General features: G+C 38.9%; 1 protein-coding gene across 1 annotated transcript; it reads left to right on the forward strand.

Moving 5' to 3' along the window:
* The first annotated feature begins 2,335 nt into the window (after positions 1-2,335).
* On the forward strand, positions 2,336-53,300 carry LOC112748654 (ornithine aminotransferase, mitochondrial). The gene is made up of 8 exons (XM_029292954.1): positions 2,336-2,486; positions 50,916-50,953; positions 51,257-51,487; positions 51,935-52,094; positions 52,192-52,247; positions 52,600-52,752; positions 52,848-52,945; positions 53,186-53,300. The coding sequence occupies exons 1-8, from the start codon at positions 2,336-2,338 to the stop codon at positions 53,298-53,300; spliced, it is 1,002 nt and encodes a 333-aa protein (XP_029148787.1).
* Positions 53,301-72,089: the final 18,789 nt, after the last annotated feature.

Here is a 72,089-nt window from a genome sequence, read left to right on the forward strand (position 1 = left end):
TGGAGCAGACAACAACAATAACAATCCACCCCAGAGGAGAGTTTTAGCTTCCTATACTTTTGCAAATCCTAGACATTGTGGAAGTAGCATCTTAACTCCAAATGTCAATGCAAACAATTTTGAACTAAAGCCATAACTCATCACTTTGGTTCAAAACAATTGCTCTTTTGGTGGAGGACCACTTGAAGATCCGAACCAACACCTATCCACCTTCTTGAGGATTTGTAACACTGTTAAAACTAATGGTGTGCCTTCTGACAGCTACAAGCTATTGCTATTCCCATTTTCTCTCAGAGACAAGGCCACTCAATGGTTGGAATCCTTTCCAAGAGACAGCATCAACAATTGGGATGATTTGGTAACCAAGTTTCTTGCCAAATTTTACCCACCTCAAAGGATCATAAGGTTGAAGACTGAGGTACAAACATTTACACAAATGGAGGCTGAACCCATCCATGAGGCATGGGAGAGATACAAGGCTCTAATCAGGAAATGTCCTCCTGAAATGTTCACTGAGTGGGATAAGCTGCAGAATTTCTATGAGGGCTTAACATTGAAATCTCAAGAAGCTTTGGATCATTCAGCTGGAGGTTCCTTGCAACTCATGAAAACTGCAGAGGAAGCTCAAAATCTCATTGATATGGTGGCTAACAACCAATATTTCTTTGCTCATCAAAGAAACCGCCAACCATCACAAAGAAGAGGAGTAATGGAGCTAGAAGGAGTGGACTCAATCTTGGCTCAAAACAAGATGATGCAGCAGTAAATTCAACAACAATTTGAACAAATGGCCAAGAGGATTGATAGTCTCCAAGTTGCAGTAGTTAACACTAGCCAACCATCAACCACATGGGGACAGAATGAAGAAATTCAAGAAGAACAACAACAAGAGCAAGTACAGTATATGCACAACCAAGGACCAAATGAAGTGTATGGTGATACATACAATCCATCCTGGAAGAACCACCCAAACCTCAGATGGGGAGATAATCACACCCAAAACCAACAACCATGGTAGAGAAACTCAAACCAAAACAACCCAAGAAGCAACCAAAACCACAATCAGCAGCAAACTAACCAGAACCCCTACAGAAAAACTCAAAACAACTACCCCAACCCCAACCAGTACCAATCCAATAACCAACCCACCAACCAAAATGCCTACCATCCACCACCTACATCTCATAACCCACCTCAAGTATCACCTGAAGCCCAGAGAATCACTAACTTGGAGGCCGTGATAGACAAAATGTTGAAACACCAGGAAATGACAACCAAGAATCATGAAGCCTCCCTGAAGAGCCTAGAGAGACAGATGGGGCAAATCTCCAAACAGATTTCTGTTGAGAGACCTTCAAGCTCACTGCCGAGCGACACAATCCCAAATCCTAAGGAAGAATGCAAGGCAATACAATTAAGGAGTGGGAGAACATTGATGAGCAACAATGACACTACTAAGAAGCAAGTAGAGAGCAGCAAAAGACCAATAGAAGAGGAACAGCCAACACACACAGAGGAAGCCAATGATGATGATGCAATGGCAAGCAAGGAAGCTTCAAAGCAAACTCAAGCAAAGGAGGAACAATAAAAAATTCCAAAAAAAGGGAATGAAGCAGTTGAAAAGCCAACCAAGAATCAAAAGCAACAAGCAGAGAAAACCTTTGTACCTCCACTGCCATATCCCCAGAGGTTCAACAAAGAAACCAAGGACCAATAATTTCATAAGTTCCTTGAGACTTTCAAAAAGCTGGAAATCAATATTCCCTTGGCTGAAGCACTTGAGCAAATGCCTCTGTATGCCAAGTTTTTGAAGGAGCTTATCAACAAGAAAAGAAGTTGGCATGAGAAGGAAACCATACTGCTCACTGAGGAATGCAGGGCTTTGATTCAAAAAGGGTTTCCCCCTAAGCTTGAAGATCCAGGGAGCTTTTTGCTACCTTGCACCATTGGGGAATTAACCATCACTAAAGCAATGTGCGATCTAGGAGCAAGTATCAACTTAATACCATCCTCCTTGGTAAAAAAGCTGCATATAGAGGAAGTTAAACCAGTACAGATATCTCTAGAGCTAGTAGATAAGTCAACAATATACCCCAGGGGTATGATTGAAAACCTTCTGGTCAAGGTGGACAATTTCATATACCCTACAGATTTTGTGGTTCTAGATTCAGAAGGGGATGATGGTGATTCTATTATTCTGGGAAGGCCATTCTTGGCCACTGCTAGAGCTATCATAGACATAGAAGAAGGAGAATTAACTCTCAGAATGCATGACAGGAGTGTCACTCTGAAGGTGTTACCAGAAGCACAGTTTGGTAATGAGAAGAAAAACTATATGGAACTTGACAAGGAAGAATCACAGTTAAAGGAAGAAAGCAACAAGGCGATTCACAACAACATCCCAAGGCAAAAGGTTGTGCAAACTGATGAAGAAGTCCAAGAGAATATTGGAGTATTAGCCACTGAAAGGATGAAAGATCCCCAAGGTAAGCCTACGGCCAGAAAAGAAAGGTCAACAAAAGAAAGGATGAAACGCAGAAACAAAACAAAAAGGGGTTGGAAGAACAGGAAGATTCCAACAGAGGGGCTTTCGAAAGGTGACAAAGTGCAATTAATATATCAACAACTGGGAGCAAGCCGACAGACTGATGACTATTACAATGTCAGCAACATACTCTCGTTGGAACATGCTGAAATTGAACACCAGAGAAGAAAGAGGAGGATCACGGTCAGGGGAGACAAGTTGAGGCACTACAACCCTCAACCACCATAAAAGAAAGCTCCAACGTCAAGCTAGTGACAATAAAAGAGCGCTCCATGGGAGGCAACCCATGATTTAAGATTTATGTCATTTTAAATTCAATAAGTTATGATCATCTGAGCATGAAATTTATTTTCATAGACGTACTCAATGAATGCATGCAAAAATTTTTTTTCATATGCTAAGACTTCTAAAGTTTGGTGTGCCTTCAAGCACACCAAACCAGTGTTGCAAACATTTTCATACTATATGCCTAGCATATGACCAAACACTAAGTTTGGTGTTTCTCTTCTCATGAAAATTAAAAAATCATGCATCAATGATCATACACTATCTCTTACTGAGACTTTTCAATTAAAAAGAAATCATACTCTATGATGAAGGCATCAATTGTGATTTACTACTAGCATCTCACATTTACCCCTTAAGCAAGATACAAGTTTGGTGTTCACCAAACTTTGATGCACGGATTTAGGGGCACAATTGATCCTTCATGAAAAAAAAAAGAGAGGAACCAATGGAGGGAGAAGAATTACAAGAGGAAGAAGAGCCACAAGAGGAGGAGGAACAGCAGCACACTCCTCTACATAACAATCTGGACATGACTCAAATGCAGGAAGCAATTGGAAGATTATCACAACAGTACATGAGAATTCAAGAAAGGCAAGAGGAATACCATTCACTATACATGAAAAACCAACAAGCACAAGAAGAACGGGAGCTAAGAATGATGAACAAACAAAGTGAATTCGAGTCAAGATTCCTTGTGATGCAAGAAGAACATGCTTTTCAATCTCATGAATCATTTGGAAAGTTAGAACAAATGCAAGCTGAAAATTTGAGGGCTCTCAAAGAGTTCACAACACTCCAAGATGCAAGATATGAAGTCCAAGCTGACTACAACATAAATAGTCAAATCAAGCTGAACTATATTGGAGAGCATCTGCACAACATGGATCCAGCTTTTCCAACCTTTGATGAATTCTTCAAAAGGAGAAGTGAGATAGAAGTAAGCAATGCAATGAAGCTTGAAGATAGAGTAGAGGAAGCAATGAATAGAGCTGGGTTCTGGCGGAATCAACAGACAACAGACATGGACACAGGGAACACCAGCAACCAGGTGTATGAAAGAAGAAAGAAAAAGCATGACAAATAAAAGGTGGACTTGCTCCTTGTTCAACACTAAGAAAGCATGCATTGTGTCTGTTTTGAGTGGTCCTTGCATCTTTAAGTAGTTGTCATAATTAATAGTCTTTGCATTTTGTTTGTTTCTCTTAGAATAAGTAAGCTAGTCTATGTGTGTGCTTGTGTGTTTACTTTCACTGAACAAAAAGCATGCTTTGTCCCCTGCATTTTCAATTCAATAAAAGAAATGTTTGAATGTGAAGTGAGATAGTTCTCTGTTAGATAGAAGTAAAATAAAAGTAAGTGGTGGTATGTGTGTGATTGTATAATAGCTCATCTTTAATGAATAAGAACACTAGGATGTCTCCTCTTAAGTAGAAAGTAGCTACTGTCTATGAATCTCAATTGAATAAAAATCCTTGGTTAGAAAGAAAAACAAAAAGAAAGAAAAAAGGGGAGAAAAAGAAATAGCCAAGAAGTGGCAGAACAAAAGAAAAACAAAAAGAAACAAAGCTGGACACCAATAGCTTGAACCTTAGAATATATGCCTGTGGTGTCTTTGTATTAGGATCTGCTTGGATTATTAAGCTCTTTGGAGTGCATCAACACTTGATGACTTGGGTTAACTAACCCGGGATCATCAGCTGAAAGTCCACTATCAAGAGCAACCTAACTACAAGGCATTTAGTAGCCCAAAGAGGTGCTGGGCATCAATGTTCTAAGAAGGAATGTGAGCCAAGTGTCTATAGTGAATAATGTGTCAAGTATAAAGAAAAGGAAATGAACTTGCTACACATGACACTCAAATAAAGCTCATGAACAAGATAATAGCCAAGGATAAAGGAATAATGAGAGGTCATAGCAGTATGTTACTTGAAGCTTGAAGGAGGTTTTCTAGGCTTAAGAGTCAATAAGAGGTGAGTGTGTACATATCCACATAAAACCCCATGAACTATCAATAACACTCTACTAGCATGAACATCCTCTCCCATTTCATTCTTTCTTCTCAATAAATCATTTCTTGCTTGGGGACAAGCAAGCTTTAAGTTTGGTGTTGTGATGACAAGTCATCTTAGCCTAGTTTCACTAGCCTTTTTCTTTTGTTTTCAATTGAATTATGCACTTTCTTGAGCCAAAAGCAAGCCAATTGAGTAGATTTTCATGTTTCCTTTGATTTAATCAACCATGTATGAATTCATGCTATTTCATGAGGTTTTATGCTATAATTGTCATATATTATGAAAGAATGAATATCTCATGATTTTGAGCATAGCTTTGATGTGTTTGGTTGATTAATGATAGGTGAAGAAAGCTTGGAGAAAGGTTGATGCAAGAAGGAATGGCTAGGAGGAATGACTTGAGTCTTGAATTAATTATGAACCAGGAAGCAAAAGCTGGAGCAAAAGTTAGCCCCTAACTTTTTGGCTAACTTTTGGCATGAAAAACACTCCCTGGATGCACCAAAAGTTTGCGCCAACGTTAGCCCCTAACTTTTTGGCTAACGTTGGCGCTTGAAAAACTCCCTAGGCTAGCAAAAGTTTGCGCCAACGTTAGCCCCTAACTTTCTGGCTAACGTTGGCGCCATGAATAACTAAGGGGAGGCCAACGTTGGAGCAAAAGTTAGACCCCTAACTTTTGCCCCAACGTTGGTATCAGCAAAACAAGGGTGCTGATGTGAAAAGTTGGAGCAAAAGTTAGACCCTAACTTTTACTCCAACTTTTACTCAAGCTTTCATGATTCCAACCCGGTTCAATTCGGTTCTTCTCCAAACTCCAAGAGCAATCAACCAAGGCCTCTCTCAACCCAATTCCACCAAGAGCAAAGGCCCAATTGAAGGCTTGAAGACCATTTGAAGAAAGTGTATAAATAGATTAGAATTTAAGTTTTAAAGGGCCGCCCTTTGAGTTTTCAGAGAGTTTTCTTTTCTGGTTTGATTGAGAGCTCACTTTTACAATTCTTAGCATTGTTGTTTTAATTCAAGAGAATTTGGGAGGAGAATTGATCTCTCTTCTTCCTTGTTCTTGCCCAGCACTCTTTACTTTTCTTGTCTTGGATTTTGGGTGGAGAATTGAAGAAATTCTGTTTCAATCTCACCTTGGAATCTTGTTTAATTTTCTGCTTAATTGAATTTTAGTTTCGGTTAATTGTTCTTCATCTACTTTCTTTGCAATTTACAATTTCCTTTGCAATTGTTCTTGTTGGATCTAGGAAGGCATTGAGATCTAGACTAGGTTTTCTAGTCTCTTGGGTCCTGAGATCCGGATTTCCCATTTCCCATTCCCTGTTTACTGTTTTCATGCTCATTTACAATTCTGTTTCTAGATCTGATTCAATCCAAGTGTTCTTCTATTCATCTGCTTGTTGCAATTTTACATTTCCTTGTTTAATTTCTGCAAATCCAACTCCCCATTCCCTTTACAATTCAAGCCATTTACATTTCTTGCACTTTAAGATTTTGCAATTTACATTTCTTGCGTTCTAAGTTTCTGCCATTTAATTTCTTGTTCTTTAAGATTCAGCACTTTAATTCCTGTTCTCTTTAATTTCATGCCAATTACCCATTCCCTTTACTTTCTATGCAATTTAAATTCTGCAAATCACAAATCTCTCAACCAAATCTTGATTCGCTTGACTAAATCAACCACTAAACTAAAATTGCTCAATCCTTCAATCCCTGTGGGATCGACCTCACTCCCGTGAGTTATTATTACTTGATGCGACCTGGTGCACTTGCCGGTTAAGTTTGGGTGTTTTGGAGAAATTCATTTTTCCGCAAAAATATCCCATCACTTTGCCCGAGATTTGATGGCCCAAACTGGCATTCAAAGTCATCCTAAAACATCTTGGCGTAAAACGCCCAAACTGGCACCAGAATTTGAGTTAAACGCCCAAACTAGCACCAAAGCTGGCGTTTAACTCCAGGAACAGCCTATGCATGAAAAAGCTTCAATGCTCAGCCCAAGCACACACCAAGTGGGCCCCGGAAGTGGATATCTGCACTATCTGCACTTAGTTACTCATTTTCTGTAAACATAGGCTACTAGTCTAGTATAAAAACTACTTTTAGAGATTTATTTTATATCATCTATAAGTCTTTTGACCATCTTAGTTTCACGTTTGGAGGCTGGCCTCACGGCCATGCCTAGACCTTTTTCACTTATGTATTTTCTACGGTGGAGTTTCTACACCCCATAGATTAAGGTGTGGAGCTCTGCTGTTCTTCATGAATTAATGCAATTACTACTATTTTTCCTTCAATTCACGCCTACTTCTTCTCCAAGATATACTCTTGTTCTTAATTCAGTTAAGTCAGAATGAAGGGGTGACCCGTGATAATCACCCAATCTTCGTTACTCGCTTAGCCAAGATCGCGTGTCTAACAACCACAAAGCGATCTATATGATGTTCAACGTAGTCATTGGACGACAGCTGGAGTATACTCTCTTGGATATCTAATACACGGACCGAGTCCGTAAGATTAGTATCTTCGTGGTATAGGCTAGAACCATTAGCAGCATTCCTGAGATCTGAAAAGTCTAAACCTTGTCTGTGGTATTCCGAGTAGGATCTGGAAAGGGATGATTGTGACGAGCTTCAAACTTGTGAATGTTGGGCGCAGTGACAGTGTGCAAAAGGACAATGGTCCTATTCCAATGATAGCAGGAACCGACAGATGATTAGTCGTGCGGTGACAGCGTATATGGATTTGTTTTCATCCGAGAAGATCATACAGCTTGCCATGGAAGGAGGTAACGCATGGTTGGAAGAAGGCAGTAGGAAAGCAGAAGTTCAGAAGCAACAAAGTATCTCCAGACGCTTATCTGAAATTCCCACCAATGAATTACATAAGTATCTCTATTTTATTTTATGTTTTATTCATATTTTAGTTATCAAAACCTCATAACCAATTGAATCCGCCTGGCTGAGATTTACAAGGATGACCATAGCTTGCTTCAAGCCGACAATCTCTGTGGGATCGACCCTTACTCACGTAAGGTGTTACTTGGATGACCCAGTGCACTTGCTGGTCAGTTACACGAAGTTGTGAAGAAGTGTTGAGATCACGATTCCGTGTACCAAGTTTTTGGCACCGTTGCCGGGGATTGTTCGAGTTTGGACAACTGACGGTTCATCTTGTTGCTCAGATTAGGTACTTTTATTTTATGTTTAAGCTTTTTAATTTTTATTTATTTTCAAAAAAAATTTAAAAAAAAATTACAATATTTTATTTCGTTCTTCAAAATTTTTAAGAATGATTTCTAGAGTTTCATTACGATCTGTTGAAGCCTGGCTGGCTATCAAGCCATGTCTAATCTTTTGGACCGAGGCTTCCACTTATCATTGCAGGAGCCTTTTGATTCCCATCAATTTGGCTGTTGTATGTAATGCTCTGCTGAAGCTTGGCTGGCCGTTGGCCATGTCTAATCTTTTGGACCGAAGCTTTCACATAAAGCTTGGCTGGCTATTAAGCCATGTCTAAATTTTTGGACCAAAGCTTTAGACTAACATTGCATGATTCCTAGAATTCTTATTAAAAAATTTGAATTTCTTTATTTTCTTTTCCAAAAAATTTTCGAAAAATACAAAATTTTTTTAATAAAACCATAAAACCAAAAAATTTTATGTTTCCTGTTTGAGTCTAGTGTCAAATTTTAAGTTTAGTGTCAATTGCATATTTTTAATTTTCACTAAAATTTTTGAAAATTCATGCATGTGTTCTTCATAATCTTCAAGTTGTTCTTGATGATTTTCTTTATTTGGTCTTTGCATTTTCTTATTTTGTATCTTTTCTTATTTTTCATATGCATTTTTGAATTATTGGTGTCTAAAGTTTGAAAATTTCTAAGTTTGGTGTCTTGCATATTTTTCTTTTCTTAAAAATTTTCAAAAATATGTTCTTGGTGTTCATCTTGACATTCAAAGTATTCTTGGTGTTCATCTTGACATTCAAAGTGTTCTTGCATGCATTATTAGTTTTGATCTTAAATTTTTATGTTATATGTCATTTGGATGTTTTTCTCTTTCCTCATTAAAATTCAAAAAAAAAAAATATCTTTCCCTCATTTTACTCATAATTTTCAAAATTTTAGATTGATTTGGTCAAAACTTTTAAAATTTAGTTGTTTCTTGTTAGTCAAGTCAAAATTTCAATTTAAAAATTCTATCTTTTTCAAATCTTTTTCAAAAATCAAATCTTTTTCATTTTTTTATATATATTTTCGAAAACTTTAACAATTTGATTTTCAAAATCTTTTTCTTATTTTTATTTCATAATTAATTCTAACAATTAATGTTTTGATTCAAAAATTTTTCAAGTTGTTACTTGCCTATTAAGAAAGGATCAATCTTTAATTTCTAGAATCATATCTTCAAGTTTCTTGTTAGTCAAGTAATCAACTTTAATTTTCAAAATCAAATCTTTTTAATTTCCTTTTCAAATCTTTTTCAAAATAAATTTCAATCATATCTTTTCAAAATCTTTTCTAACTTGTTATCTTTTCAAAATTGATTTTCAAATCTTTTTCAATTAACTACTTGACTTTTTACTATTTCTTATCTTTTTCAAAACCCATCACTACTTTTTCAAAATTCTTTTCAATTAACTAATTATTTTAAATTTTAATTTTAATTTTATTCCTTTTTATAATTTTTGAATTCTAACTAATAATCAAAATAAAAACAAAAATATTTTTCTTTTCTTTTTAATTAAATTCGAACTCTTCTCTCTCTCATCTCTTTCTATTTATTTAAATAATCACTAACACTTCTCTTCTTTTAAAATTCGAACCCTCTATCCCTCTCTGTGTTCGAATTTTTCTCTTCTCATTCTTCTACTCTTCTCTTCTTCTACTCACATAAAGGAATCTCTATACTGTGACATAGAGGATTCCTCTTCTTTTTCTGTTCTCTTATTTTTCATATGAGCATGAATAAGGATAAGAACATTCTTGTTGAAGCTGATCCTGAACCAAAAAGGAGTCTAAAGAGGAAGCTAAGAGAATCTAAAGCACAACACTCTGGAGAGGACCTTACTGAAATTTTCAAAAAAGTAGAGATGGCCGAACCTAACAACAATGGTGGAGATGCAAGGAAGATACTTGGTGACTTTATTGCACCCTCTTCTGACTTATGTAGAAGGAGCATCTCAATTCCTACAATTGGAGCAAACAACTTTGAGCTTAAGCCTCAACTAGTTTCTCTAATGCAGCAGAATTGCAAGTTTCATGGACTTCCATTGGAAGATCCTTATCAGTTTTTAGCTGAATTCTTGCAAATCTGTGTCAATGTTAAGATAAATGGGGTTAATCCTGAGGTCTACAGACTTATGCTTTTCCCATTTGCTGTAAGAGACAGAGCTAGGACATGGTTGGACTCACAACCTAAAGATAGCCTGAACTCTTGGGAAAAGTTGGTCAATGCTTTCTTGGCCAAATCCTTTTCACCTCAAAAGTTGAACAAACTTAGAGTGGAAGTCCAAACCTTCAGACAGAAGGAATGTGAATCCCTCTATGAAGCTTGGGAAAGATACAAACAACTGATCAGAAGGTGTCCTTCTGACATGCTTTCAGAATGGAGCATCTTATGTATATTTTATGATGGTCTATATGAATTGTCCAAGATGTCATTGGATCACTCTGCTTATGGATCTCTTCATCTGAAAAAGACGCCTGTAGAAGCCTAGTAACTCATTAAAATGGTTGCAAATAACCAGTTCATATATACTTCTGAAAGAAATCCTATGAATAATGGGACAACTCAGAAGAAAGGAGTTCTTGAGATTGATACTATGAATGCAATATTGGCTCAGAATAAAATATTGACTCAGCAAGTCAACATTATTTTTCAGAGTTTGACTGGAATGCAAGCTGCATCCGGCAGTACTAAGGAAGCTTCCTCTGAAGAAGAAGCTTATGACCCTGAGAATCCTGCAATGGAAGAGGTGAATTACATGGGAGAATCCTATGGAAACACCTATAATCCTTCATGGAGGAATATCCTAATTTCTCATGGAAGGATCAGTAGAAGCCTAATCAAGGTTTGGCAATAGCAAACCTTTTCGATAATCTTCTGAACAACAGACAGAGAATTCTAAGTAGAGCCACTCTGACTTAGCAACTATAGTCTCTGATCTATCTAAGACCACTCTCAGTTTCATAACTGAAACAAGGTCCTCCATTAGAAACTTGGAGGCACAAGTGGGTCAACTGAGTAAAAGAGTTACTGAAACTCCTCCTAGTACTCTCCCAAGCAATACAGAAGAGAATTCAAAGAGAGAGTGCAAGGCCATCAATATACCCAACGTGGCCGAATGCATAGAGGAAGAAGATGAAGTGATTTCCACTGAGGAAAACCTCAATGGACGTTCATTGGCCACTAAGGAGTTCCCTAATGAGGAACCAAAGGAATCTGAGGCTCATATAGAGACCATGGAGATTTCACTGAACTTACTGTTGCCATTCATGAGCTCTGATGAATATTCTTCTTCTAAAGAAGATGAAGATATTATTGAAGAGCAAGTTGCTCAGTACCTAGGAGCAATCATGAAGCTGAATGCCAAGTTATTTGGTAATGAGACTTGGGAGGATGAACCTCCATTGCTCATTAATGAACTGAATGCTTTGGGGCAACTAAAGTTACCTCAGAAGAAATCGGATCCAGGAAAATTCTTAATACCCTGTATCATAGGCACCATGACCTTTAAGAAGGCTCTGTGTGACCTTGGCTCAAGTATAAACCTCATGCAACTCTTTGTAATGGAGAAACTAGCGATCTTTGAGGTACAAGTTACAAGAATCTCACTAGAGATGGCAGACAATTCAAGGAAACAGGCTTATGGACTTGTAGAGGATGTCTTAGTAAAGGTTGAAGGCTTTTACATCCCTGCTGATTTCATAATCCTAGACACTGGGAAGGAAGAGGATGAATCCATCATCCTTGGAAGACCCTTCCTAGCTACAGCAAGAGCTGTGATTGATGTAGACAGAGGAGAGTTAGTCCTTCAATTGAATGAGGACTACCTTGTGTTTAAGGTTCAAGGATCTTCTTCTGTAACCATGGAAAGGAAGAATGAAAAGCTTCTCTCAATGCAGAGTCAAGCAGAGCCCCCTCACTCAACTTCTAAGTTTGGTGTTGGGAGGCCATCATCAAGCTCTGAATCTCTGTGAAGCTCTCTAAGAGCTTCACTGTCAAGCTATTGACATTAAAGAAGCGCTTGTTGAGAGGCAACCCAATGTTATTTAATTATATTTATTTATTTTCCATTATTATTTTATGTTTTCTTTAGGTTGATGATCATGTGAAGTCACAAAAATAAATGAAAAATCAAAAACAGAATGAAAAACAGCATAAAAAATAGCACACCCTGGAGGACAGGCTTACTGGTGTTTAAACGCCAGTAAGGATAGCAAAATGGGCGTTTAACGCCCAGCCTGGCAGCATTCTGGGTTTTAAACGCCAGAATGGGCAGCACTCTGGGCGTTTAACGCCAGAAAGGGCTGTCTGGCATCTGGCTGGTGTTAAATGCCAGAAATGGGCAGCAGGCTGGCGTTTAACGCCAGGAAAGGTAGCAGAGCTAGCGTTAAACGCCAGGATTGGCATAGAATGGGCGTTTGAATGCCAGAATGGTACAGGGAGCAGAATTCCTTGACACCTCAGGATCTGTGGACCCTATAAGATCCCCACCTATCCCACCTCTTCTTCTCTCCTCTTCACCCCTTTCCATAACACTCTTCCCCAAATACCCTTGACCAATCCCATCAATAACTCTTCCCCAAACACCCTTCACCTATCAAATCCTACCATTTTCTCCATAATCCCTTCACCACTCACATCCATCCATCATAAAACCCCACCTACCCCACCATTCAAATTCAAACCATTCCCCTCCCAAACCCACCCCTTCATAACCGAATTCCCCCTCTCTCCTACCCTATAAATACCCCTCATCACTACCTTCAATTTCACACATCATACACACTACAACCCCCCTTGGCCAAACCCACTCTTCACCTTCATCTCCTCTATTTCTTCTTCTTCTACTCATTTCTTTCTTCTTTTGCTCGAGGACGAGCAAACCTTCTAAGTTTGATGTAGGAAAAGCTAAGCTTTTTGTTTTTCCATAACCATTAATGGCACCTAAGGCCGGAGAAACCTCTAGAAAGAGGAAAGGGAAGGCAATTGCTTCCACCTCTGAGTCATGGGAGATGGAGAGATTCATCTCAAAAGTGCATCAAGACCACTTCTATGAAGTTGTGGCAAAGAAAAAGGTGATCCCCGAGGTCCCCTTCAATCTCAAAAAGAGTGAATATCCGGAGATCCGATATGAAGTTCGAATGAGAGGTTGGGAAATCCTCACCAACCCCATTCAATAAGTCGGGATCTTAATGGTTCAAGAGTTCTATGCCAATGCATGGATCACTAAGAACCATGACCAAAGTGTGAACCCAAACCCAAAGAATTGGTTCACAATGGTTCGGGGGAAATACTTGGATTTTAGTCCGGAAAATGTGAGGTTAGCATTTAACTTGCCAATGATGCAAGGAGATCCTCACCCTTTCACTAGAAGGATTAACTTTGATCAAAGGTTGGACCAAGTCCTTAGGGACATTTGTGTGGAAGGAGCTCAATGGAAGAGAGACTCAAGAGGCAAGCCGGTTCAACTAAGAAGGCTTGAACTCAAACCAGTGGCTAGGGGATGGTTTAAGTTTATCCAACGCTCTATAATTCCTATTAGCAATCGGTCTGAAGTCACAATAGACTGGGCTATCATGATCCATAGTATCATGAATGGAGAGGAAATAGAAGTTCATGAGATCATATCCCTAGAACTCTACAAGGTGGCGGATAAGTCTTCTACTTTGGCAAGGTTAGCCTTCCCTCATCTTATTTGTCACCTATGTAATTCAGTCGGAGTTGCCATAGAGGGAGATATCCTCATTGAAGAGGACAAGCCCATCACTAAGAAAATGATGGAGCAAACAAGAGAGCCCACTCATGGACCTCAACAAGAGCATGAGGAAATTCCTCATCATGAAATCCCTGAGATGCCTCAAGGGATGCACTTTTCTCCACAAAACTATTGGGAGCAAATCAACACCTCCTTAGGAGAATTGAGTTCCAACATGGGACAAATAAGGATGGAGCACAAAGAGCATTCCGCCCTCCTCCATAAAATTAGAGAAGACCAAAGAGCCATGAGGGAGGAGCAACAAAGGCAAGGAAGAGACATAGAGGAGCTCAAGCACTCCATAAGATCTTCAAGAGGAAGAACTAGCTGCCATCACTAAGGTGGACCCGTTCTTTAATTTCTTTGTTCTTATTTTTCTGTTTTTCGAAAATTATGCTTTATGTCTTATCTATATTTGTGTCTTTATTACATGATCATTAGTGTCTAGTGTCTATGTCTTAAAGCTATGAATGTCCTTTGAATCCTTCACCTTTCTTAAATAAAAAATATTTTCTGAAGAAGAAAAAGAAGTACATGAATTTTGAATTACATCTTGAAATTAATCTAATTATTTTGATGTGGTGGCAATACTTTTTGTTTTCTGAATGAATGCTTGAACAGTGCATATTTTTAATTTGTTGTTTATGAATGTTAAAATTGTTGGCTCTTGAAAGAATAATGAAAAAGGAGAAATGTTATTGATAATCTGAAAAATCATAAAATTGATTCTTGAAGCAAGAAAAAGCAGTGAAAAGCTTGCAGAAAAAAAATATGACGAAAAAAATAAATAAAAAAAAGAAAAAGCAAGCAGAAAAAGCCAATAACCCTTTAAACTAAAAGGCAAGGGTAAAAAGGATCCAAGGCTTTGAGCATTAATGGATAAGAGGGCCCAAAGGAATAAAATCCTGGCCTAAGCGGCTAAATCAAGCTGTCCCTAACCATGTGCTTGTTGCGTGAATGTGTCAAGTGAAAAGCTTGAGACTGAGCGGTTAAAGTCGTGGTCCAAATCAAAAAAGAGTGTGCTTAAGAGCTCTGGGCACCTCTAACTGGGGACTTTAGCAAAGATGAGTCACAATCTGAAAAGGTTCACCCAGTTATGTGTCTGTGGTATTTATGTATCCGGTGGTAATACTGGAAAACAAAATGCTTAGGGTCACGACCAAGACTCATAAAGTAGTTGTGTTCAAGAATCAACATACTGAACTAGGAGAATCAATAACACTATTTGAATTCTGAGTTCCTATAGATGCCAATCATTCTGAACGTCAAAGGATAAAGCGAGATGCCAAAACTGTTCTGAAGCAGAAAGCCACTAGCCCCGTTCATCTAATTGGAAATTAGCTTCATTGATATTTGGAATTCATTGTATATTCTTTTCTTTTCATGGAATTTTGTTTTTAGTTGCTTGGGAATAAGCAACAATTTAAGTTTGGTGTTGTGATGAGCGGATAATTTATACCCTTTTTGGCATTGTTTTTACATAGTTTTTAGTATGTTTTAGTTATTTTTTATTCAAAAATCAAATTTCTAGACTTTACTATGAGTTTGTGTGTTTTTCTGTAATTTCAGGTATTTTCTGGCTGAAATTGAGGGACCTGAGCAAAAGTCTGATTCAGAGGCTGAAAAAGGACTGCAGATGCTGTTGGATTCTGACCCTACTGCATTTGAAATGAATTTTCTGGAGCTACAGAAACCCAATTGGCGCGCTCTTAATTGCGTTGGAAAGTATACATCCTGGGCTTTCCAGCAATATATAATAGTCTATACTTTGCCCGAGATTTGATGGCCTAAACTGGTGTTCAAATTCAGCCTAAAACATCTTGGCGTAAAACGCCCAAACTAGCACCAGAATTGGAGTTAAACGCCCAAACTGGCACCAAAGCTGGCGTTTAACTCCAGAAACAGCCTATGCACGAAAAAGCTTCAATGCTCAGCCTAAGCACACACTAAGTGGGCCCCAAAAGTGGATTTCTGCACTATCTGCACTTAGTTACTCATTTTCTGTAAACCTAGGCTACTAGTCTAGTATAAAAAACTACTTTTAGAGATTTATTTTATATCATCTATCAGTCTTTTGACCATCTTAGTTTCACCCTTGGAGGCTGGCCTCATGGCCAAGCCTAGACCTTTTTCACTTATGTATTTTCTACGGTAGAGTTTCTACACCCCATAGATTAAGGTGTGGAGCTCTACAGTTCTTCATGAATTAATGCAATTACTACTGTTTTTCCTTCAATTGACGCCTACTTCTTCTCCAAGATATACTTTTGTTATTAATTCAGTTAAGTAAGAATGAAGGGGTGACCCGTGACAATCACCCAATCTTCGTTACTCGCTTAGCCAAGATCGCGTGCCTGACAACCACAAAGCGATCTACATGATGTTCAACATAGTCATTGGACGACAGCTGGAGTATACTCTCTTGGATATCTAATACACGGACCGAGTCTGTGAGATTAGTATCTTCGTGGTATAGGCTAGAACCATTGGCAACATTCCTGAGATCCGGAAACTCTAAACTTTGTCTGTGGTATTCCGAGTAGGATCTGGGAAGGGATGACTGTGACGAGCTTCAAACTTGCGAATGTTGGGCACAGTGACAGTGTGCAAAAGGACGATGGTCCTATTCCGACGCTAACGGGAACCGACAGATGATTAGCCGTGCGGTGACAGCACATATAGATTTGTTTTCATCCGAGAGGATCATACAGCTTACCATGGAAGGAGGTAACGCATGGTTGGAAGAAGGTGATGTGTGGAAAACGATCCAACACAAAACTCACCGGCAAGTGTACCGGGTCGCATCAAGTAATAATAACTCACGCGAGTGAGGTCGATCCCACAGGGATTGAAGGATTGAGTAATTTTAGTTTAGTGGTTGATTTAGTCAAGCGAACAAGAGTTGATTTAAGTGATTTGGAATTGACAGAATTTAAATTGCATGAATTGTAAAGGGAGAGGGGTAATTGACAAGAATTTAAAGTGCAGAAGAATTGAAAGAGCTGAATCTTAAAGTGCAAGTAATGTAAATTGCAGAAACTTAGATTGCAAGAAATGTAAATGACTGAAGCTTAAAGTTCAAGAAATGTAAATTCCTTGAATTGTAAAAGGAGTTGGGAATTGGGATTGTAGAAATTAAACAAGGAAAAGTAAATTGCAACAAGCAGGAAAGTAAAAGATGAATTGAATTGAAGTAGATCTCAAACAGAAAAGTAAATTAGCTTGAAGAAGCATTCGACAGATGAATTAAAAAGAAATTTCAGATCTGAGGGGTCAAGAGACTAGAAAACTAAGTCTAGATCTCACTACCTTCCTTGATCCAATTCAAAGATCAATTGCAAGTGAATTTAAAATCAAATAGTAGAAGAAGCAAATTTAAATCTCAAATTCTCCAATAGTGCAGTGAAAGAAACAAAGAGAGATCTCAAGGTGAGATTGACACAGAATTTCCTCAATTCTCAACACCCAAGACTCAAGTAAAGCTTTTCAGAAAAGAAAACAAGAAAACCCAGAGGAGAGGAGAACTCAATTCCCCTCCCAATTTTCCAGGATCTGAATACAAGCTCTCCAAATTACAATTCCAAATTCTAACAGAAGTGAAAAATTCAAAAGTAAAAGTTGACGTCCTATTCTAAATCAAACTAACTTCTATTTATACACTTTCTTCTAATGGTCTTGAAGCCTTGAATTTAGGCCTTGGCCTTGATGGAATTGGATTGAAGATAGCCTTAGTTGGTTGCTCTTGGACTTGAGAAGAAATCCATTTGCAATTTGGACTTTGGAGCCTTTAAGTTTGAGTCAACGTTTGAGGGAAACTTTAACTCAAACGTTTTCGTGTTGAAATTATGCAGAACGGTACTTATCTGTCACTCACGTTTGAGTTCACGTTTGAGGTCAAACGTGAGCTCAAACGTGCTCCCTCCAAGAATATTTTGACGCCAACGTTTGACCTCAAGTTTGAGGCAAACGTTGGCGTGAGCGTTGGCCTCCCCTGGGTATTAATTATGCCAACGTTTGACCTCAAGTTTGAGGCAAACGTTGGCGTGAACGTTGGCTCCTCCCTGGGTAATAATTGTGCCAACGTTTGACCTCAAATTTGAGGCAAACGTTGATGTGAACGTTGGCTCTTCCCCTGGGTAGTAATTGTGCCAACGTTTGACTTCAAGTTTGAGGCAAACACTGGCGCAAACTTTGGCATCTCCTGGGTTAGTTTTTGAGCCAACGTTTGACCTCAAGTTTGGGGCAAACGTTGGCACAAACTTGAGCTTCCCCCAGGGTGGTTTTTCTGCCTTCTGCCATCCTCTTTCTTCAACCTTCCTCCAAGCCTTTTGGTCACCTGTCATCAATCAACAAATGCATCAAAGCTATGCTAAAATCATGAGATTTATTATCATCCTTGACATATAAGCAATTATAGCACAAAACCTCATGAAAATGCATCAATTTACTCATGGTTGATTGAATCCAAATGCACATGAATTTTCACCCAAATGGATTACTTGTAACTCAAGAAAGTGTATAAAACCTATTAAAACAAAGGAAAAAGACTAGTAAAACTTTTGGATTAGGAATGGTGTCGCTTGGTAATGAGCTTAATGGTCCCTCAATAGCAAATTTCTTGGAAAGCTGTCCAATCTGCCTCTCCATATTTTTCATGGAAGCTTCCTGGTTCTTTGTTGTCATCTCTTGGTGCTTCATCATTTTCTCCATTAAGAGCTCCAAATTGGTGATCCTCTGAGAGTCTTGTGAGATTGGTTGGTTGTGGGGTGTTGAGGGTTGATGGTAAGTGTTTTGGTTGGTGGTTTGATTATTGGATGGATGATGGTTAGAGTTAGGGTTAGTATTTTGGGGTTTTCTATATGTATTTTGGTTGTTATTCTGCTGGTTGTTGTGGTTTGTATTTTTCCATCTGTTTTGCGTTGAATTCCTTTGCCATGGCTGTTGAGTCTGAGTGTGATTGTCTCCCCATTTGAGGTTGGGGTGGTTCTTCCAGGATGGGTTATAAGTGTCACCATAAACCTCATTGTGTCTAGACCCTTGATTGTGCATGTAGTTCACTTGCTCTTGCTGTTGATCTTCACAACCTTTTTCACCTTGTCCCCATGTGGTTGATGGTTGACTTGTATTTACTGCTACAACTTGGAGGCTATCAATCCTCTTGGCCATTTGCTCAAATTTTTGCTGAATTTGCTGCTGCATTATTTTGTTTTGAGCTAGGATTGAGTCCACTCCTTTCAACTCCATCACTCCTTTCCTTTGTGATGGTTGGCGTTGCCTTTGGTGAGCAAAGAAATATTGGTTGTTAGCCACCATATTAATGAGATTTTGGGCCTCCTCTGCAATTTTCATGAGTTGCAAAGAACCTCCAGCTGAGTGATCCAGTGCTTTTTGAGCCTTCAAAGTAAGTCCTTCATAGAAGTTTTGAAGCTTGTCCCATTCAATGAACATGTCTGGTGGATATTTCCTGAGCAAAGCCTTGTATCTCTCCCATGCCTCATATAGAGTTTCAGCATCCAATTGTGTGAATGTTTGTACTTCAGTCTTCAATCTAATAATCCTCTGAGGTGGGTAAAATTTACCAAGGAACTTGCTCACTAGATCTTCCCAAGTGTTGATGCTCTCTCTTGGAAATGTCTCCAACCACTGAGTAGCTTTGTCTCTGAGAGAGAATGGGAATAGCAAAAGCTTATAGATGTCTGGATGCACACCATTAGATTTGACAGTGTCACATATCCTCAGGAAAGTGGATAAGTGTTAGTTTGGGTCTTCAAGTGGCCCTCCTCCAAAAGAGCAGTTGTTTTGAACCAAGATGATGAGTTATGGCTTCAGTTCAAAGTTGTTTGCATTGACATTTGGGGTAAGGATACTACTCCCACAATGTCTAGGATTTGCAAATGTGTAGGAAGCCAAAACTCTTCTCTGTGGTGGATTGTTGTTGTTGTTGGCTGCTCCTCCTGGTGGATTTGTTGGGTTTGTTGAGTGTTCCTCCATGTCCTTGAATTCTTCTTCTGAATCCTCTTCTCCAACAATACCTTTCCCTCTTTCATCTCTTCTTAATCTCCTGAGGGTTCTTTCGTCTTGTTCACAAAAAGTGGGTATAGCTCCCCTTGTTCTTGACATACAACTAAAACAAAGAAAATCACACAAAACCCAGAAAAACAGTAACACTTCAATCCATTGCTAGAGTGAAGTTTTGGTTAGCTTAGGCAAAAATTCAAACACTTAGTGGGTTAATCGAAAAGTAAAGAAACGGAAAAGAAAAAGTGCTTGATCTAGACCACCACCTCACTTAATCATTGTCAATCTAATCAATCCCCGGCAACGGCGCTAAAACTTGATGTATGGAAAATGATCCAACACAAAACTCACCGGCAAGTGTACCGGATCGCATCAAGTAATAATAACTCACGTGAGTGAGGTCGATCCCACAGAGATTGAAGGATTGAGCAATTTTAGTTTAGTGGTTGATTTAGTCAAGCGAACAAGAGTTGATTTGAGTGATTTGGAATTGACAGAATTTAAATTGCTTGAATTGTAAAGGGAGAGGGGTAATTGACAAGAATTTAAAGTGCAGAAGAATTGAAAGAGCTGAATCTTAAAGTGCAAGTAATGTAAATTACAGAAACTTAGATTGCAAGAAATGTAAATGACTGAAGCTTAAAGTGCAAGAAATGTAAATTTCTTGAATTGTAAAAGGAATTGGAAATTGGGATTGCAGAAATTAAACAGGGAAAAGTAAATTGCAACAAGCAGGAAAGTAAAAGATGAATTGAATTGAAGTAGATCTCAAACAGAAAAGTAAATTAGCTTGAAGAAGCATTCGATAGATGAATTAAAAGGAAATTTCAGATCTCAGGGGTCAAGAAACTAGAAAACTAAGTCTAGATCTCACTACCTTCCTTGATCCAATTCAAAGATCAATTGCAAGTGAATTTAAAATCAAACAGAAGAAGAAGAAAATTTAAATATCAAATTCTCCAATAGTGCAGTGAAAGAAACAAAGAGAGATCTCAAGGTGAGATTGAGATAGAATTTCCTCAATTCTCAACACCCAAGACTCAAGTAAAGTGATGCGGGCGGAAATTGGCGAGTTAAGAATGATTATAAAATATGCGTTGCAAGTATAGTTCTCAACCAACCAGAAATCTGCTTTATCAATTTAAAAAGGGTGTCACAGAAATTAAAATCAAAATACTGGGAGTATGAGTCCCAGGTCGTCTCCCAACGAGTTGCAGAAAAGTATGCTATTTTATTAATCAGATGTTTCCAAAAAGGTTTGAGTTGAATGGCAGAAAATTAAATTAGAGAATTTATATAAATTTAAATAAAAGCCTTGATTGGGAGTTGATTAGTTGGAAGCCCTATTCTTGTTGCAGTACTCTCAAGATTAATTGATAATTGGGGATTATTCTGTTTAGTTGTCCCTCACTAAGTAAGGGAAAGTTAAACAAGTTGGAATGCTATTTCTATCCACAAGTTCCAATCCGCTCTGGGGAGGATTGGTGTTAGTGACTAGAGAGCAATCCAACAATAAACCCAACTACAATCTCTCTCTTGAGCATCCCAACTTCAAGGGTTTCTTTCAATTAACTCCCCATCAAGTTAGGGGACTACTCGCTCATTGTAAATGTAAAATTCATAACATAAGAAAAGGAATTAAAGAAAGACATCATAAATAATGATCAAAAGATTAATCAAAGATAAAAGTGATTCTTGTATTAATAAATGCTAAAACAATCCAACAGTAAAATTAAGTAAATTAAGGAACATGGAAGAGTAAGAGACAAGTAAAGAAAACGAACTAGAGTGTCGAAGTCTTGATGAGGCAATAACTCTTCTCAATATCCCAATGCAAAAATAATGAACATAACCAATCCTAAAAACTATGAATGTGTAGAGAGAAAACCTAAAGGAGAGGAAAACTGGATCTCAAAACTAAAACTATGCGGAATGTTTGTTGTTGTTGGTTTTTGCATGTTCTCCGGCTCTAGTCTACTTTTCTGGGCTGAAAACCGGGTCAAAATAGGGCCCAAAATCGCCCCCAGCGATTTTGTAGATTATGCAGATCACGCATGTCACGCGGTCGCGTCATCCATGCGGCCGCATCATTCGGCTTTCTGCTTTGCCACGCGGTCGCGTCATCCATGCGGCCGCGTCACTCGTGCTATTCCATGCCGCGCGGTCGCGTCATCCATGCGGCTGCATCACTTCTCCCTGGTCATCTCCTCAATTTCTTGTGTTCCTCCCATTTTTGCAAGCTTCCTCTCCAATCTCCAACTCATTCATGCCCTGTAAAGCCTGAAACACTTAACACAGAGATCACGGCATCAAATGGAATAAAGGAGAAATAAAATACATAATTAAAGTCCCTAGGAAGCAAGTTTTCAATCATACAATAACTTTAGGAAGGAATTATAAATGCATGCTTATTTAATGAATAAGTGGATAAAGATCATGATAAAACTACACAATTAAACACAATATAAACCATAAAATAGTGGTTTATCATAAAGCTTTTCAGAAAAGAAAACAAGAAAACCTAGAGGAGAGGAGAACTCAATTCCCCTCCCAATTCTCCAGGATCCGAATACAAGCTCTCCAAATTACAATTCCAAATTCTAACAGAAGTGAAAAATTCAAAAGTAAAAGTTGACGTCCTATTCTAAATCAAACTAACTTCTATTTATACACTTTCTTCTAATGGTCTTGAAGCCTTGAATTTGGGCCTTGGCCTTGATGGAATTGGATTGAAGATAGCCTCAGTTGGTTGCTCTTGGACTTGAGAAGAAATCTGTTTGCAATTTGGACTTTGGAGCCTTTAAGTTTGAGTCAACGTTTGAGGGAAACTTTAACTCAAACATTTTTGTGTTGAAATTATGCAGAACGGTACTTATCTGTCACTCACGTTTGAGTTCACGTTTGAGGTCAAACGTGAGCTCAAACGTGCTCCCTCCAAGAACATTTTGACGCCAACGTTTGACCTCAAGTTTGAGGCAAACATTGGCGTGAGCGTTGGCCTCCCCTGGGTATTAATTATGCCAACGTTTGACCTCAAGTTTGAGGCAAACGTTAGCGTGAACGTTGGCTCCTCCCTGGGTAGTAATTGTGCCAACGTTTGACCTCAAGTTTGAGGCAAACGTTGGCGTGAACGTTGGCTCTTCCCCTGGGTAGTAATTGTGCCAACGTTTGACCTCAAGTTTGAGGCAAACGTTGGCACAAACTTTGGCATCTCCTGGATTAGTTTTTGAGCAAACGTTTGACCTCAAGTTTGGGGCAAACATTGGCACAAACTTATGCTTCCCCTAGGGTGGTTTTGCTGCCTTCTGCTATCCCCTTTCTTCAACCTTCCTCCAAGCCTTTTGGTCACCTGTCATCAATCAACAAATGCATCAAAGCTATGCTAAAATCATGAGATTTATTATCATCCTTGACATATAAGCAATTATAGCACAAAACCTCATGAAAATGCATCAATTTACTCATGGTTGATTGAATCCAAATGCACATGAATTTCCACCCAAATGGCTTACTTGTAACTCAAGAAAGTGTATAAAACCTATTAAAAAAAGGAAAAAGACTAGTAAAACTAGGCTAAGATGCCTTGGCATCAGAAGGCAGTAGGAAAGCAGAAGTTCAGAAGCAACAAAGCATCTCTAGACGCTTATCTGAAATTCCCACCAATGAATTACATAAGTATCTCCATTTTATTTTATGTTTTATTCATATTTAATTATCAAAACCTCATAACCAATTGAATCCGCCTAACTGAGATTTACAAGGATGACCATAGCTTGCTTCAAGCCAACAATCTCCGTGGGATCGATCTTTACTCACGTAAGGTATTACTTGGACGACCCAGTGCACTTGCTGGTCAGTTACGTGGAGTTGTGAAGAAGTGTTGAGATCACGATTCCGTGTACCAATGAGACCCGAATGCTATCTCATGGACATGAGGAAGGTACTCGGGAGGAATTCCCTAGGATGAACCGATGAGGGAACGCGAGATAGGAATCTTGGCATTGGTATATGTGACATTAGTGTGTTGATTTTGGATTGTTGAGTGAAATACTTGGAGGCGAATAGTTGCTTGAACAATTTGTTTAATTAGGCTTGAATTAATTGAAATCTAATGATTTAGAGCAGAAGGGGCTTGTAATTAACATTGGTATAGTTGGATTTGAATGGGAATGAAAGTTTGTGAAAATCGAGCACTTGTGTAAAAATTGGAGGAAGATAAATTGTTATTAGGCAGCGGATATTATAGGTTTTGAACGTTTAGGTAATGTGAGTATGGAGATCAAGGATTTTTAAGAGGATGTGATTGAGTCTCACAATGAGCGTAAGCATTATTTCTGTCAGGTTGAGAAAGCTTAGAAGTGGGACTAGGTTTTGTGATTCGATAGGGGAATATGACATGGATTCATGATTGGATTCTTGGTGGTTAATAATCAGAGTGACGCAGCGGAAGCAGTAACATAGGATAGTTATGTATAGGAGGTGTAAAGTTGACTAGGATGTCTTAAGCTTGAAATACTCGAAGCGTTTAGTGGGTTAATGCAAGTAATGATTCTCAAATAATTGAATTTGATTATGGCTGTGAACTTTGACTTATTCCGGAGTGGATACGGAAATGATTGTTGGTGTGTAATTAGATTTAGGTGATAAGTGAGTAGCAATTGTTGTGTTTGAGAGATAAGTATTACGATTTGATCATGATGACCTTGGATTTAGATTGAAATGTATAATGATTGGATTTAAGGACGACTTTGGTAAACATTAAATTGAAATGCTAATATTGAGATTAGTTTTAGGGAAACCGTAAAGGGCGGTAAACCCAAATTTATAGGGGAGGTTCTGCCCAAATTCTGAAAGAACTTGAAGAGTTTAGAAATCTTATGTTATGATAACAATCGGTAGTTTTATCCTAGAAAGTTTTATGAAGGGTGAGATGAACATAACATTTGGTTAGTTATTAAGACAAACATATAAGAAGCTAAGAGTATAACGGATAAAAATAGCTGGAGTCAGGAATAGGGTGTTAGAATTGATGTTGAAGAATGGTAAAAGAATGGTAAGAGGTTGGTTGAATATGAAAGAGCGCTTATATGAAGATTTGATAGCGAATTTTCGAGGACAAAAATTTTTGTTAGGTGGGTAGGATGTAAAATCTAGTCAAACCGTAATTAATTAAATAATAAATTAAATGTGAGAGAACATGGTTAGAAAATTTAACAATCGTAATTCGATAATTTAAAAATGATATTTGGACTCAGTAAATTTTTTTGAGTCGGAAAACATACTTTTCTGCATAAAAATGCGCACTGAAAATTTGACTGGTAGTACCGGCTGAGATCTGTCTGGTACTGCAGCTGAGGAAATTAATTTGAAGTGAATAAGGTTATGAAATAATAATTTATAAATTGGAAAAATAGAAATATTTAAAATACGATCTAAAACTCTAAACTTAAAGGTTTTGGTCCAAAATTGGGTCAATGGGCTAAACCAAGTGAACCGAGCCCAAGTGGGCCCAAGACCCAAATGCTGAGTTCACTTGCTCCAGGTAGAGAATGAGATAATTTGAACTCTCTGGGTAGACGCAATGAAGTGATTTCACTTGCTCCAGATAGAGAATGAGATAATTGATATTTAAATGTTGAGTTCAAGGTTTACTGGCTATGGTTTGGCTTGGGATTGAGTGATGAGAGGTTTGGAAAGAAGAGAAACATAAGGAGTTGACTAGACTTAGTATTACCAAGAACATTTGCCTAATTCATGGATTAGTGAGAACCTAAGATGAATTAATGAATGAAAGGAAGTTTAGGATGCTTAGTGAGTTTTTATTATAGTGCATTGTATTTATTTGGCATTTTTACCATACTGGGAACCCATGGGTCGGGGGTTCTCATTTCGTATATATCTCTTGTTTTTCAGATGCAGGTTTGGGTGCTCAGCAGTGAGCTGTGGTTTATCTGAAAGATGGTGAAGCTATTTTACTTTTGTTTAGAATCTCTCCGCACTTATTTTGAAAAACTTGTGGTAATGTATTTATTTTTCTTTTGAAAACCTACCTATAGAGGCTTTGATGTATATTCTGCGAGAGATAGGAAAGTTATTGTTGTCAACTGATTTTATTACTGTACCCTAGTCGGCCTAAGTTTTGCAGGTGGTGACTAGTGGCTATTATATTTATGTCTATTGATAAACCCCATATTTAGGGTTTATCTTGTGCTTGATTTAGGGGATTTTATGACCTTTTACCCACATTTATTCAATGAAATAGCATGGTTTTATGATTGTCTCCTAATTTGTACTTAAGTGTAAAAACATGCTTTCTAGGCCCTTAATTAGCTAAAATTAATTCACCTTTGATTCCACTAGATGCCCTGATGTGTGTGTTAGTGATTTCAGGTTTAGAAGGCTAGGAATTGATCAAAAGAATGAAGAGAAAAGCATGCAAAGTGGAGAAATCATGGAAAAGCAAGGATTTGGGATAAGATCAAAGACGCGCACGCGCAGAAGACGTGCACGCATGGATTGTGACGTCGCATGGCGACACGTACGCGCACATGACGCGTATGCGCACATGGAAAATTGTCAAGCGACGCGTACGCGTGAAGTGCGCGTACGCGTTGATACTCGCACGTGACTCACTTAAAGGCAATACGCTGGGGGGGAATTCTGGGCTTCCCAAGTCCAAATCCAACTCATTTCTGATGCTATTTAAACCAAGGAATGAAGAGGAATCAACATACTTTAGACATTACTTCATATTTTAGTTTTAGTCTAGTTTTTTGAAGGAAAGTTAGTTTTAGCGAGAAAATCTCTCACTTCTCTCTAGAATTAGGATTAGGTTAGATCTAGATTAGAATTTCTTAGATCTAGGTTAATTTCATGCTTTGATTTACTTTTTCTTTTGTAATTCTTCTTCTTCTACATCTCCTCTCTCTAGTTTGGCATTTAATTCATGTAAGTCTCTACTTTCATGTTGATGCATTTTTGTTTCTTCTATTTCTCTTTTAATGCAATTTATGATTCATGTTCCTTTATTGTTGAATTGTGATGCATGGGTTTATACCGGTTCGGAATTCCACAAAATACTTCCGTTGTTAGTATAGTCCAAACCGATAATCAACTCTTGAATCAAATTTAGATGGAATTGGTTGTCACAAGTTCAACCCTAATAAAAGTAACTGAAGTATTCAAACCGCGTGTCGTCTCACAAGGAATGGGCAAACATGTACTTCAATATTGGTTAGAATTCCGGGATTGTAAGTCATGAGCAAGAAATTAAACTAAGAGACTTAACAAGCAAGAAATCTTAAAGTGCAAGGAACTAATTCAAGTAACTAAAGCAATGTATGAGCAATTCCAAACTAATAAGAGAACATCCGATATAATTCTACTCTAAGCTAGACAAGTAACTATAACTAAGACAAAGCAATTGAAATATTTTTGTGATCCAAATATGATTGATAAAAGCAACTTTTGGCTAGGCATAGGAATTGGGATCACTAGCCTTGTCTAATAACCATATCTTGGCAATTATGAGGAACCAAGCTCATTAAGTTTACTTCTATACTTGAAGTATATTAAATGGCTAGGTCAACATCAATCCAAAAGGTCCAACCTAGCTACCAATTAACTTAGTAGTAGGCTAGTGTCAATGGTTATCAAATTGACCACTAAGGGTTCTCAAATCATCAATTCTATTAGACCCAATGACTCAAGTTTATCCAATTCCCATAGCCTAGGCCAAGAGTAAAGAAAACTACTCCATAATCAAAGAAAACATTTCATCAAACACATGGTGAGCATTACTAAAAGACTTATTCAAAATGCAATTAAATTAAAATTAACAGGTACCCACTAACAATTATTAATGGAAAATCACCCAAACAACACAATTAATCATGAAAATTATTAATGTAACACTAACAATTCAAGATCCACAAGATTCATGTAATGGGTAGAAAATGACAATTGACAAAAAACTTAAATCCAACACAAGATCTAAACAAATTTATACTAAGAAATTCAAATTAAGTAATCAAAACTAGAAATCAACAAGATCCAATTCAGAATTCTACAAGGGAAGATCAAATCAAAACTAGATCTAGAGAGGAACAAAGGTTTCTCTCTCTAGAAGAACCAAAAACCAAAAACTAGCTAAAATTGTGTCTAAGTGTGAATGAATGATCCCCCCCTTTCCCCCTAGGATTCTTGGGTCTTTTCCATGCAGAACCAGCTTGAATTTGGGCCTCTTCAGCCTCAGAAATCGCCAGGCACGATTTCCTTTAATGAGGTCATGTGCAGCTTGTCACGCGTACGCGCCATGCACGCGTGCGCGCCGATTGATTTCCGCGATCCACGCGTGCGCGTCGATGGAGAATTCGCTAATCCACGCGGATGCGCCAATCTTCGCGCACCATTCCCAACTGTCCATACCCACACGTGCACGTGAGGTGCGCATGTGCGCCGATGCTAAACTCCCCCAAATTCAATTCTTCATGTTCCTTCCACTTGTGCATGCTTCCTTTCTCTCTTCTAAGCCATTCTTACCCTGTAAACTCTGAAATCACTCAACAAAGACATCACGGCATTGAATGGTAATAAAAGAGGATCAAAATATGGCAATTTTAAGGCAAAAGAAGCATATTTTCCATCATGAAGTAATATTTGGAAGAGAACACAAAACCATGCAATTCTTGTGAATAAGTGCATAAAATATTGACAAAACCCCTCAAATTCTACACAATATAAACCACAAAATTGGGGTTTATCAAACCTCCCCACACTTAAACCAAGCATGTCCTCATGCTAAAAATAAAAAGACCAAAGACCATGGTAAGAAAGGGTTCACGAAGAGCAAAATACCTAAATGAATGCATGCAACTAATATAAAAGCATCTACCTACTTGGTCAAGGGTAAATCTATCTTCCAAGAACACATATGAGCATATAGGGTGAAAATGACATGAAGTCCATAAATCCTACCAATTTGAACCTCAATATGAAGTGCATATAACTTGCTAGATTAACGCTTGTGAAAGCCGAGAACAAGGAGTTGAGCATCGAGCCCTCACCAGAAGTGTATCTGCTCTATTCGCTCAAGTGTATAGGGTTCGTCACTCAGTCCTCTCCTAATCATGCTTTCCAAGATTTGTCTTTCATCTAACAAGCAATAATTACTCAATGCACGCGTACAAGTATCATGAGGTCTTATTCATAGGTTGTAATGGGGCTAGGGTGAAGGTAGGGATGTATATGGTCAAGTGAGTTTAAAATTTGAGTCCTTGATTAACCTAAGATCTCACCAAACACATAAAATAACCTATACGATTCTAATACAATACCTAGCTACCCATGGGTTTCACTTTTTCATATACTCATGCATTCTTTTTAATTCACATCCCATATACATTGTTATTATTACTTTATCTTGGGGCATTTTTGTCCCCTTTTTATCGCTTTCTTTTTCCATATTTTTGTTTCTTCTATTTTCTATTTCTTTTTCTTACATTATTTTTCCTTCATTCCCATATATACACATATTTTTTCTTTTCTTTGTTTGTCCCCTTTTTGGGGTTTCATGTACAAAAGTGTCAATGCATATGGTTTAATCATTCAATACATGAGTATGTTCCCAATTCCCAAAATTTTCAATTTCACAACAAAGACACACCTTTACATCTACCCAAACCCAAGTACACCCTCCCATTCGAATGACACACACCCTCCCTCACCTAAGCTAATCAAGGATCCAAATCTAGGGACATTCATTGTTTTTCACTTAGGGGTGTTGATATGCTCCATTTAAGAAAAAAAGGGGTTTATCATGGGCTTAAAATTGGTTAGCAATGGTAGATAAAAGGGTTAAGGCCATTTGGGCAAAGTGACTATTGAAATGATGGCCTCAATCATGTAAATGCATTCATACACAAAGTAATGGATATAGAGAATCAGACAAAACAAGGATTGCAATCATAGAGAGAGAATATTGCACACAAGAATGGGAAATAGTGGTTAGAAGATATAACCACAAAATAAAGCTCAAAACCCACATGCTTGTGCCCTTAGCTCAAACACTATGTTCTTAATTACATTCTTCAAGCAAGTTTATCGCAAATTTTTTTTTTCTAAATTGGTAGGGTACCCTGAAAATACAATTTCTTGAAAAAGAAGTCATCACCCTAACCAAGTAGTCCTTATTAAGAAAAACTAACTAAACATGCATGATGTCCTAATTAACAAAACAGTGGAAAATTAAAGTCAATGGATGTTGAGAAGAGGAGATTATTACCCACGGAGATCAGTCGAATGACCTCCCCACACTTTAAGAATTAGCACGGTCCTCCGTGCTACTAGCAAGGCGCAAGTGGTTGTCGGGTTTATAACTCCCACAATCCCGTTCGTGAGTGCTTTCTTCACTTAAGTACGAGGTGGATGTGGAGATCTCCGGTTCTTTCACAGAAGGAGTCAAGCAACTCAGAAGCTTCTTGATGTAAGCATATCGGCGTTGATTTTGCCGTTCATATCTATCTATCTTCTTGTGGAGGTCTTCAAGCCTTTGATAGAAGGATCTTTGTGATGTGCAAGGAGTGGTAGGAATAACCGAGGGGGTAGCTATCTCAAGGGTGTTGTGTTCTGCCGGAGGCTTGAGATATTTTCCGGTTGGGACCATGTCGCCCTCTACCAGAATTATCGCTTTTCGATCTTTAGTCTCTCGGGGAACACTAGCAGTAGCAACTAACTCCATCACCAAGGCTGGGAAAGGTAGGTTAACCTTGGCATGAACACGACCCATGGCTTGGTGGATGAGGCGAGCAACGTTAACCGGCCGCTCTGTAAGTATACACCAAACTGGTAAGGTAAGGTCTGCGGTGATCAAGGTCTCATGAGTGTTGGGAAACACATAATGAGACAAGATCTGAGTCCATGCTCGAGCCTCTACGGTCAGAAAGCACACAAGAATGCCCTTGGGTCGGGGCCTGAGGTACCCTCGGGCCCAAAATGCATCCGGTTCGGCAATAACCCGGCAGACAGCATCCCAATCAAAAACATAATCAAAGTCATCTCATTTTTGGAAGGTCTCTTGGTAACCATCTATCTCATCAGGTACGGGTGGGATGCGGAGTACTTCTTGAATAGCTTTCTCGGAAACTGGAACTTGCTTCCGGCGCATGAAAACAGTATGAAGAGAATGTGAGAAGTAATTAGTGTAGAACTCTACCACCCACGAGAGAATAGCTTCTTGTGGTTTCCTCATGAGAAAGCCCCATCTTCGTCGCTCAATGTGAGGTATGATAAACTGAACTACATGACCCGGAGGGTTGATAAGCGGATAATTTATACCCTTTTTGGCATTGTTTTTACATAGTTTTTAGTATGTTTTAGTTAATTTTTATTATATTTTTATTAGTTTTTATTCAAAAATTATATTTCTGGACTTTACTATAAGTTTGTGTGTTTTTCTGTAATTTCAGGTATTTTCTGGCTGAAATTGAGGGACCTGAGCAAAAATCTGATTCAGAGGCTGAAAAGGACTGCAGATACTGTTGGATTCTGACCCTCCTGCACTCGAAATAGATTTTTTGAAGCTACAGAAGTCCAATTGGCACGCTCTCAATTGCGTTAAAAATTAGACATCCTGGGCTTTCTAATAATATATAATAGTCCATACTTTGCCCGAGATTTGATGGCCTAAACTAGCTTCCAAAGTCATCCTAACACTTTCTGGCCTAAAACGCCAGAACTAGCACCTTTTTCGGCGTTAAACGCCCATTCTGGCACCCAGGGTGGCGTTAAACGCCAACTTTGGGCATATGAACGTGAAAGCTTGAAAGCTCAGCCCAGGCACGTACCAAGTGGGTCCCAGAAGTGGAATTCTGCACTATCTGCACTTAGTTACTCATTTTCTGTAAACCTAAGTTACTATTGTAGTATAAAAACTACTTTTAAAGATTCATTTTGGAAGTGACGACATTTTTTACATTTCATATTGTATCTTTGACGGCATGAGTCTCTAAACCCCATAGGTGGAGGTGAGGAGCTCTGCTGTGTTTCAATGGATTAATGCAATTACTATTGTTTTCTATTCAATCACGCTTGATTCTATTCTAAGATACTCACTCGTACTTCAATATAGAGAATATGATGATCCGTGACACTTATCATTATCCTCAACCCTATAAATGCGTGCCTGACAACCACTCCATTCTATCTGAGCTCAACGTAGTCATTGGGTGACAGCTTGAGTGTGCATCTCTTGGGTTTCTAATCCACGGACCGAGTCCGGAGGTTAGAACCTTCGTGGTATAGGCTAGAATCATTGGCAGCATTCCTGGAATCCAGAAAGTCTAAACCTTGTCTATGGTATTCCGAGTAGGATCTGGAAGGGGATGACTGTGACGAGCTTCAAACTCGCGAATGTGGGGCACAAGTGACAGTGTGCAAAAGGACAATGGTCCTATTTCGACGCTAGCGGGAACCGACAGATGATTAGCCGTGCGGTGACAGCGCATATGGAATTATTTTCATCCGAGAGGATCATACAGCCTACCATGGAAGGAAGCCATGCGTGTTTGGAAGAAGATAGTAGGAAAGCAGAGATTCAGATGACAGAGTATCTCCAGAACCCCAACCTGCTTCTCATTACTGAGTCACAAGTACCACTTATTTTATGTTATTTATTTTCATAAATATAACCACTATTATCATTATTCTCCTGACTAAGATTTATAAAATAACCATAGCTTGCTTCAAGCCGACAATCTCTGTGGGATCGACCCTTACTCACGTAAGGTATTACTTGGACGACCCAGTGCACTTGCTGGTTAGTTGTGCGGAGTTGTGAAAAGTGTAATCATAATTTCGTGCACCAAGTTTTAGAGTCACAAAAATTGAGTCTTCTATTATTGTTTTAGGTTAAAATTTTAAAATCCTTATTTTATTTTTCTAAATTATTTTTGAAAATTTTTAAAACCAATAACTTCATAATTTAGTCTTCTGTTTGAGTTTAGTTTAATTTTTTAAGTTTGGTGTCAATTGCATGATTTTATTTTTCTTTCAATTTTTGAATTATATGTTCTTAGTTCTTTATTGATCTTCAAATTGTTCTTGATAAATCTTTAAAATTTCTTGTTTGGTGATTGTTGCTATTTATCTTATACATTTTCAAATTATTAGTGTCCAAAATATAAAAATTTTTAAGTTTGGTGTCCCTTGTGTTTCTATTTTCTTAAAAAATTTTAAAATTTGTTCTTGGTGTTCATCTTGATCTTCAAAGTGTTCTTGGTGTTCATCTTGACATTCAAAGTTTTCTTGTTTGTTTTCTCTGTTTTGATCTAAAAATTCTAAGTTTGGTGTCATTTTATTATTTTTCTCTTTCCTCATAAAATTCAAAAATATCTTTTCTCTTTATTTAATTGAATTTTCGAAAATTTCATTTAAAAATTCAGATTTTTATTTTAAAATTTTTATTTTATCTTATCTTAGTTTCGAAAATTTCAAAATTCAAAATCTTTTTCAAAAATCATATTCAAAGTTTTTCAAATCTTCTTAATTAATCAATTATTTTAGTTTTCGAAATTTATATTTTAATTTTCTATTATTTTATCTTTTTTTAAATTATTCAGTTTGTTTTTAATTAAATAAAATAAAAATAAAAATATATTTTGTTTGCAATTCATATCAATTCCCTTTTCTCCATCGTGGACCTAAGTGGAAATGAACAGTCCAAAAGGACTCTAAGTTCATATGCTAACCCGATTACTGCTGCATACGGGAGTAGTATCTGTATACCTCCCATCAGAGCAAGCAGTTTTGAGCTAAATCCTCATCTCATTATCATGGTGCAGCAAAATTGCCAGTATTCCGGTCTTCCACAGGAAGAATCTACTGAGTTTCTGACACAGTTTTTACAAATTGCTGACACAGTATGTGATAAAGAAGTGGATCAGGATGTCTACAGATTATTACTGTTTCCATTTGCTGTAAAGATCAAGCTAAGAGGTGGTTAAATAACCAACCCACAGCAAGCATAAAAACATGGAAACAGTTATCATACAAATTCCTAAATCAATATTACCCTCCAAAAAGAATAACACAGCTAAGGCTGGACATCTAAGGCTTTAAACAAGAGGATCATGAATCTCTTTATAATGCCTGGGAGAGGTACAGAGGGATGCTAAGGAAATGCCCTTCTGAAATGTTTTCAGAGTGGGTGCAGCTAGACATCTTTTACTATGGGCTTACAGAAAAAGCTCAAATATCTCTAGACCACTCAGCTGGTGGATCTATTCATATGAGAAAGACAATTGAAGAGGCTAAAGCAGTATCCACTGAACTTAGTCCTCACGAACAAGTTGCTGAACTCAATCAGCAATTGCTTATCATAACAAAACAATTCGCAGAATTCAAAGAGATGCTCCAAGACACTAAAAATGCTAACCAGAATATGGAAGCACAATTGGATCAGACAAGACAGCAGCTATCGAAACAGATAATAGAAGAATGCCAAGCTGTTCAATTAAGGAGTGGGAAACACTGAATGTATCAATCCAAGGTAGCAGCAAGCCAAGAAAGGAACAGTTAACAAAGGATAAACCACTGCCCAAAATCCATCTGAGGACAATAAGAGCCCAGAGAGGAATGATTCTGACGTTCAAACACCAAAAAAGGGGTGGAAAAGTGGTGTTAAACGCCCAAGGGACAGCCAATTCTGGCGTCCAGACGATAGAAAAGGGTGGCAATCTAGTGTTAAATGCCCATGTAGCCCCAATTCTGGCGTTCAAATGCCACAAAGGGGTCAGACACTTGTAAGTGCTGATAACAACCCCCTTAAGCAGGCTTCTCCAACCACTTCTGTAGGAAATAAACCTGCAGCAACTAAGGTTGAAGAATATAAAGCCAAGATGCCTTATCCTCAGAAACTCCACCAAGCAGAACAGGATAAACAATTTGTCCACTTTGCAGACTACCTCAGGACTCTTGAAATAAATATTCCGTTTGCAGAGGCACTTGAGCAAATACCCTCTTATGCTAAGTTCATGAAAGAGATCTTAAGCCATAAGAAGGATTGGAGAGTGATGAGCGGATATTTTATACGCTTTTTGGGGATAATTTCATATAGTTTTTAGTATGTTTTAGTTAGTTGTTAGTCTCTTTCTATTAGTTTTTAGGAAAAATTCATATTTCTGGACTTTACTATGAGTTGTGTGTTTTTCTGTAATTTCAGGTATTTTTCTGGCTGAAATTGACGGAGCTGAGCAAAAATCTGATTCAGGCTGAAAAAGGACTGCTGATGTTGTTGGATTCTGACCTCCCTGCACTCAAAGTGAAATTTCTGGAGCTACAGAACTCGAAATGGCATGCTTCAATTGCGTCGGAAAGTAGACATCCAGGGCTTTCCAGCAATATATAATAGTCCATACTTTGCACAAGAATAGACGACGTAAACTGGCGTTCAACGCCAGTCCTCTGCCCAATTCTGGCGTCCAGCGCCAGAAAAGGATCAAAAGCTGGAGTTGAACGCCCAAACTGGCATAAAAACTGGCGTTCAACTCCACAAATGACCTCTACACGTGAATTGCTTAAGTCTCAGCCCAGCACACACCAAGTGGGCCCCAGAAGTGGATCTCTGCATCATCCATCATAGTTTATCCAATTTTTGTAAACCTAGGCTACTAGTTTAGTATTTAAACAACTTTTAGAGACTTATTTTGTATCTCATGACATTTCAGATTTAAACTTTGTATTCTCTGACGGCATGAGTCTCTAAACCCCATTGTTGGGGGTGAGAAGCTCTGCTGTGTCTCGATGAATTAATGCAAGTATTTCTGTTTTCCATTCAAACACGCTTGTTCCTATCTAAGATGTTCATTCGCGCTTAACTGTGATGGAGGTGATGAGCTGTGACACTCATCACCTTCCTCAAATCATGAACGTGTGCCTGACAACCACCTCCGTTCTATATACGATTGAATGAGTATCTCTTAGATTCCTTAATCAGAATCTCCGTGGTATAAGCTAGAACTGATGGCAGCATTCATGAGAATCCGGAAAGTCTAAACCTTGTCTGTGGTATTCCGAGTAGGATTCAAGGATTGAATGACTGTGACGAGCTTCAAACTCTTGAAGGCTGGGCGTTAGTGACAGACGCAAAAGGATAGTAAATCATATTCCAACCGGATCGAGAACCAACCGGTGATTAGCCGTGCTGTGACAGAGCGCGTGAGCGTAGTTTTCACTGGGAGGACGAAAGGTAGCCATTGACAACGGTGATCCACCAACACACAGCTTACCATAGGAGGACGTGCGTGCGTGAATCAGAAGACAGAGGAAAGCAGAGATTCAGAAGATAAAGCATCTCCAAAACTCCAACATATTCTCCATTACTGCATAACAAGTAACCTTTAATTTATGCTCTCTCAGTTATTCACAATTCAACTGATAAACATAATTTACTTCCTGACTAAGATTTACAAGATAACCATAGATTGCTTCAAACCAACAATCTCCGTGGGATTCGACCCTTACTCACGTAAGGTATTACTTGGACGACCCAGTGCACTTGCTGGTTAGTGGTACGCGTTGTGAAAAGTGTGATTCACAATTCGTGCACCAAGTTTTTGGCGCCGTTGCCGGGGATTGTTCGTGTTTGGACAACTAACGGTTTATTTTGTTGCTTAGATTAGAAAAAATTTTCTCTTTTTGGTTTAGAGTCTTTTATTATTTATCCCTTGTTAAAACATTTTAAATTTATAGCTCAGTTAATTAGAACGTGGTGTTTATGTTCATGGTAATTGGCTATCATATTTTTTAAAAACCTTTTTCAAAAATAATTTTTCTGTTAAATCCTGTGCCAAACATTAAGTTTGGTGTTTTCAAAAATAATCTTTCTTAAAATTTTCGAAAATTTTCATAACTCATTTGGCTAGAGCGTTAATCTGTGTTCTTGGTAATTGGGTTAGAGTCTTTTATATTCTTTTCAAAACCTTCTTTTTCATAAATAATATTTTTTCTATTAAATCTTGTGCCAAACTTTAAGTTTGGTGTTTTCTTGTTGATTTCCCTTTGGTTTTCGAAAATTTTGGTTTGGTTTTCTAAAAGTTTTAAGTTTGGTGTTCTTTCTTCATGTTCTTGTGTTCTTGTGAGTCTTCAAAGTGTTCTTGAGTTTTCCTTGTGTCTTGATCTTAAAATTTTTTAGTTTGGTGTTCCTTGGTGTTTTCCCTCCAAAATTTTCAAAAACAAGGAGCATTAGATCTAAAAATTTTTAAATCTTGTACTATCTTATTGTTTTTCTCTCTCCTCACTAAATTCAAAAATATCTTTTTAAAATATCTCTTCTAACTTCCTAACTTCTTATCTTTTCAAAATTTGTTTCAACTAACCAACTAACTTTTTGTTTGTTTCTTAACTTTTTCAAAACTACCTAACTAACTCTCTCTCTTTAATTTTCGAAAATATCTTCCCTCTTTTTCAAAAATTTCATTTTTTTTACTAATTAATTTTTATTTTTCTTTTACGAAAAAAAAAATATTTTTAATTTCAAAATTCAAATTCTTTTTAGTTATTTTATTTTATTTAAGTATTTATTTCTTATAAAATAAAATAAATAAAAAGATAAATCAGTCCAAGTTATATCCATATATCCATCATGGACATAAGTGGAAATGAACAGTGCAGGAGGACTCTGGGGTCATATTCTAACCCCTCTACTGCTTCATATGGGAGTAGCATATGCATACCCTCCATTGGAGTTAGTAGCTTTGAGTTGAATCCTCAGCTCATTATCATGGTGCAGCAAAGTTGCCAGTATTCCGGTCTTCCACAGGAAGAACCTACAGAGTTTCTGGCACAATTTTTACAAATTGCTGACACAGTACATGATAAGGAAATAGATCAGGATGTCTACAGACTATTACTGTTTCCATTTGCTGTAAAAGATCAAGCTAAGAGGTGGTTAAATAACCAACCTAAGGCCAGCATAAGAACATGGAAACAGCTGACAGAAAAATTTCTGAATCAGTATTTTCCTCCAAAAAGGATGACACAGCTAAGGCTGGACATCCAAGGCTTTAAACAAGGAGATAATGAATCTCTTTATGATGCCTGGGAGAGATACAGAGAGATGCTACGAAAATGCCCCTCTGAAATGTTTTCAGAGTGGGTTCAGTTAGACATCTTCTACTATGGGCTTGCAGAAGGAGCTCAGATGTCTCTAGATTACTCAGCTGGTGGATCTATCCATATGAGAAAGACAATTGAAGAGGCTCAAGAGCTCATTGATACAGTTGCCAGGAATCAGCATCTGTATCTAAGCAGCAACCCTTCCATGAATGAAGAGGTTAAAACAGTAACTGCTGAATTCAGTACTGTAAAACAAGCTGCTGAATTCAATCAGCAATTGGATTTTCTAACAAAGCAGCTAGCTGAATTCAAGGACAGGCTACAGGAGACAAGGATAGCTAATATACATATGGACGAACAGTTTAAACAAACAAAGCAGCAGCTATCAAAGCAAATAGCAGAAGAATGCCAAGCAGTTCAATTAAGAAGTGGGAAAACATTAAATACCCCACCTCAAGGCATCAAAAATTTAAGAAATGAGCGACCCACCAAAGATTCACCTGAGGACAGTAAGAGCCCAGGGAAAAATAATTCTGGCACTAAAACGCCAGAAAATGGGTGGAAGGCTGGCGCTGAACGCCCAGACCATGCCCAAAACTGGCGTTCAGCGCCAGAAACAAGGCAGGATTGGCGTTCAACGCCAGAAATGGGGCAGAATCCAGCGTTGAACGCCCAACATGGGCACATTTCTGGCGTTCAGGCGCCAGGAACAGACAGTGAGCTGGCGTCTAACGTTACTCCAGTTTCTGACTCTGGCACTCAATTGCCAGTGAGGGATCAGACACACACAAGTGCTGATAACAACCCCTCTAAAAAGGCTTCTTTAACCATTAAGGTTGAGGAATATAAAGCCAAGATACCTTATCCTCAAAAACTCCGGAAAGAGGAGCAGGATAAGCAATTTGCTCACTTTGCAGATTATCTAAGGACTCTTGAAATAAAGATTCCATTTACAGAGGCACTTGAGCAAATACCTTCTTATGCCAAGTTCATGAAAGAGATCTTGAGTCATAAAAAGGAGTGGAGAGAAACAGAAAGAGTTCTCCTCACTGAAGAATGCAGTGCAGTCATTCTGAAAAGCTTTCCTGAAAAGCTTAAAGACCCTGGGAGTTTTCTGATACCATGCATATTAGAAGGTGATTGCACCAAGACAGCTTTATGTGATCTTGGGGCAAGCATCAACCTGATACCTGCATCCACTATCAGGATGTGTCTCCAACTTGCTGATGGTTCCACTAAATACCCATCAGGCGTGATTGAGGACATGATTGTCAGAGTTGGGCCATTCGCCTTTCCCACTGACTTTGTTGTGCTGGAAATGGAGGAGCACAAGAGTGCTACTCTCATTCTAGGAAGACCCTTCCTAGCAACTGGACGATCCCTCATTGATGTCCAACAGGGGGAAATAACCCTGAGAGTCAATGATGATGAGTTTAAGTTGAACGCTGTCAAAGCCATGCAGCATCCAGACACATCAACAGACTGCATGAAAGTTGATCTCATTGACTCTTTGGTAAAAGAGATCAACATGGCTGAGAGTCTCGAATCAGAGTTGGAAGACATCTTTAAAGATGTTCAGCCTGATTTGGAGGATTCAGAGGACATGAAAGAGCCTCTGAACTTTCTTCTGAAAGAGGAAGAACCTCCTAAACCCGAGCTCAAGCCACTACCACCATCCTTGAAATACGCATTTCTGGGAGAAGGTGACACTTTTCCAGTGATCATAAGCTCTGCTTTAAATTCACAGGAAGAGGAAGCACTTATTCAAGTGCTAAGGACACACAAGACAGCTCTTGGGTGGTCCATAGGTGACCTTAAGGGCATAAGCCCAGCTAGATGCATGCACAAAATCCTATTGGAGGATAATGCCAAACCAGTGGTTCAACCACAGAGGCGGCTAAATCCAGCCATGAAGGAAGTGGTGCAGAAAGAGGTCACCAAATTACTAGAGGCTGGGATTATTTATCCCATTTCTGATAGCCCCTGGGTGAGCCCTGTTCAAGTCGTCCCGAAAAAGGGAGGCATGACAGTGATTCATAATGAAAAAAATGAACTGGTTCCTACAAGAACAGTTACAGGGTGGCGCATGTGTATTGACTACAGAAGGCTCAATACAGCCACCAGAAAGGATCATTTTCCTTTACCATTCATAGACCAGATGCTAGAGAGACTAGCAGGTCATGATTATTACTGCTTTTTGGATGGCTATTCAGGCTATAACCAGATTGCAGTGGATCCCCAGGATCAAGAGAAAACAGCATTCACATGTCCATCTGGAGTGTTTGCTTATAGAAGGATGCCATTTGGGCTATGTAATGCGCCTGCAACCTTCCAAAGATGCATGCTCTCTATTTTCTCTGACATGGTGGAAAAATTTCTGGAAGTCTTCATGGATGACTTCTCAGTATATGGAGACTCATTCAGCTCCTGTCTTGATCACCTGAAACTTGTTCTGAAAAGATGCCAAGAAACCAACCTAGTTTTAAACTGGGAAAAGTGTCACTTCATGGTGACTGAAGGAATTGTTCTTGGGCATAAAATCTCAAACAAGGGAATAGAGGTGGATCAAGCAAAAATAGAGGTAATTGAAAAATTACCACCACCTGCCAATGTTAAGGCAATCAGAAGCTTTCTGGGGCATGCAGGATTCTATAGGAGGTTTATAAAGGATTTTTCAAAAATTGCAAAACCTCTAAGCAATCTGCTAGCTGCTGACACGCCATTTGTGTTTGACACAACATGCCTACAGGCGTTTGAAACGCTGAAAGCTAAGCTGGTCACAGCACCAGTCATTTCTGCACCAGACTGGACATTGCCATTTGAGTTAATGTGTGATGCCAGTGATCATGCCATTGGTGCAGTATTGGGACAGAGGCATGACAAGCTTCTGCATGTCATTTATTATGCCAGTCGCGTTCTAAATGATGCCCAGAAAAATTACACAACCACAGAAAAAGAACTACTTGCAGTGGTTTACGCCATTGACAAGTTCAGATCATACTTAGTAGGATCAAAAGTGATTGTGTATACTGACCATGCTGCTCTTAAATATCTACTCACAAAGCAGGATTCAAAACCCAGGCTCATCAGATGGGTATTGCTTCTGCAAGAGTTTGATATAGAAATAAGAGACAGAAAAGGGACAGAGAACCAAGTGGCTGATCATCTGTCCCGGATAGAGCCAGTGGAAGGGACGTCCCTCCCCTTTCTTGAGATCTCTGAGACGTTCCCTGATGAGCATCTATTTGCCATTCAGGAAGCACCATGGTTTGCCGATATTGCAAACTATAAAGCTGCACGGTTCATACCCAAGGAGTACAATAGAATACAAAAAAAGAAATTAGTCACTGATGCAAAGTACTACTTGTGGGATGAACCCTATCTCTTTAAGAGATGTGCAGACGGAATTATCCGTAGGTGTGTGCCCAGAGAGGAAGCACAGAGAATCCTATGGCATTGCCATGGATCTTAATATGGAGGCCATTTCGGAGGTGAGAGAACAGCCACCAAGGTCCTCCAATGTGGCTTCTATTGGCCCACACTCTATAAAGATTCCCGAGAGTTTGTACGTAATTGTGACAGTTGCCAAAGAGCTGGTAATCTGCCTCATGGTTACGCCATGCCTCAACAAGGAATCTTGGAAATAGAGTTGTTTGATGTATGGGGAATTGACTTCATGGGACCTTTCCCACCATCATACTCAAACACTTATATTCTGGTGGCAGTTGACTATGTATCAAAATGGGTTGAGGCTATTGCCACTCCCACTAATGATACTAAAACAGTGCTGAAGTTCCTCCAGAAACACATCTTTAGCAGGTTTGGTGTCCCTAGAGTGTTAATCAGTGATGGGGGCACTCACTTCTGCAATAAACAGCTTTACTCTGCCATGGTTCGGTATGGAATTCACCACAAAGTGGCCACACCATATCATCCACAAACCAATGGGCAAGCTGAAGTCTCTAACAGAGAATTAAAGAGAATCCTGGAACGGACAGAAAATACCCGTAGAAAGGATTGGGCAAGGAGCTTGGATGATGCTCTGTGGGCTTACAGAACAGCATTCAAGACCCCTATAGGGACCTCTCCATACCAACTCGTGTATGGTAAGGCATGCCACTTGCCCGTGGAACTGGAACATAAGGCCTACTGGGCAACCAGATTCCTAAACTTTGATGCCAAATTAGCAGGAGAAAAACGATTGTTCCAGCTAAATGAGCTAGAGGAATTCAGATTCACAGCTTTCGAAAATGCCAAGCTTTATAAAGAAAAATCAAAAAAATGGCATGACAGAAAGCTGTCATCTAGAATCTTTGAACCAGGACAGAAGGTCCTGTTGTTTAACTCTAGACTCAGGCTATTCCCCGGGAAACTGAAATCCCGGTGGAGGGAACCATACGTGATTACAAGTGTGTCACCATATGGTTATGTGGAGCTTCAAGATATTGATTCTGATAAGAAGTTCGTTGTCAATGGACAGAGAATCAAGCATTATCTTGAAGGCAACATTGAGCAAGACTGCTCAAGGCTGAAGCTAGATTAAAAGCTCAGCAAGGTCCAGCTAAAGACAATAAAGAAGCGCTTGCTGGGAGGCAACCCAGCCATGGGGCATCAATCCTCTAAGCAGTTCTGCCCTATTTTTATTTTTATTTGTTTATATAAAGTTCACTGACACTAAGGTACAGAATCATTTGTATAAGTTTACAGGGTTACAGAAGGAATTTGCACACAAAACAGAGAGAGGGAGCTCAATGGCAAGAAAACGCCAGTAAAGGGGCATTTTGGGCGTTCAGCGCCCAAAATGGGCATCCACTGGGCGCTGAACGCCAGTAATGGCAGCAATTGGGCGTTCAACGCCAGAAATGGCCACCCAATGGGCGTTGAACGCCAGAAATGGCAGCAAGTGGGCGCTGAACGCCCAGGAGATCAGCATTTGGGCGCTGAACGCCCAAAACAAGCAGTGTTTGGGCGTTCAAACGCCAGGAAGACAGGGAGGAGCCAAATCCAGTTATCCCACACGTATTTCCATTTTAATTTCAAATTTTATGCTTCAATGCATGATTTTTACATAAACATATCAAGAACCCTGATTTCTAAAATCCTTAATTTCTAAAAATCCATCTTTCCAAATTCAATCCAACTCTTTTCAAAATCTTTTCTGAAAACAAATCTATCTTTTTCACTCAAAAATCTTTTCAACTAATCCATATCTTTTTCAAATATCCATATTATCTTTTTCAAAATTCAGAGTTATCTTTTTCAAAAATCTATCATATCTTTTCAAAACTAAACTCTATCTTCTATCTTATCTTTTTCAACTCAATCTTTTTATCTTATCTCTTCCAATTTTTCGAAAACCCACCCCCCCACCCCTTTAAAATTGGGTTCGGCCTCCCCCCTCCTCCATCAACAAGTGCACCTCGATCTCCTTCTATCCCTCTCCTTTCTTTTCTTTTGCTTGAGGACAAGCAAACCTCTAAGTTTGGTGTGTTTTTCCGAGATCACTAAGATCATGGCTCCCAAAGGAAAACAACCCACTCCAAAAGGCAAGAAAGAGAGCGTTCCAAAACCACTTTGGAATCAAGGGAAGTTCTTATCCAAAGAACATTCAGACCATTATCTTAAAGTAATGGGTCTGAGATCAGTGATCCCGAAAGTTAGATTCGATCTGAAAGAAGATGAATATCCGGAGATCCAGGAGCAAATTCGAATCAGGAACTGGGAAGTCCTAGCTAATTCTGAAACGAAAGTAGGAAGGAACATGGTCCAGGAGTTCTATGCTAATATGTGGCAGACTGACAAGCAAAGACTATCTGGAACAGCCTGCTACGAATTTCGGACCATGGTCAGGGGAAAGATTGTTCATACCACCCCTGACAAGATCAGAGAGATATTAAAGCTACCTCAGCTAAAGGATGATCCAGACTCCTTCAACAGGAGGATGATGAGAGTAGACATTGGCCTGGATAAGATCTTAGAGGACATATGTATCCCTGGAGCCAGGTGGACCACCAACACAAAGGGCGTCCCAAATCAACTCAAGAGGGAAGATCTCAAACCAGTTGCCAGAGGATGGCTGGACTTCATTGGGCGTTCTCTGTTGCTCACTAGCAACCGTTCTGAAGTCACAGTTAAAAGAGCAGTGATGATTCATTGCATCATGATGGGAAAGGAAGTGGAGGTTCATCAGCTGATTTCAACTGAGCTCTATAAGATTGCTAACAAAAATTCAAAAGAGGCCAGGTTGGCTTATCCAAGCGTGATTTCTCTACTCTGCAAGGACGCTGGAGTCAAGATGGGAATAACTGAATATATCCTAATTGAAAAGTCAATCACCAAAGCATCAATGGAGAGACAACAAGCACAGGAGGATCTTATCAAGAAGAGAGCACAGGAATTCCTCCCAGAGATTCCTCAAGCAGAATATTGGGAATATCTTGAGGCGTCTGTCACCAAGATACAGGAAGCTATGGAGCAAATAATAAAACAACAGAAGGAACACAGTCAAATGCTGACCCATATGTTTAAAGAACAAGAGGAGCAGGGACGTGACTTAAGGGAACTGAAGCGCCAAAAGTCTTCTGTAATACCAAGCCTCCCAAGGATCAGAGGAACCCCCATACCCCCAGAATAAAGGTTGTTAATTTCCAAGTTCTGCCTTAACTCTGTGACAGTGTCCTTATAAAAAGTCTACCTTAGAAGTCATATAATAGTAATTAGTATCTATTTGATTTTATCTCCAATTAAGCTATATTTTATTTTTCTCATCATCATTAAACATGAATAAAATAGTAGATCTTTTGAATAAGAAGCAATAAAATTTAGAGTTTAATAAAAGAAATTCTAATTGGTTAAATGTGGTGGCAATGCTTTATATCTTCTGAATGAATGCTTGAACAGTGCATATATCTTTTGAATTTGTTATTTAAGACTGTTAAATATGTTGGCTCTTGAAAGATTGATGAACATGAGACATGTTATTGATAATCTGAAAAATCATAAAAATGATTCTTGAAGCAAGAAAAAGCAGCAAAGAACAAAGCTTGCAGAAAAAAAAAAAAAGCAAGCAGAAAAAGCCAAAAGCTCTTAAAACCAAAAGGCAAGGGCAAATAAAAAGGATCCCAAGGCTTTGAGCATCAGTGGATAGGAGGGCCTAAAGGACTAAAATTCTGGTCTAAGTGGCTAAACCAAGCTGTCCCTAACCATGTGCTTGTGGCGTGCAGGTGTCAAGTGAAAACTTGAGACTGAGCGGTTAAAGTCAAGGTCCTAAGCAAAAAAAAGAAGAGTGTGCTTAAGAACTCTGGACACCTCTAATTGGGGACTTTAGCAAAGCTGAGTCACAATCTGAAAAGGTTCACCCAGTTATGTGTCTGTGGCATTTATGTATCCAGTAGTAATACTGGAAAACAAAGTGCTTAGGGCCACGGCCAAGACTCATAAAGAAGCTGTGTTCAAGAATCATCACACTAAACTAAGAGAATCAATAACACTATCTGAATTCTGAATTCCTATAGATGCCAATCACTCTGAGCTTCAATGGATAAAGTGAGATGCCAAAACTGTTCAGAGGCAAAAAGCTACTAGTCCCGCTCATCTAATTAGGATCTAAGCTTCAATAAAAAAAAAAAACTCTGAGATATTATTGCTTCTCAACCTATTAGTCTTCTATTTTATTTGTCTAGTTGCTTGAGGACAAGCAACAGTTTAAGTTTGGTGTTGTGATGAGCGGATATTTTATACGCTTTTTGGGGATAATTTCATATAGTTTTTAGTATGTTTTAGTTAGTTGTTAGTCTCTTTCTATTAGTTTTTAGGAAAAATTCATATTTCTGGACTTTACTATGAGTTGTGTGTTTTTCTGTAATTTCAGGTATTTTTCTGGCTGAAATTGAAGGAGCTGAGCAAAAATCTGATTCAGGCTGAAAAAGGACTGCTGATGCTGTTGGATTCTGACCTCCCTACACTCAAAGTGGAATTTCTGGAGCTACAGAACTTGAAATGGCATGCTTCCAATTGCGTTGGAAAGTAGACATCCAGGGCTTTCCAGCAATATATAATAGTCCATACTTTGCACAAGAATAAACGACGTAAACTGGCGTTCAACGCCAGTCCTCTGCCCAATTCTGGCGTCCAGCGCCAGAAAAGGATCAAAAGCTGGAGTTGAACGCCCAAACTGGCATAAAAACTGGCGTTCAACTCCACAAATGACCTCTGCACGTGAATTGCTTAAGTCTCAGCCCAGCACACACCAAGTGGGCCCCAGAAGTGGATCTCTGCATCATCCATCATAGTTTATCCAATTTTTGTAAACCTAGGCTACTAGTTTAGTATTTAAACAACTTTTAGAGACTTATTTTGTATCTCATGACATTTCAGATTTAAACTTTGTATTCTCCGACGGCATGAGTCTCTAAACCCCATTGTTGGGGGTGAGAAGCTCTGCTGTGTCTCGATGAATTAATGCAAGTATTTCTGTTTTCCATTCAAACACGCTTGTTCCTATCTAAGATGTTCATTCGCGCTTAACTGTGATGGAGGTGATGAGCTGTGACACTCATCACCTTCCTCAAATCATGAACGTGTGCCTGACAACCACCTCCGTTCTATATACGATTGAATGAGTATCTCTTAGATTCCTTAATCAGAATCTCCGTGGTATAAGCTAGAACTGATGGCAGCATTCATGAGAATCCGGAAAGTCTAAACCTTGTCTGTGGTATTCCGAGTAGGATTCAAGGATTGAATGACTGTGACGAGCTTCAAACTCTTGAAGGCTGGGCGTTAGTGACAGACGCAAAAGGATAGTAAATCATATTCCAACCGGATCGAGAACCAACCGGTGATTAGCCGTGCTGTGACAGAGCGCGTGAGCGTAGTTTTCACTGGGAGGACGAAAGGTAGCCATTGACAACGGTGATCCACCAACACACAGCTTACCATAGGAGGACGTGCGTGCGTGAATCAGAAGACAGAGGAAAGCAGAGATTCAGAAGATAAAGCATCTCCAAAACTCCAACATATTCTCCATTACTGCATAACAAGTAACCTTTAATTTATGCTCTCTCAGTTATTCACAATTCAACTGATAAACATAATTTACTTCCTGACTAAGATTTACAAGATAACCATAGATTGCTTCAAACCAACAATCTCCATGGGATTCGACCCTTACTCACGTAAGGTATTACTTGGACGACCCAGTGCACTTGCTGGTTAGTGGTACGCGTTGTGAAAAGTGTGATTCACAATTCGTGCACCAGAGAGAAACTGAAAAAGTTTTTCTCACTGAAGAATGCAGTGCAGTAATTTTGAAAAGCTTACCAGAAAAGCTTAAAGATCCCAGAAGCTTTATGATACGATCCACATTAGAGGATGCTTGTACCAAGATAGCTCTGTGTGACCTTGGGGCAAGTATAAACCTAATACCTGCATCCACTATCAAAAAGCTTGGTTTGACTGATGAAGTTAAACCAACCCAGATATGCCTCCAACTTGCAGATGGCTCCATTAAAATCCCATCAGGCATAATTGAGGACATGATTGTCAAGGTTGGGCCATTTGCCTTTCCTACTGACTTTGTAGTGCTGGAAATGGAGGAGCACAAGAGTGCAACCCTCATTCTAGGAAGACCTTTCCTAGAAACTGGACGCACCCTCATTGATGTCCAAAGAGGAGAGATAACTCAGAGAGTCAATGAGGATGAGTTTAATTTGAATGCTGTCAAAGCTATGCAGCATCCAGACACACCAAAAGACTGCTTGAGCGCAGATGTTATTGAATCCTTGGTGGAAGAGGTCAATATGATTGAGAGTCTCGAATCAGAGCTAGAGGACATTTTTAAGGATGTTCAGCCTGATCTGGAGGAACCAAAGAAAACAGAAGAACCTCTAAAAACTTCTCAGGAAGAGAATAAGCCTCCTGAACCCGAGCTCAAACCATTACCACCATACTTGAAATATGCATTTCTGGGAGAAGGTGACACTTTTTCAGTGATCATAAGCTCTTCTTTAAATCCACAGGAAGAGAAAGCACTAATTCAGGTGCTAAGGACACACAAGACAGCTCTTAGGTGGTCTATAAGTGATCTTAAGGGTATTAGCCCAGCAAGATGCATGCACAAGATCCTATTGGAGGATGATGCTAAGCCAGTAGTTCAACCACAGAGGCGGCTAAATCCAGTCATGAAGGAGGTGGTGCAGAAAGAGGTCACTAAGTTACTAGAGGCTGAGATTATTTATCCTATCTCTGATAGCCCCTGGGTGAGTCCTGTCCAAGTTGTCCCCAAGAAGGGAGGCATGACAGTGGTTTATAATAAAAAGAATGAACTGGTTCCTACTAGAATAGTTACAGGGTGGCGTATGTGTATTGACTACAGAAGGCTCAATACAGCCACCAGAAAGGATCATTTTCCTTTACCATTCATAGACCAGATGCTAGAGAGACTAGCAGGTCATGAATACTACTGCTTTTTGGATGGATATTCAGGTTACAACCAAATTACAGTAGATCCTCAAGACCAAGAGAAGACAGCATTCACATGTCCATCTGGAGTATTTGCCTACAAAAGGATGCCATTTGGTCTGTGCAATGCACCTGCAACCTTTCAGAGGTGCATGCTCTCTATTTTCTCTGATATGGTAGAGAAATTTCTAGAAGTCTTCATGGATGACTTCTCAATATTTGAAGACTCATTCAGCTCCTGTCTTGACCATCTAACACTTGTTCAGAAAAAGTGCCAAGAGACTAACCTGGTTTTAAACTGGGAGAAATGTCACTTTATAGTGCTAAAGAAATTGTCCTTGGGCATAAAATTTCAAACAAGAGAATAGAGGATTTTTCAAAAATTACAAAATCTCTGAGCAATCTGCTAGCTGCTGACATGCCATTTGTCTTTGACACGGAGTGTCTATAGGCATTTGAAACTCTGAAAGCTAAGCTGGTCACAGCACCAGTTATTTCTGCACCAAACTGGACATTACTATTCGAACTAATGTGTGATGCCAGTGACCATGCCATTGGTGCAGTATTAGGACAGAGGCATAACAAGCCTCTGCATGTCATTTATTATGCTAGCCGTGTTTTAAATAATGCACAGAAGAATTACACAACCACAGAAAAGAAGTTACTTGCAGTGGTTTATGCCATTGACAAGTTCAGATCTTATTTAGTAGGATTAAAAGTGATTGTGTACACTGACCATGCTGCTCTAAAATATCTCCTCACAAAGCAGGATTCAAAATCCAGACTCATAAGATGGGTGTTGCTTCTGCAAGAGTTTGATATAGAAATAAGAGACAGAAAAGAGACAGAGAACCAAGTAGCAGATCACTTGTCTAGAATAGAACCAGTAGCAGGAGTGTCCCTCCCTCCTACTAAGATCTCTGAAACCTTCCCGGATGAGCAACTCTTTGCCATTCAAGAAGTACCATGGTTTACAGACATTGCAAACTATAAAGCTGTGAGGTTCATACCCAAGGAGTACAGCAAGGTGTAAACAAAAAAATTGATTTCTGATGCAAAATAGTACCTGTGGGATGAACCATATCTCTTTAAGAGGTGTGCAGACGGAATGATCCGTAGATGTGTACCTAGAGAAGAGGCAAAGAAAATCCTATGGCATTGCCATGGATCACAATATGGAGGACATTTTGGAGGTGAGTGAACAGCCACCAAGGTTCTCCAGTGTGGCTTCTACTGGCCTACTCTCTATAGAGACTCCCGAGAGTTTGTACGTAACTGTGACAGTTGCCAAAGAGCTGGTAATCTATCTCACGGTTATGCCATGCCTCAACAAGGGATCTTAGAGATTGAATTGTTTGATGTATGGGGTATTGACTTCATGGGGCCTTTCCCACCATCATACTCAAACACTTATATTCTGGTGGCAGTAGACTATGTATCTAAATGGGTAGAGACAATTGCAACACCCACTAATGATACTAACACTACAAGAAAAATACCCATTCAGCCACACTTTTTTTAAGCTACATTTGAAAAGCGTAGCCTATTCTATGAATAGGCTACGCTTTTCTCCGTGTTGCCTTTTTATGAGGGAAAAGGATACACAATTGTGGCATCATTTAAAAAGTGTAGCCTTAGGTATTATAGAAATCACTTATAAAACGTAGCCTTAGATTAATATTTATGGGTTCACTTTTTATATCAAAGGAAACGTTTTTAGAGAGTAGCTTATTTGTTAAGTTTTAAGTACACTTAAAAAGTGATGCCTAATGTATCTAAAGCCAAAAAATTGACACTTGGTAACTTTTTTTTCCCTCTTTTTCTCGAAACACTTAGTGAAATTTGTGTAAATTCCTCTTTTTTCCCTCTTTTTCCTTCATCCCTGCACTGACCGTGAAACCACTCACCATCGCCACTGACCACTCACCATCGCGCAGAAACCCTCTCACCATCGCGAAGAAACCCACTCATCACCACTCACCACTGACCGTCACTCCTGTTCGCTCTCATCTCTGCGCTTCTCACCTTCGCCAACCCTGTCGCACACAACCCTCACCTTCGCCATTCTCGCCGTCGCTGATGACTGTCGCTGTTGCTGCACTGACCATCGCTCTTCTTCTCCGTTCTACCCTAATCGTCTTCTCCATGCCCTAATCACTGATGACTGTCGCTGTTCTGACCATCGCTGTTGCTGCGCCACTGTCACCATCGTCATCTCCATGCTTCTCATCATCGTCTTATCTGTGCTCACATCGTTGAATATGTATGTATTAATTTCTATTTGGTTCTGAAATTTCAGAGGTTTAGGGTTTCGATTTTAGGGGTTTTAATTTGGGAGTTTTAATCTGTGAAATACATATATATAGCTTGTTTTGATTTGCTTAACTTTTAGGTAAAAATTATATTTTATATATGAAATCTGTTCAATTTGCTTTGATTAAGGGTAATCTTAATTTTGCAACTTCATCTGATTGTTGTGTTTAATCAAGCAGGTTATATCTGTGAAGGCATTATCATTAATCTTGTTGTGGTGCAAAAAAATAAGAAGTGATGCTCCACTAAACTCTGCTTTTATATTTATATGGCAATTCTTCTGGAGGAGTACCAGATCTCCCTGTTCCTGCTCAGAGATGCTTGGCATTTACATGAATTCTGGTATTAGAGCATTGCTCCTTTTTCATGATTGAAGTGCGTGATGATGTCCTTTGGTTGCTATGCACTTGTCTTATGGTTATTCCATAAGCTATAGATCTCGAATTTTGATTCAGAAATGGTGCCCAAATGAGTTATAGAAGTTAATTTCTAATTATTGAAGTGCCTGTCTTTTCCTTAGGGACATTGCCATCCTAAAATTCTGAAAGCCTTAACAGAGCAGGCAGAAAAGCTGACCCTGAGCTCTCGAGCCTTTTACAATGATCAGTTTCCACCATTTGCTGAGCATTTGACAAGTATGCTTGGTTATGATATGGTTCTTCCCATGAACACTGGTGCTGAAGGAGTGGAAACAGCTCTGAAATTAGCAAGAAAGTGGGGTTATGAAAAGAAAAGAATTCCCAAAGATGAGGTATAACAATGAGATCATCTTAACAGTAGTCATATCTTAATGTTTTACATTTTCCAAGGTTATGAGGTTGAAGTGAATGTTTGCTTAGTGTGGGTCTGTGGCCTAGTACACAAGGAATATCTCATGACATGCTAAGCTGAAATCCACAATACTTTATGACTTTATTTTTCCTCCCCGAACCCCCTTTTCTTTGTGGATATTAATAGTATTTGCAAAACTAAAGGGAGAAATGCTTTAGCTATGGCCTGAAGAATCTGTTTTGACATATGTTCTCAATAAATATTTTGGAAACTAAATGCTTGTAAGATGTATTGGTACTCCTCCTCTGCAAAGATAAAATGAAAGAAGTCTACTCTTCAAAATATAGCATCTTCTTTTCTGTTTATGAGATGCAGATTTGAATTTTCCTGGTGTTTGTCTATTTATGTTCACGGATACTTGTGGCAGGCTATTATTGTGTCATGTTGTGGCTGCTTCCATGGCCGTACACTAGCTGTTATATCTATGAGTTGTGACAATGAAGCTACCCGGGGTTTTGGTCCTTTATTGCCTGGCCATCTTAAAGTTGATTTTGGTGATGCAGAAGCCCTTGAAAGAATTTTTAAAGGTTCTTAGTGCTCCCATACTTTGCTTTACATTTTCATCACTATATTTTAGTTTAAATTGACTGATCTTTGATTTTTTTTTTCTGTAAAAAAATTCAGAAAAAGGAGAACACATAGCTGGCTTTCTTTTGGAACCCATCCAGGGTGAAGCTGGGGTATGATCTTTTGAGAACACTTAATCTGCTTGGCAACACTCACCTTGTTGGTTGAATTGAAAATTGAGATGCTAAAGAAGTTGCTATATACATTATACCCTGATGTTATAGTTTGATGATGTTATTTCCGGTCTCACCATTTGATTGTTTTATATTATGTTTACATACAATGGGAAATCCTTGTTGCTTCTTCAAATTCTTTGGCTAAGAAAAAGATAAGTGTGCTTATAGATTTCATTTTGGTCAAGAGCCATGACATTCGGTTGAATATTCATATTTTTATTATGTTCTGATTTCTCAAAGTACATATCTTGGTTGCATCTTTTGATATGTTTTTATTATTTATTTGAAGGTAATCATTCCTCCGGATGGCTATTTGAAAGCTGTTAGAGATCTTTGCACCAGATATAATGTGCTGATGATTGCAGACGAAATACAAAGTGGGTTAGCAAGAACAGGGAAGATGCTGGCTTGTGACTGGGAAGAAGTTCGCCCAGATGTTGTGGTTAGAAAATAGAAATCAGCTTAACCTTGGAATTGTATATCTTTTTATTCTTTCCCAGCACTATGAGTTGAACCTTATTATGTCTTTTTACTCAGATACTAAGGAAAGCATTGGGTGGAGGAGTTTTTCCTGTGAGTGCAGTTCTTGCAGACAAGGATGTAATGCTTTGTATAAAACCAGGAGAGCATGGAAGGTTTGATTTTATCATACAAATGCTTTTTATAAATGGTCCTTATTATGATTCCTTTATTTACATTTTCTTGCCGATAGTTGTGACTGTTGTCTGAAGTTTTATACTTCTATTTACCACTTGGCAATATTTTTTAGTCTTCTGTATAGGTCGAGTAATTTCATTTATTGAAATGAAAGTAATTTTGTTTATTAATTAAACAAGAGAAGAGTGCTGAACTTCTTTGTATATTATTGATTACAGTACCTTTGGCGGGAATCCATTGGCCAGTGCTGAACTTCTTAAATCCTATGATTATAAAGTTTTACCTAAAGGAGCTAAAGCTACTGTCTCTCTATGGTTCAGGTACAAAACTTAATTATTTTGCTGTATAATTAATTTACCTAGCTATCTATCTTTTGCTTTATAATATCAATTTCAATATATCATTCTGAATTTGAAATCACCTCTGTCAGTTGTATTTGATGAAGATTTTGAAGCTCAACTAGCTGACAACAATGATGCAAGACTGGAAGTGTCTCTATTGGCGAGGAGCCCTGACCAAGAGCTGACTGAAGTTAGTAACTCAATAGTTGAACAAGTTGGCTTATAGTCCCCCCCCCCCAACAAAAATGTCCTTAACATGATGATATTTCTATGATAATAGAAGAACATACTGATTTGCAATTTATTATAAGTGTGTTATTTCTTTGAATTTCTTGAAGCTCGTAACTTTGTAGTAATTCGTCACTTCTCTTACCAGGCATTTATAAGTATAATTATTATAAGTGTATTATAAGTATAATTATGTATTTATTTTTATTTTATAATATTCAACTCATTTAAATAAAAATGCAGAATTATTATATATGTAATCATATTATTAACTATTATGTTGTATTAATAATTATTAGATATATATAGAAAAAAAATGAGACCTAAGGCTACACTTATATACAGTAGCTGTAGTATACAAAAAAAAGAGGGACCTAAGGCTACGCTTATAAAAAGTAGCTATGGTATACAATGTGGCTACGCTTTACAAGTGATGCAGTAGCGTTGAAAAGCGTAGCCTATTTTGGAAAAATGAAAGCTGAAAAGCGTAGCCTTTGGTCCTAGACAACATCACTTGAAAAGCGTAGCCTATTCCCAAACGTCAAAAGTGTAGCCCTTGGTGCAGAAAAGCGTAGCCTTTGAGAATAGGCAACGGCTGAATAGGAATCACCCCAAAAAACGTAGCCGTAGCCCAAAAAGCGTAGCCGTAGCCTAAGGCATCATTTTTTTTCACTTTTGGCTACACTTTTCAAGTGTACCTGAATGGGTATTTTTCTTGTAGTGTAAGATAGTGATGAAGTTCCTCCAGAAGCAAATCTTCAGCAAGTTCGGTGTCCCTAGGATACTGATCAACGACGGAAGCACTTATTTTTGCAATAAACAGCTTAACTCTGCTCTGGTCCGATATGAAATTAACCATAAAGTGTCGACTCCATATCATCCACAGACAAATGGGCAACTGAAGTCTCAAATAGAGAACTAAAATGAATCCTGGAGCGGACTGTAAATGCCCGTAGAAAGGATTGGGCAAGAGGTCTGGATGATGCTATGTGGGCATACAAAACAGCATTCAAGACTCTTATAGGGACCTCTCCATACCAGCTTGTGTATGGAAAAGCTTGTCATCTTCCAGTGGAACTCGAACACAAGGCCTACTGGGCAACCAGGTTCCTAAACCTTGATACTAAGGTAGCTAGAGAGAGGAGATTACTCCAGTTGAATGAGCCAAAAGAATTCAGACTCAATGCTTTCGAAAATGCAAAAATTTATACAGAGAAAGCAAAAATATGGCATGAAAAAAAGCTGTCATCTAGAGTCTTTGAGACAGGATAGAAGGTCCTGCTGTTTAACTCTAGACTCAGATTGTTCCCCGGGAAATTGAAATCCCAGTGGAGGGGCCCATATGTGATTACAAGTGTGTCACCATATGGCTATGTAGAACTTCAAGATATTGATTCTGACAAAAAGTTCATTGTTAATGGACAAAGAATCAAACATTATCTTGAAGGAAATGTTGAGCAAGAATGCTCAAAGCTGAGACTAAGTTAAAAAGCTCAGTAAAGTCCAGCTAAAGACAGTAAAGAAGCGCTTGCTGGGAGGCAACCCAGCCATTATCAATAATTAGATATTTGTAACAGTTAGATAAGTCTTTTTAATTTTGTTTTCCTTGTTAATTAATATATTTTCAGTGAAAAAGTCAGGAAAATAGAGGTTCAAGACATAAAAAAGAGAAATCACAAAGAAAAGGAGCTCACTGGCGTCAAAACGCCAGTAAGGAGGCAAATTGGGTGTTAAACGCCAGAATGGCTACCATTCTAGGTGTTTAACGCCAGTAAAGGTATCATTCTGGGTGTTAAACGCCAGAATAGGCAGCATTCTAGGCGTTTAACGCCAGAATTAGTAGCATTCTGGGCGTTCAGAAAAATGCCCAGTGAAGAAGGATTTCTGGCGTTTAACGCCAGCCAGGATACCTGGCTGGGCGTTAAACGCCCAAAATGGCCACCAGATGGGCGTTAAACGCCAAAATGGATATCATTCTGGGTGTTTAATGCCAGAACAGATAGGGGAGAGGTAATTTCATTTTCAATTCAATTTTTTTCGAATTTTCTTGTTTTAATTCAAAATTTTTTGCATCTAAACATTACAAACATTCAATTTCTAACTTCCATTAACAAAAATTCATAATCTTATAAATTCCTTTTAATTCTCATTCAAATTCTTTTCAAATCTTTTTCAAAAACGTATTTATCTTTCCAATTTCTTTTCAAATCTTTTCAATTCATTCATATTATCTTTTATTTCTTAGATGTATAAACAAAAATTCAGATTTAACTTCCTCATATCTTCTTCATATCTCTAAAATTTTGAAAACAATCTTCTCTTTTACATATCATGTTTAGCTTTTATCAATCATATCTTTCAATCATATCTTTTTCTTTTCTAAATTTTCGACCCCATTCCCTCCCTCCCCTTTATTTATAAATTCAGCCACCTCCTTTGGTTCATCATTGGAATCCTTCTCTCTATCTATTCATCTTCTTTCTTTCTATTTTTCTTGAGGGCAAGCAAAGCATGAAGTTTAGTGTGATTTCTGTGATCCCTAAGCCAAACTAAACAAAGTTCATGGCTCCCAAAGGAAAACAAACCACTTCAAGAGGTAAGAAAGAAGGCAACTCAAAGCCACTTTGGATGCATGAGAAATTCTGCACCAAAGAACATGCAGACCACTACCTCAAAATAGTATGCAGAAGATCAGTGATCCCGGAAGTTAGATTCAATCTGAAAGAAGATGAATACTCGGAGATCCAAAAGCAGATTCAAAACAGGGGCTGGGAAGTCCTGGCTAATCCTGAAATACATGTTGGAAGAAACATGGTCCAAGAATTCTATGCAAATCTGTGGATGACAGAGAAGCAAAGATTAGAAGGAATTACTTTCTACACCTTCCGGACTATGGTCAGAGGGAAGATTATTTACTTCCACCTTGATAAAGTGAGAGAAGTTCTTAAACTTCCTCAACTATAGGATGATCCAGAGTCTTTTAATAGGAGAATGGCCAAGGATAAAAAGCTGGATCAAGTTCTAGAGGACATATGCCTCCCTGGAACCAAATGGATTACCAATTCAAAGGTTAGCTGAATTTCATTAGGCGCTCTATACTCCCAACCAGCAACCGATCTGAAGTCACTGTCAAGAGGGCAGTGATGATTCACTGTATTATGCTAGGGAAGGAGGTAGAAATTCATCAGTTGATCCCCATTAAATTTTACACAATTGCAAACAAGGAATCCACTGAGGCCAAATTGGCCTACCCAAGCTTGATTAGTCTGCTATGCAAAGATGCGGGGGTACAGATGGGTGTGGATGAATTTATCCCAGTTGAACGCCCAATCACCAAAAAAGGGATGGATGGACCTCAAATTCAAGATAACCCTACCAAGAGGGGGACGCATGAACTCCTTCCAGAAATTCCTCAATTTGACTATTGGGCTCTCTTAGAAGCATCTGTCACCAAGCTGCAAGAAACTATGAATCAACTCAAAGAGGAGCAGCAGACTCAAAATAGCATGCTTTGCAAACTGCTCATAGAACAAGAGAAATAAGGGCGTGAGATACAAGAGCTAAAGCGCCAGAAGCTGTCCCTTGAAGAGCCAGGCGTCCCACAAATTGAAGGAGCACTTGCCTCTCCCAATGCAGGTTGTTGAGTCCTAACTCTGTGATAACTTTTGTTATTAGAGATCTATTTTAAGAGTTACATGAGCATTAGTATTAGAGTTATTTATTTTTGTGTCTTTAATTTCCTTTCTTTTATTATTATTTGTCTGATTTTATGATTATTTTATGTCTTATTTCTATTCCATGATCAATAAAGTTTAGAGTATATGTCTTAAAGCTATGAATAATCCCATAAATCCCTCACCTTTCTTAAAAGAAAAATGTTTTTATTTGCAAAAGAACAAGAAGTACATGAATTTTGAATTATATCTTGAAAATAATCTAATTATTTTGATGTGGTGGCAATACTTTTTGTTTTCTGAATGAATGCTTGAACAGTGCATATTTTTGAATTTGTTGTTTATGAATGTTAAAATTGTGGGCTCTTGAAAGAATAATGAAAAAGAAAAAATGTTATTGATAATCTAAAAATTCATAAAATTGATTCTTGAAGCAAGAAAAAGCAGTCAATACAAAGCTTGCGAAAAAAATTGGCAAAAAATAAAAGAAAAAGAGAAAGCAAGTAGAAAAAGCCAATAACCCTTTAAACTAAAAGGCAAGGGTAAAGAGGATCCAAGGCTTTGAGCATTAATGGATAAGAGGGCCCAAAAGAATAAAGTCCTGGCCTAAGCGGTTGAATCAAGCTGTCCCTAACCATGTGCTTGTGGCATGGAGGTCCAAGTGAAGAGCTTGAGACTGAGTGGTTAAAGTCATGGTCCAAAGCAAAAAGAGTGTGCTTAAGAGCTCTGGGCACCTCTAACTGGGGACTTTAGCAAAGCTGAGTCACAATCTGAAAAGGTTCACCGAGTTATGTGTCTGTGGTATTTATGTATCCGGTGGTAATACTGGAAAACAAAGTGCTTAGGGTCACGACCAAGACTCATAAAGTAATTGTATTCAAGAATCAACATACTAAACTAGGAGAATCAATAATACTATCTGAATTCTGAGTTCCTATAGATGCCAATCATTCTGAACTTCAAAGGATAAAGTGAGATGCCAAAACTGTTCAGAAGAAAAAAGGCTACAAGTCCCGCTCATCTAATTAGAACTGAGCTTCATTGATACTTGAAATTTATCGTATATTTTATTCTTTTTATCCTATTTTGTTTTTATTTGCTTAGGGACAAGCAGCAATTTAAGTTTGGTGTTGTGATGAGCGGATAATTTATACCCTTTTTGGCATTGTTTTTACATAGTTTTTAGTATGTTTTAGTTACTTTTTATTATATTTTTATTAGTTTTTATTCAAAAATCACATTTCTGGACTTTACTATGAGTTTGTGTGTTTTTCTGTAATTTCAGGTATTTTCTGGCTGAAATTGAGGGACCTGAGCAAAAATCTAATTCAGAGGCTGAAAAAGGACTGCATATGCTGTTGGATTCTGACCCACCTGCACTCGAAATAGATTTTTTGGAGCTACAGAAGTCTAATTGGTGTTCTCTCAATTGCGTGGAAAAGTAGACATCCTGAGCTTTCCAGCAATGTATAATAGTTCATACTTTCCCGAGATTTGATGGTCGAAACTAGCGTCCAAAATCAGCCTAAAACTTTCTGGCGTAAAACGCCAGAACTGGCTCCTTTTTCGGCGTTAAACGCCCATTCTGGCACCTAGGGTGGCGTTTAACGCCAAATTTGGGCATATGAACGCGTGAAAGCTTGAAAGCTCAGCCCAGGCACGCACCAAGTGGGTCCCAGAAGTGAAATTCTGCACTATCTGCACTTAGTTACTCATTTTCTGTAAACCTAAGTTACTAGTCTAGTATAAAAACTACTTTTAGAGATTCATTTTGAAACTGACGACATTTTTTACATTTCATATTGTATCTTTGACGGCATGAGTCTCTAAACCCATAGGTGGGGGTGAGGAGCTCTACTGTGTTTCAATGGATTAATGCAATTACTACTGTTTTCTATTCAATCACGCTTGATTCTATTCTAAGATACTCAATCGTACTTCAATATGGAGAATATGATGATCCGTGACACTCATCATTATCCTCAACCCTATGAATGCGTGCCTGACAACCACTCTGTTCTATCTGAGCTCAACGTAGTCATTGGGCAACATCTTGAGTGTGCATCTCTTGGATTTCTAATCCACGGACCGGGTCCAGAGGTTAGAACCTTCGTGGAATAGGCTAGAATCATTGGTAGCATTTTTAGGATCTGGAAAGTCTAAACCTTGTCTATAGTATTCCGAGCAGGATCTGGAAGGGGATGACTGTGACGAGCTTCAAACTCGCGAATGTGGGGCACAAGTGACAGTGTGCAAAAGGGTCCTATTCCGACGCTAGCGGGAACCGACAGATGATTAGCCGTGCGGTGACAACGCATATGGAATTGTTTTCATCCGAGAGGATCATACAGCCTGCCATGGAAGGAAGCCATGCGTGTTTGGAGAAGAAGATAGTAGGAAAGCAGAGATTCAGATGACAGAGCATCTTCGGAACCCCAACCTGCTTCTCATTACTGAATCATAAGTACCACTTATTTTATGTTTTTTATTTTCATAAATATAACCACTATTATCATTAATCTCCTGACTAAGATTTATAAAATAACCATAGCTTGCTTCAAGCCGACAATCTTCGTGGGATCGACCCTTACTCACGTAAGGTATTACATGGATGATCCAGTGCACTTGCTGGTTAGTTGTGCGGAGTTGTGAAAAGTGTAATCACAATTTTGTGCACCAAGGGTTAAGAAGGGGTTCAGAATGATAATTCCGTGCAATCACGATGGGGAACGTGAGTTCACAATAGCGGTTGGGAAACCTAGTGGAATCTCTCGCTGGGTTGTCCTTCTCTTGGTCATCAATCTTAGTGATGCTTCGCGCCTTATTGGGGAGAGGCTTGGCCTTGAGCGTATGTTGCGCTTTGGCAGTGGCTTTTTGAGGTGCCCTTTTGGAAGGCGGCTTCTTTTGTACTTTTTCCTTGTCCTTTTTTCTGGCCATTTGAAAAAGGTGAGGAAAAAGAAGACATTAAACACAAGGAGACTACACTCAAATTATAACATGCTACAAAAAAAAGGTATCATGCAAACATGACAGCTGTAACATGCAAGCGAGACAACCATTGAAATACGGAGCAATGTACTAGCATGGAAAGCAAGAGTGAAAAAGGCATGCAAGTAAGGCATGAGAAGAACAAACTCGAGCATTGCTAACAACCCCAAATGACATATGCAAAAAAGATAAAAGCGCGAAGAATTCAAATTCCCAATCTAGCTCCAAGACATGAAGGCATACAAAAGGAATGAAGTGGAGTTAGAGAGGAGTGAAATTCAATTCTTGCAATATGACCTAATGAAGCAAGTCATGGGTATGCACCTATAAGTGGTAAGAATGAAGTGCAAAGAGGCAATGCGCAATGAGAAGGCAAGCGTATTGATAGAAGAGCACTAATTTAGAAGCATAGTGTCAAAATTGACTAAAAATATGATAGGTGCAATTCAACAAACACTTGGCGTGCAACATGCAAATTATAAGCACAATGAGTGAATGCAAAGGTGCAATACCCCAAACTGAGATACCCAACATCAAAACAACAACACATAATCACAATGAAAACACAAGATAATAGATCAACCCATCAAAGCAAGAGGTAATAGCAAAATTCCACACCCAAAGAAAATAGCAAAGTAAAAGATGGAAGCAAATAAACAAGAGAGGATTTAACAAAATGCAACTAAGAAAATTAGAAGAAAATAAAGACATGCAATTAATAAAGAAAGACATAAAAAAACAAAGAGAATGGAAAAGAATGTGACCTTGGGAGGTATATAGAAGATGAGATGCAAGTAAGAGAAAGGGAAAGGGGAGAGGGGAGAGAAAATGAGACCGCCGGAAGTGGTGGTCACCAGTGGATGAAGTAGCCGGTGGTGGTGGGCGAGAGAAATGGTGAAGAGGGAAGGGGAAGAAGAAAGTAGAAGAAGAAGAAGAAGAAAAGAAAGAAATAAGGAAAGAAGGAAGGGAGAAATGGGTGAAACAGGGCGCGCTAATCATTTTCTGCATCGCAAGATCGACACGCGAGTGCATGCCACGCGTACGCGCGGAATGAGAGGAAAGGAAGAGATGCGCGAGTGCCACTGGTACGCGGAATCGTGATTACACTTTAATTATGTAAAATTCATTGCTCTTTCTTTCCCTGGAAATGGCGCCAAAAACATGATACCAAGACCATGGTTCACAACTCCGTGTAACTAACCAGCAAGTGCACTGGGTCGTCCAAGTAATACCTTACGTGAGTAAGGGTCGAATCCCACGGAGATTGTCGGTATGAAGCAAGCTATGGTCACCTTGTAAATCTCAGTCAGGTGGATACAAAATAGTAATGGGTTTTCGAAAATAAATAATAGAATAGGGATAGAGGTACTTATGTAAATCATTGGCAGGAATTTCAGATAAGCGAATGGAGATGCTTTTCGTTCCTCTGAACCTCTGCTTTCCTGCTATCTTCATCCAATCAGTCTTACTCCTTTCCATGGCTGGCTTTATGTGATACATCACCATTGTCAACGGCTACTTTTGGTCATCTCTCGGGAAAATGATCCAATGCCCTGTCACGGCACGGCTAATCGTCTGGAGGCATCACCCTTGTCAATGGCTTCATCTTATCCTCTCAGTGAAAATGATCAACGCACCCTGTCACGGGACGGCTATTCATCTGTCGGTTCTCGATCATGCTGGAATAGGATTTACTATCCTTTTGCGTCTGTCACTAAGGCCCTACAATCGCGAGTTTGGAGCTCGTCACAGTCATTCATTCATTGAATCCTACTCGGAATACCACAGACAAGGTTTAGACCTTTCGGATTCTCTTGAATGCCGCCATCATTCTAGCTTACGCCACAAAGATTCTGATTAAGAGATCTAAGAGATACTCATTCAGTCGAAGGTAGAACGGAAGTGGTTGTCAGGCACGCGTTCATAGGGAATGATGATGATTGTCACGTTCATCACATTCAGGTTGAAGAGCGAATGAATATCTTAGGAGCGAAACAAGATGAATTGAATAGAAAACAGTAGTACTTTGCATTAATCTTTGAGGAACAGCAGAGCTCCACACCTTAATCTATGGAGTGTAGAAACTCTACCGTTAAAAATACATAAGTGAAAGGTCCAGGCATGGCCGAATGGCCAGCCCCTCTAATCTAAGAACTAGGCGTCCAAAGATATCAAATACAATAGTAAAATGTCCTATTTATAATAAACTAGCTACTGGGGTTTACATGAGTAAGTAATTGATGCATAAATCCACTTCCGGTTGGTGTGTGCTTGGGCTGAGCTTGAGTGTTACACGTGTAGAGGTCCTTCTTGGAGTTGAACGCCAGCTTTTGTGCCAGTTTGGGCGTTCAACTCTGGTTTTGGCTCCTTTTCTGGCGCTGGACGCCAGATTTGGGCAGAAAGCTGGCGTTGAACGCCAGTTTACGTCGTCTATTCTTGGCCAAAGTATGGACTATTATATATTGCTGGAAAGCCCTGGATGTCTACTTTCTAACGCAATTTGAAGCGCGCCATTTCGAGTTTTGTAGCTCCGGAAAATCCATTTTGAGTGCAGGGAGGTCAGAATCCAACAGCATCAGCAGTCCTTCTTCAACCTCTGAATCTGATTTCTGCTCAAGTCCCTCAATTTCAGCCAGAAAATACCTGAAATCACAGAAAAACACACAAACTCATAGTAAAGTCCAGAAATGTGAATTTAACATAAAAACTAATGAAAACATCCCTAAAAGTAACTAGATCCTACTAAAAACATACTAAAAACAATGCCAAAAAGCGTATAAATTATCCGCTCATCAAAACACCAAACTTAAATTGTTGCTTGTCCCCAAGCAACTGAAAATCAAATAGGATAAAAAGAAGAGAATATACTATAAATTCCAAACTATCAATGAAACAGAGCTTTAATCAAATGAGCGGGACTTATAGCTTTTTGCCTCTTGAATAGTTTTGGCATCTCACTTTATCCATTGAAGTTCAGAATGATTCGCATCTATAGGAACTCAGAGTTCAGATAGTGTTATTGACTCTCCTAGTTCAGTATGATGATTCTTGAACACAGCTTCTTTATGAGTCTTGGCCGTGGCCCTAAGCACTTTGTTTTCCAGTATTACCACCAGATACATAAATGCCACAGACACATAATTGGGTGAACCTTTTCAGATTGTGACTCAGCTTTGCTAAAGTCCCCAATTAGAGGTGTCCAGGGTTCTTAAGCAAACTCTTTTTTTGCTTTGGAACTTGACTTTAACCGCTCAGTCTCAAGTTTTCACTTGACACCTACACGCCACAAGCACATGGTTAGGGACAGCTTGGTTTAGCCGCTTAGACCAGGATTTTATTCCTTTAGGCCCTCCTATCCACTGATGCTCAAAGCCTTGGGATCCTTTTTATTTACCCTTGCCTTTTGGTTTTAAGGGTTATTGGCTTTTTGCTCTTGCCTCTTGGTTTTAAGAGCTTTTGGCTTTTTCTGCTTGCTTTTTCTTTTTCTTTCTATATTTTTTTTTGCCTATTTTTTTTTTCTGCAAGCTTTGTTCTTTGCTGCTTTTTCTTGCTTCAAGAATCATTTTTATGATTTTTCAGATTATCAAATAACATGTTTGCTAGTCATCATTCTTTCAAGAGCCAACATATTTAACATTCTTAAACAACAACTTCAAAAGACATATGCACTGTTCAAGCATACATTCAGAAAACAAGAAGCATTGTCACGACATCAATATAATTAAGCTAAGTTCAAGGATAAATTCAAAACTCATGTACTTCTTGTTCTTTTGAATTAAAACATTTTTTATTTAAGAGAGGTGATGGATTCATAGGACATTCATAACTTTAAGACATAGTTACTAACTACTAATGATCATGTAATGAAGACACAAACATAGATAAGCACATAATCATAGAAAACGAAAAATAGAAGAAACAAGAACAAGGAATGAATCCACCTTAGTGATGGTGGCGTTTCCTTCTTGAGGAACCAATGATGTCCTTGAGCTCTTCTATGTCTCTTCCTTGTCTTTGTTGCTCCTCCCTCATTGCTTTTTGATCTTCTCTTATTTCATGAAGCATGATGGAGTGCTCTTGATGTTCCACCCTTAGTTGTCCCATATTGGAACTCAATTCTCCTAGGGAGGTGTTGATTTGCTCCCAATAATTTTGTGGAGGAAAGTGCATTTGAGGCATCTCCGGAATCTCATGGTAATGAGCTTCTTGCGCCTCTTGAGCTCCATGAATGGGCTCTCTTGCTTGCTCCATCTTCTTCTTAGTGATGGGCTTGTCCTCTTTAATGAGGATATCTCCCTCTATGTCAATCCCAGCAGAATTGCATAGGTGGCAGATGAGGTGAGGAAAGGCTAACCTTGCCATAGTGGAGGACTTGTCAGCCACCTTGTAGAGTTCTTGAGGTATAATCTCATGAACTTCCACCTCTTCTCCAATCATGATTCTATGGATCATGATGGCCCGGTCTATAGTAACTTCAGACCGGTTGCTAGTGGGAATGATTGAGCATTGAATGAACTCCAACCATCCTCTAGCTACAGGCTTGAGGTCCAATCTTCTTAGTTGAACCGGCTTGCCTTTGGAGTCAATCTTCCATTGAGCTCCTTCTACACATATGTCCATAAGGACTTGGTCCAACATAGTGTAGGGGCGTTCATCTCCTTGCATCATAGGCAAGTTAAACGCCAACCTTACATTTTCCAGACTAAAATCCAAGTATTTCCCCCGAACCATTGTAACATAGTTCTTTGGATCCGGGTTCTTACTTTGATCATGGTTCTTGGTGATCCATGCATTAGCATAGAACTCTTGAACCATTAGGATACCGACTTGTTGGATGGGATTTGTTAGAACTTCCCAACCTCTTCTTTGAATTTCATGTCGGATCTCCGGATACTCATTTCTTTTGAGTTTAAAAGGGACCTCAGGGATCACCTTCTTCTTGGCCACAACATCATAGAAGTGGTCTTGATGGGCTTTGGAGATGAACCTTTCCATCTCCCATGACTCAGATGTGGAAGCTCTTATCTTCCCTTTCCCCTTTCTAGAGGATTCTCCGGTCTTAAATGCCATCAATGGTAATGGAAAAATAAAAAGCTTATGCTTTTACCACACCAAACTTAGAATTTTGCTCGCCCTCGAGCAATAAAAGAAAGAAAAGATGAAGAAGAAGAAGAAATGGAGGAGAGGGAGAGTGGGAAGTGTTTTCGGCCAAGAAGGGTGTAGAGGGGTGTGTTGTGTGAATTTGATGAAGAATGGAGGTCTTTATATAGGGAAGGGAAGGGGGTTAAGGTTCGGCCATATGGGTGGGTTTGGGTGGAAAATTGGTTTTGAATTTTGAAGGTAGGTGGAGTTTATGAGGTAGGTTTATAGGGAAGAGTGGATGGATGTGAGTGGTGAAGAGGTGATGGGGAAGAGAGTTTGAGGTGATTGGTGAAGGGTTTTTGGGGAAGAGTGTTTATGGGGTTGTGTGAAAGAGAGTGGTGAGAAGAAGTGAGTGGAGGTAGGTGGGGATCCTGTGGGGTCCACAGATCCTGAGGTGTTCAAGGATTTACATCCCTGCACCCATTAGGCATGTAAAAATGCCTTTGCACACAACTCTGGGCGTTCAGCACCAGGTTGGTGGCCATTTTGGGCGTTCAATGCCCATTTGTGTGCCATTTCTGGCATTGAACGCCAGAACCATGCCTGTTCTGGCGTTCAGCGCCCAGAAGCTGTCCATTTTGGGCGTTCAGTGCCAGAACCATGCTCTGTTCTGGCACTGAACGCCAGACAGATGCTCCTCCAGGGTGTGATTTTTCTTCTGCTATTTTTTATTCTGTTTTCAATTTTTAAATTTATTTTGTGACTCCACATGATCATGAACCTACAAAGACATATAACTAAGAAAAATATAGTTAGATAAATAAACATTGGGTTGCCTCCCAACAAGCGCTCCTTTAATGTCAATAGCTTGACAGTGGGCTCTCATGGAGCCTCACAGATGTGCAGAGCTTTGTTGAGACTCTCCAACACCAAACTTAGAGTTTGGATATGGGAGTTCAACACCAAACTTAGAGTTTGGTTGTGGCCTCCCAACACCAAACTTAGAGTTTGACTGTGGGGGCTCTGGTTGACTCTGCTTTGAGATAAGCTTTTTCTGCTTCCTCTCCATGGTTGCAGAGGGAGATCCTTGAGTTTTAAACACAAAGGGAGTCCTCATTCCATTGAAGGATTATTTCACCTCTGTCAACATCAATCACAGCTCTTGCTGTGGCCAGGAAAGGTCTTCCTAGGATGATGGATTCATCCTCTTCCTTTCCAGTATCCAGGACTATGAAATCAGCAGGGATGTAAAGGCCTTCAACCTTTACTAACACGTCCTCTACTTGTCCATAAGCCTGTTTTCTTGAACTGTCTGCCATCTCTAATGAGATTTTAGCAGCTTGCACCCCATAGATTCCCAGTTTCTCTATTACAGAGAGGGGCATGAGGTTTATTCCTGAACCAAGGTCACACAGAGCCTTAAAGATCATGGTGCCTATGGTACAGGGTATTATGAACTTTCCAGGATCCTGTCTCTTCTGAGGCAATGTCAGTTGATCCAGATCACTTAGTTCATTGATGAACAAGGGAGGTTCAACTTCCCAAGTATCAATGCCAAATAATTTGGCATTCAGCTTCATGATTGCACCAAGAAACTTGGTAGTTTGCTCTTTAGTAACATCCTCATTCTCTTCAGAAGAAGAATACTCATCAGAGCTCATGAAGGTCATAAGGAGGTTCAATGGAATCTCTATGGTCTCTAGATGAGCCTTAGAGTCCTTTGGTTCCTCAGAGGGAAGCTCCTTATTGATCACTGGACGTCTCAGGAGGTCTTCCTCCTTGGGATTCACGTCATCCACTTCCCTTGTAGGTTCGGCCATGGTGCTTATGTCAATGGCCTTGCACTCTCCTTTTGGATTCTCTTCTGTATTGCTTGGGAGAGTACTAGGAGGGATTTCAGTGATCCTTTTACTCAGCTGGCCCACTTGTGCTTCCAAATTTCTAATGGAAGACCTGGTTTCATTCATGAAACTCACAGTGGCCTTAGATAGATCAGAGACTAGATTTGCTAAATTAGAAGCATTTTGTTCAGAGTTCTCTGTCTGTTGCTGAGTGGATGATGCATAAGGTTTATTATTGTTAAACCTGTTTCTTCCACCATTATTAAAGCCTTGTTGAGGCTTTTGATCCTTCCATGAGAAATTTGGATGATTTCTCCATGATGAGTTATAGGTGTTTCCATAAGGTTCACCTAAATAATTTACCTCTGCTATTGCAGGGTTTTCAGGATCATAAGCTTCTTCTTCAGAAGATGCCTCTTGAGTACTGTTGGATGCAGCTTTCATTCCGTGCAGACTCTGAGAGATCATATTGACTTGCTGAGTCAATATTTTATTCTGAGCCAATATGGCATTCAGAGTATCAACTTCAAGAACTCCCTTCTTCATAGGCGTCCCATTATTCACAGGATTCCTTTCAGAAGTGTACTGATGACAAGTCATCTTAGCCTATTTTAACTAACCTTTTTCTTTTGTTTTTAATTGAATTATGCACTTTCTTGAGCCATAAGCAAGCCAATTGGGTAGATTTTCATGTTTCCTTTGATTTAATCAACCATGTATGAATTCATGCTATTTCATGAGGTTTTATGCTAAAATTGTCACATATTATGAAAGAATGAATATCTCATGATTTTGAGCATAGCTTTGATGTGTTTGGTTGATTAATGATAGGTGAAGAAAGCTTGGAGAAAGGTTGAAGCAAAGAGGAATGGCTAGGAGTGAAGAGAGGAATAAGTGAAATTGAACCTGGAGGCATGAAGTTAGCCCCAACGTTAGCCCCCTAACTTGGAGGCTAACGTTGGGCATGAAGATTACTTCCTGGGCTCCCCACGTTTGAGCCAACGTTAGCCCCCTAACTTGGAGGCTAACGTTGGCACATGAATTCCTCCCTGGCCATCCAACGTTTGCGCCAACGTTAGCCCCCTAACTTAGAGGCTAACGTTGGCACATGAAGACATAAGGGAGAGGGGCCAACGTTTGCGCCAACGTTAGCCCCCTAACTTGAAGGCTAACGTTGGCGCCACACACCACAAGGCATACAAGGGGTATACTTCCAACAAGAATAACTTGAGCTACAGAGCTCCAAATGAGGTGATTCAAGAAGCATTGGAAAGTAGGAATCAAGAGATTTCCAAGCATATATGGCACTGCATGGTGGACACTAAAATTGAGGGAGAAAACTGCCCCGTAATGTGCATAAACGAACATGGTGGCAACCTGCAGTGAGGCCAACTGACCTCTGCACCTTCAAAGGAGTATAACTCGAGCTGTAGAGCTCCAAATAATGTGCTCCCAACGGCATTGGAAAGTAGACATCCAGGGCTTTCCAACAATGTATAATAGTATGGGGTGGACAATACATTTGAGCCTCCAGAACTGGCGTTTTCGCCAACGTTTGAGGGCTAACGTTACCTCAAACGCTGCACACCAAAGCCAGCGACCATGCCCTCTTCAAATGATCATAACTTAAGTTGTAGATGTCCAATTGAAGTGATTCCAAGTGGGTTAGAAAGCTGACATTCAGAGCTTTCCAACCATATATGATAGTCTATATTGGGCATAAAATTGGCAACATGACAAGAGGACAAAGTTGGCCCCATAAATGTGAATAAGGGAGGCCAACGTTAGGGTCAAAGTTAGACCCCTAACGTTGGCACCAACGTCCATACCAGTAGAATGTTGCTTGCTGCTATGAAAAGTTGGAGCCAAAGTTAGACCCCTAACTTTGGCTCAAACGTTAGGTCCAACTATGGCTAATTTCAAAACCGGTTCAATTGGTTCAATTCGGTTCCTCTTCAAACTCCAAGAGCAATCAACCAAGGCCTTTATCAACCCAATTCCATCAAGAGCAAGGGCCCAAATGATCATCACTCAAAGGCACAAGAAATAGATAAAATAGGAATTTCATTTAATTGTAATTTGTTTTTAATTTCATTTTCATTTCCATTTTGTAAAGCCTATATAAGGCATCATTTTCATATTTGGGAGGAGGCTGGCTCCACTAGGGAGCATTAGGATTTGAGAGCTCTCTCTTAGTTTTCAATTTCGTTTTGAATCTTGGGTTGAGAATTGAAGAAATTCTGTTTCAATCTCACCTTGAGAATTTTCTTGTTTACTTTCTCTGCACAATTGAATTTCCATTCCTGTTTACTACTTCACCTTCTCTTGGCTTCTGCAATTTACTTTTCTTTAATTTCTCTTGCAATTGTTCTTGTTGGATCTAGGAAGGCATTGAGATCTAGACTTGGTTATCTAGTCTCTTGGGTCCTGAGATCTTAATTCCAATTTTACATTCTCTGTTTATTGCTTTTCATGTTTATTTACATTTCTGTTTTGGCTCCGAATCAATCAAATCCATCTTTTACTTCTCTGCTTGTTGCAATTTAACTTTTCCTTGTTTAATTTCTGCAAATCCAATTCCCAATTCCCTTTACATTTGATGCAATTTATATTTCTTGTCATTTAAGATTCTTGCAATTTACATTTCTTGCTCTTTAAGTTACTTGCCAATTTACATTCTGCAACTTTAAATTCATTGTCATTTACTTTCTGTTGGTTACAATTTCACACAATTCACATCAATGTTAACTTGACTAAACTAATCACCCACTAAAGTTGCTTGATCCATCAATCCCTGTGGGATCGACCTCACTCCCGTGAGTTATTATTACTTGATGCGACCCGGTGCACTTGCCGGTTAGATTGTGATGTTTTGGAAGAGATTTATTTTTCCTCCAAAATATCTCATCAAGTTTTTGGCGCCGTTGCCGGGGATTGATTAGATCAACAATGATTATGTGGGTGAGAAGTCTAGATCAAGCATTTTCTTTATTTTTGTTTTCTGTTTCAAAGTGAAACCAAGGTGTTTGAGTTTTTGCCTCACTAAGAAATTCTCATCTCTGATATGAGTAATTTCAATTTTTCTTGGTTGTGTGTTTTACAAAACTCAAATGGAGTTCAACTCATCTTATGATCAAACAAATTCTATTGGATATCACCCACCATCACCAATCTCTAATGGTGGCTGGGAATATCACCAAGAGAATACACATTCTGAGCACTCCAATTCATGGAGATTTGCTTCACAACCACAAGATGAGAAAGAGAATCATATGGGATACCAACCACCACCACAAAATGATTCATATCATTATCCTCATGGAAGATGGAAGTGTCGCCAAAGAATGGAAGAGCAGCCACCCTCACGTCCTAGTTTCTCATTTAAAAATTCTTCATCACTTGATTATGCCTCAACACAAAGTTTCCTCCAAAATCCATACCAGTCATCCCATCGATCACACAACTCATTCCACACCCCTCAACACAAATTCACCACAACACATTCACGTCACCAAAATTACTCTCAACCTTCATCTCTTGAATTAACAGAGGAAGAATACCGTGAAGGCATTGAAATACAGAGAAAACTAGTGGAATTTTACACAAAATCCCCATCTTGGAAAGAAACCATCCTCGAGCAGATAAATGGGTCCTTAGAGCAAACGAAGAGGAACTTAGAACCATCAAACAGTAAGGATGAAGACAAATTTGTGGGTGAGGAAGTGGAAAAGCAAGAACAAAAGGTCCTTGTGTCAAGTGAAAGTACAATGAAGAAGGAGGAAAAGCAAGATAAGGAGGCCACTGCATCAAGTGAACTTTCAATGAAGAATGAGGTGGTTGAACCTGAAACTGCACTTGAGATGACAAGAGAACACGAAGACTCACAACTTTCACAAACCTCCCTGGACCAAAATGCCTCAACATCTGAATCCATGATTGAAAGGTATGACAAGGAGATGAAGAAATGTTGGGAAGATCGACAAACCTCCCCCATGATAGAGCGATTAAAACAAATGTTGGGTGTAAAAGAGGAAGTGAAGGAGCAAGAGAGTGAAGAAGTCATTCCAAACTCAAGTGAGGCAGAGAAGTACATAAAGAAGGAGTTCATGGAACCACCAATACAAAAGGCTCTGGATGAATACAAAACTCCAACAATCACACAACCACTAAGACTTGGATTCAAGGAAGTGAAGGCAATTAACAAAAGCACCAAGAAGAGGATTGTGACCAAGATACCAAGGACAACATTCATGAGAAGGTCAACTGCAAACAATCCTCCCCCTGATCCAGCAAGCAAGCTCAATCAAGCCATGTACAAAAGAAAGCTTGCTGAGAGGAAACCAAGACAGGGGGCAATAGCTGAATCTTCTCCTCTCTTGAAGTCATTCCTATTAACAAATTGGAAGAAGAGGAAGAAAGTAAAGAACAGGTAGACAGTAGGTACATTTCTTCTCCTTGCTTTGTTTAAATTTCAATAAATTGGCATATGATCACATTATAAGTTTGGTGTTGCCCTGCAACAAACTGTTTTCCATCTTCATGGATGATTGCATCAATTTTACATGAAAGTGACACACCAAGATTCTAAGTTTGGTGTGCCACCTATTTTTCTATGCAAATCAATCCAGCAACATCACTTGTCTGTATAATCATATTGCCTTTTACAGTGTTATTTTTCTTCTTAGTTGGATAATTTTTGTTTTCTCTTTGTTTCATTTATTTACTTGTTTTTAATGCTTTCCTTCATTAACTGTTTTTGTTAATACATCACCAAGACATCCTTATTCATAACAGACTCTTCATTTGGTGATTGTATTTAACATATAACAGTTTCTTTTGTTTAGTTTTAGTTCAAATAAATTGGCATATGGTTGCATTCTAAGTTTGGTGTTGCTATGCAACAAAATTTAGTTCCAATTCTTACAAGATACTTGCATTAATTCCAAGTGAAAGTGTCACACTAAGTTT

The sequence above is a fragment of the Arachis hypogaea genome, chromosome 15 (genome assembly GCF_003086295.3).
Source record: "Arachis hypogaea cultivar Tifrunner chromosome 15, arahy.Tifrunner.gnm2.J5K5, whole genome shotgun sequence".
NCBI lineage: Eukaryota > Viridiplantae > Streptophyta > Magnoliopsida > Fabales > Fabaceae > Arachis > Arachis hypogaea.

Bases quoted from the DNA above. Each gene is read 5' to 3' on its own strand.
- LOC112748654 (XM_029292954.1), top strand. From the start codon at position 2,336: ATGGAACTTGACAAGGAAGAATCACAGTTAAAGGAAGAAAGCAACAAG. The intron at 50,954-51,256 runs GTGCAAAAAAAT...TCTTTTCCTTAG, and splicing joins TTATCATTAATCTTGTTGTG to GGACATTGCCATCCTAAAAT. The intron at 51,488-51,934 runs GTATAACAATGA...TACTTGTGGCAG, and splicing joins AAAGAATTCCCAAAGATGAG to GCTATTATTGTGTCATGTTG.